This window comes from Talpa europaea, assembly GCF_964194135.1.
Source record: "Talpa europaea genome assembly, chromosome: X".
Classification (NCBI taxonomy): domain Eukaryota; kingdom Metazoa; phylum Chordata; class Mammalia; order Eulipotyphla; family Talpidae; genus Talpa; species Talpa europaea.
Window position 1 is genome coordinate 44946948 of NC_140081.1, and position 72089 is coordinate 45019036.

Below are 72089 nucleotides of genomic sequence, written 5' to 3' on the forward strand. Positions count from 1 at the left end.
TCTTTTTCCTTTCTAATATATGCATTCAGCACAAATAGAGGTATGTATGTGTGTGTGTGTATATATATATATATATATATATATATATATTCTCCAATCACTGATTTTGCTGTATCTCACAAATGTTGATAACTTGCATTTTCATTGTCATTTAGTTCAATTTTTTTTAATTTCCCTTCAGACTTCTTTAATCCCATGTTATTTAGAAGTGTACTGTTTATTGTCCAAATATTTCAAGATTATTATCTATTGATTTTTAATCTTTATGTTTTATCTGTTTATAATATAAACAGACCAGGATCTTCTTTACAATATTGAAAATGAGTGGAGATGGTGGGCACCCTCATCTTATTCCTGACTTTAATAAATACAGCTTCTAATAATTAAGCACTTTTTAAAGATTTATTTATTTATGCATGTAAGAACTGGGGTATAGGCCAGAAGTGTGGGGTGTGAGAGGATTCACCAGAGACATAGTGGGGAACAGAACAGGCAGATTGACTGAAATATGCTGCTGAGGGGAGCAGCGGGCAAGCCAGGAGAGGTCTGCTGTGCATGTGGGCAGCTCCCTGGCTGGGGATCGAACTCGTGCTGCAGTGCTGCGGATAACTTCATAGGTTGCGTCTTAACCCCTTGCACCACCAGGGAGGCCGTAATTAAGCATTTTATGTGGTATTTGGTATAAGTGTCTGGTCTATTCCAGTTTCTAGGAGTTTTGTTTAATGAGAAATAGGTATTCAATTTTACAGTTTTTTTTTTAAAGCATGTATTAACATAATGGTATAATCATTATCCTTTAATATGACAATATAGTGAATTACCTGATAGGTTTTACTGATGTTGAATCAGCATAGTGAGGTGGGTTCAAATTTCAGGTCTTCCTCCACTACTAGCTGTAGATTTTATAGTTTTATCTTCCTTGGTTTTCTAAACAGTGAGAACTATTTCCATGAAGTTGTTGTGAAAGAATATATATATACATATATATATATATGCATATGACATATAAAGAGCCTAGCACAGATCCTTGTATATAGTAAGCACTAAAAACTTTTAAAAAGTATTGCTTTCTTGGGGGTAAACCCAACATAGTTATAATTCATTTAAGATGCTGTTTTATTTTGTTTGGTAAATGTTTATGGCTTTTTCATTTGTGTGTTTAGCTTGCAATATTCTTTATATATCTTGTTTTTGTCCACCTTTAGTTTCAGGGTTATGCTAATGATTTCTAGAGTGAGCTGGATAGCTGTCCCTCTTTCTCTATGCTCAAGAATGGTTTATATAATACAGAGATCATCTGGCCTGTTGCTTATGTTTATGTTAATTATATGTTGCTGTGTAACAAATTACTCCCAGAGCTTAGTGGCTTAAACAACAGACATTTATTTATTATCTCATAGTTTCTATACATCAAGAATTCAAATATGGCTTAGCTACATCTATATCCTTGCTCAGCATCCCTTACAACCTGCAGTCACTGAAAGTCTCGACTGGGGATGAATCCACTTCCTGGCTCATCCACGTGTCTGTTGGCAGCATTCATTACCTTGTGGGTTGTAGGATAAAGCACTTTAATTCCTTACTGGATATTCATTAGAGTACTCTCTCAGTTCCTTGCCCTGTGCACCTTTCTTCAGGGCAGCTCAGAACATAGCAACTTGTTTTATCAAGGTCAACAAGCAAGAACCAAAGAGTGCCAGCAAGTGAAATGTAACATAAGATTATTGTGAGCCATTATTATCTACCACAATTTTTACAAGTAAATCTTTATGGTCTTTCCAATCTTTTCTATGGCTATTGGTTTAATCACTTACACCAGTTCTTAGACAATAGGTTAATTTATGATTTCCTAACAAGTTATTTCATCTTAATTTTCAAATTTATTTGCAAAATAAAACAATCATCTCTGGAGTTGGAGTTGGAGTTCATTCTTCTTTTCTTTACCAGAAAGAACAATTGTTTATTTTACTGGCTGCTTCAAAATTATTTTTTGAATTTTCTTTAATTGATTGCTGCTTTTATTTTTATTGACCATTTCTTTTTACTTTCATTTAGCTTACTTTTATTTTTTTAAAGATTTATTGATTTATGCATACAAGAACTGGGGTAGAGGCCAGAGGTGCAGGGGGTGAGAGGATTCACCAGAGACAGAGTGGGGAAAAGAACAGGCAGGCTGACTGAAATACACTGCTGAGGGGAGTCACAAGCGAGGCAGAAGAGGTCTGCCGTGGGCATCAAACTTGTGCTACAGAGACTGCAGATAGCTTCATAGTGCTGTGCTTAACCCCCTGCACCACCAAGGAAGCCAGCTTACTTTTATTTTGTCCCTAGCTCTAGAAAGCTTAATTTATTTATTTTCAATACTTTTTGATAAATATACTTATGGTCATACATTTTTCTCTGAGTACTACTTGGCTATAATCTGTTAGTTTTTGTATAAAGAGATTTTACTGCTTTTCATTTTGCATTGGCTTGTAATTTCCATTCTGATGTTGTCTCTGAACAGATTAGAAGTACGTTTCCCCTCTTATTTCTAGGGGTGTAGACTTCAAACCATTTTGATGTTAAATTTTATTACCCCTGTGGTTAATATGTGACTGGATATGATTTCATTACTTAGAATTTGTTGAGATCTCCTTTGTGGCTTACTACATCATTCATTTTTTTATAAGTCTTTAATATGCATTTGAAAACTATGTGAATTTTTCTGTTAGTACAAACACATATCTATTCAAGTTTGCTAATTGTGTTATTTAAATCCTATATGTCCTAACTTAGTAGGTCATTTAGTTAGTTAGCACCTGATGTGTCAATTTCTATAGAAAGCACATTTTTTACACTACATTTATGGATTTGTTTATTTTTATTTTAGAACTATATTATAAGGGCCTCCCTGTTGGTGCAAGGGGTTAATCATAGACACTAAGAAGCAATCTGCACCTACTGCAGCATGAGTTCGATCCCCGGCCAGGGCCCAAGGAGGTGACCCACATGGCACAGCAGACCTCTCCTGTCTCGCCCACTGCTTCCCTTAGCAGTGTATTTCAGTCAGTCTGCCTGTTCTGCTCCCCACTCTGTCTCTGGTGAATCCTCTTACCCCCCGCACCTCTGGCCTATACCTCAGCTCTTGTATGAATAAATAAATAAATCTTTAAAAAACTGTATTATAAAGAGACATTATATTTTGTCTCTGTGCTGACCTGCACCTTTTATCCTTTTACATTTTTTTTTGTTTTGAATTCTGTTTTGCCCAACACTAGTGTTGCTACACCTGAATTCTTCATATTGTCACTTTAGTATATTTTTTCCATCCTTTTATTTTCCAACTCTGTGTTATTTTGTTTTACGTATGTATCTTGTAATAAAGACACTGCTCAGACCACCTTTAGTTAACAAATCAAGTGACTGTGTTTCACACATCAGGGTAAGGGTAGGGATTTCTTTTTCTATTTCATCTATATGGCTGGAGCCATGTGCTGGTTTAGGGACAGTTTTTAATCAGTCATTACTCTTTTTTCTTGTCTCTTTCTTTCATAAAAACAATAGAAGTGAGCTATGAGCTGAGATTCAGCTTTGGCTTTGCAATAGAAAAATATCTCTCAGAACCCTAGGTTACATAACATAAACCTGAGTGATATACAAGAGCTCACAGGATCGACACTCAGCTGAGAATAAAGGGTATCTTTTATTGTTCTTTGTCATTGTTCTTTTTTGATATAGCTCTCCTGAGAACCTTGTAGGGTAAGCTGGTTTTGGTCTAGGGCAATGATTTGGTATTGTGGGTCCCTTGGCCACAATAGCAAACTAATTGCACTATATTTCCAACAGAAACTTCATAGTAATATCATTTCTGCAGTTCCGCTTCTTCAGAGAGATGAAGAGCAAAACTGAATATGCCATCAGTAAAGAAGACACAGTGCCAATTTCAATGCACCATAGCTTTAGGGTTACCATGTAAGTTTATAGAGGTTATGAGCTATATATCACAGAATATTCCCCTGGAACTGTACACAAGAATCCTTTGAGATGTCTCTGTTTAGCCCTGCCCCAACTGCCTGTTAGGATGTTTGCCAGTCCCTATGCCCTTAGTAAATGGCCCTGGAAAAATCTGCCATCCTCACATTTCAAGTCATATCATGATGCCTTATCCTGTGCTCTTTGGATTAGATCTGTCAGTTCTTTGACACCTCTTGGTTAAATGTGAGGCCTAGACAAGGAACTTGGCCCAGATTATATAGATGGGAAATGAAAGAACCAGAACTATTGAGCTACAAAGTCTATGTTCTGTCTTCTTTAGGTAAGGGACAGAAGGCATGCAGTTGGCAAAAAGGTTGAGGTTTTATACCAACTCATGCAGGGCATGGTTATCCCAGATGCATTTACTCATTCAATACATTTTCCCGATGTCTCTATCAGGCAGTCACCTAAGGTGTCTTCCAATTCTCCATTTGCTATTATAAGCTATCTTCAATGTCTCTCACATTTGGAGACTTCTTTGGGTTCATGATGGCAGGAATTCAACTCAAAATGGTCTAAGCCAAAAGGGGATCTTTTTAGTTCATATAAATGAAAAGTACAAGAGTGTTCTGGTCAGGCAACAATAGATCCCAGGCTCAAGTGACGCCTACTCATCTCCTGGATGCCCATTTCCCTCAGTGGGCATCATTCTTGGGCACATTCTTCTCAAAAAGTTCTTGAAACTCTAGGGATATTGTCTTCTGGATGATCAATCCCTGATAGCTCTTATTTTATACGTTTATCAAAAGTTCCAGGATTTGTATTGACTCAGCCTGGGTCACATTGCCCTGAAGAAACCAGTCATGCTGTCCAGTGTGATGGGCTTCTCTGATTGGCCAGGGCAAGATCATCTGTCAACCTCTGAAGCTGACTCACATGAGTTCACCAAGGGGGAAGATTGGTTTCCTGAGAAAATTTGGGGTGGTAGAGAAAGAACAAATACTGAGAAGAGGAAAAGAATGATTTCCTGTATTTCTTGCATTGTAACAAGAAAACTGAAACCCAGAGAAGGGCAGAGACTAACCCATGATTAGATGGCCCTTGTACTCTTTGTATGAAGCAATAAGAAGCAGCTTTTTGCAGGGCAGGAGTTACAAAGAGCTGCTTGTTTCTTCTGACCCAGTATCAAAGATGCTAGGACATCTCTGGTGACAACTTTGAAGTTTTCAAGGTCAAGAGTTCTAGGTCTGACAGGGTTGCAAATGTATGCTATGAAAAGGTAATGTGGCATTGAGATCAATACACTTGGATCTCAGTCTTACCTCTGCCACTGACTTGCTGGATGAACTTGGCCAAGGCCATTTCTCACTCTAAGCCTCAGTTTCCCAATCTGTAACTTGAGAAGACTGGATTGAATGATCTGAAAAATATACTATAAATTGATGCTTTTGTTCCACTCTTGGGGAGGAAGGGAGGGGGAGAAGGCAGAGGCTGAGAGGCAGTCCCTCCTCTCCATCTGGAATCATGTGGAATTTCTGCAGTGGAGACATTTAACCTGACTTTAATTTGAGTTGAAACGTCTGATATTTCTGATAGTAATAACATGCCTCCTTGGATGGGGTAGCAAGGGGTAGCAAGGCCCCCTGAAAAGAACACAAAAAAGCTCTCTCTTTTCCACCTCTTGAAGCACAGCCACGGGCAGGGGGGCAGGTCCCAATACAGGGCCCAGGGAAGTGGATGTTCCTGAGAAGCTGGGGTCGAAGGAATCCATTCTGGGCTGGCAGGCAGCCGTGCTTGCTGCATGGCAGGCTTTCGGCACCTCCTTCCCCCTTCAGCCTGCCCTGTCCTGCCCTGTTAGGCCTGTTGGCTGCCTTCAGACTGGGCCAGGAGCAATGGAACGCCAGGGTGAGGGCCAGACAGTGGGTGGTGCAGGATGTGCCACCAGAGATGTCAGGCACGTGCCCTGGCAGAGCAGAAACGGGAAGCAACATGTGTGTTGGGACAAAGGGAGTGACGGTCTCTACTAGGTGTGCTGGCCTCACCTTAGGTTCTCATCTAGGGTCCTTCTTGCCACACAGAATCTGCTCCTCGATGGGAGGTCCCCTTGCTATCATCCCAACTTATCCTCCTGCCACACAGGTGTTTTGTCTTAACTCTCCCTCTGTCACCAGTAAGAGATGTGGGGAGTGGGATTGTTTATTCGTCAAGGGTCACAACTAAAATTTCTCAACCCTTTTCATTACTTGGCTAAATGCACTAAATGTTAAGCAATGCAAGTGGAAGTCCTGCCTTGTGTCTAATTTGGTCCCTTCTTATTATATATATTTTCCTCCGGAGATAGCAAACTCCTAGGCACTAGCTCTTGTATAAATAATGCTTCAGTCAGTGAAGAAGTGGAGCCCGGCACTCCCCCAGGTTTCCCATTACTCCCCCCCACCACACCTGTTTTCCTGCCTTAACATCCTGTGATGGGGTGATGAGTGGGCACGGAGAGCCCATGCTGACCAACTACCCAGAACCAGGGCCCTCCAATTACCCGGAGTGTTCAGGCAAGGGGCGGGCGGGGGTGGGGAGAAAGGGCTTCCCCCTCCCACATTTAACTATATATATTTAAGCAAGGAAACAGATTTCACTTTCAATCTTCTTTGCAAGAGATTTTTATAAACAAAAGCAGGTCTGGGGCAGGAGGAGGAGGGGGAGGAGAGGAAAATGATTTGGGAGATTAAGGAGGCGGCCACGACAGCGTCCCCTTTTAAACCTCAATAAGGTTGTTTTTCTTGGTAGTTTTTTCCTCCTTCCCTCTCCAGCCAGCATTACTTAAAAGGAACATTATGTTATCACAAATCAGATTTCCAAACATCATCTCCAGGTCACTGTGAACAGCTCAGCAATTTGGCTACAGATTCCTGGAGAAGGTGTCCCCTTTAACCTCCAACTCAGGAGGGAGCTGCCCCCATGGCAAACGCTGGGGAAGCCCTCCCTGCTGCAAGAGGAGAGGGGCGGGGTGGCAGCATGGCAGTAGGGGGGGGGTGGGGGTGGATGGGGAGGGGAGTGGGCTTCTGTGAGCCAGCAGGGAAGAGGGATGCCAGCCAAGGCCAGAAGCACACTCAGCACCGTGCAGCCCCACTTCCAGAGGCCTTGAGGGGACAGCTAGGGGGAGGGGCGTTGCCGCCCATTGGGGGCATCTTTGGCTATGCTGGATAGGGGCTGGACCCTGGTGGGGTAATGTAAATTTTGTATTTTTCCTCTGACATAAACTAGGAGCTTGTTAGTGCCACAGAACTGCCAGGGGAGATTCAAGTCAAGGCTAGAACCCTAGTTCCAATGCGTGGTGAGAGACCACAAGTAAGGCCAGGGGGAGATAAGGATGAGGCTGCAGATGTGGGACAGCTTGAAAGACTTCTAGAAGTAAGTGTGCTCCCATGGTCTGTTTCCTTTTTTCAGGTAAAAGGACACTGTTTCTCCTGAACTCTACTTTCCCCTCTGAGGGAAAGCCCTTATTATCCCTGTTGTCACTGCATAAACTTGGGGTCAAGCTTGGAGTCACAGCCCAGAGCTTTTCCATCCAGAACACTGTGGTTTCAGGCTTGGGGGCACACCTAGGGCAAAGACAGGAAAAGAAAGAGTGGGAGGGTCGAGGTGTCTGGACTGTGTAGCACTGAGTTGGAACTGCAGCAGGAAGGATTCAGGCTAGACAGAAAGGGTTTCCGAACAGCGAAGATTCAGAATCAGTGGAACATTTTTTTCTCACAAAGAACTGAGTCCAACAAGTAATTTGTAAAGAGTTGGAGATCTTAACCTCTAACACAAATTGATAGCCTCCTTAGCGTGTTGGGCAGCATAGTGGATGCAAATCTCTAAATGACAATACTTGCAATTGGGGTCCCTGCACAGAACTCTGCGTAGATTTAAGTCAAGTGCAAAAGATTATCTTCCAGGTCCTTGAGCCAAAACATTCTTTCAAGAATCCTGTGTCCATTCACATTTGTGCATTTCCCCATAGCCCAGGGGTGTAAAAATTGGGACCCCCATGTTGTAGGTAAAAACACAGCAGTTCAAAGAGGAAGTGGCTCATGAAGATCACACAAGGAGTGAGTTGAAGAGTAGGAACTAGATTTGAGGTATGCTGCCCTCACCCCCCAGAATCTTTCTTTTGGTCTTTGCCATTATGGGTGGATCTTCATAGGTCAACCTTTGCTCCAGTGTTTTCATAAATGAAGCAGGGGACAAAGGCGGCCTATGAGTAGGCTCCCAACTTGGCATAGGGTAGAGGAAGTGAGGTAGTTAGTTCAAAAGGCAAAGATGGCCCTGACAAGATGGAAAGAATACCACAGGCAAGGCCAAGGCACAATCAGAGAGCTGGTAGAGGGGGTTTCCCAAGACCACAGAAAGGGCAATGAACAAGCCTGGGATGCCACCAAGTCACTGGATAGGTTGGGACAGTTCAGAGGCTGGGGGTCTGCTCAGGGACAGCCTCCCACAGTGACACTCCTGTGTCTGGAGACAGAAAGGTGAGGTCACCTGGCCCAGATGGCATGGTCCTCAGTACCCCCATTGTTACTGTATAACCTTGGGGTGAGGGAAGCTAAGGGGACTCCTGGGAGTCAAGCTTGGAGTCACAGTCCAGAGCTTTTCTGTCTAGAACACTGTGGTTTCAGGCCCCACATGGCAGCCAGGGGGCATACCCAGAGCAAAGACAGGAAAGGCTGCCCACCGCTACCTGCCCCCTGCACATCATTACCCCATTGACTGCTGCCAATTGCCTCGCTCCTGTGACGTAGAGATTTTGCTCTCCATTTTGTGTTGGAAAAGTAAGACTTCAAGAAAGAAGGGACTAGCCCAGGACTCATCAATAACATGGCGGGAAGGTTGAATTTGAACTCCATTCTGTCTCACTCAAGGTCTGTGTGCCTTTTTCTGTGTACTTTAAGGGTTCTGTCTGAGACTCTTCATGGGGTCAGGGTGGAAGGTTTCCAGGAGAACCCCCAGGGAGCCCTTGGCTTTAGAAGTTCTATCACTTTCATCCTCCAGAATGCCCCACCAGCATTCTGAGGACCCTTAGACTCTCTGACCACAGGAAATAGACCAGGGGCCCCAAGCAAGCCAGAGACCAGCAGCCTGGGTGGCAGGGGGAGAGGGGTTAGGGGTCTAGTCAGGGACAGCCTCCTACACTCCCTCACCTCTCCTGTCTCCTCCTTCCTCCTAGGTTCCCCAGCTCTCTCTGCAGATCTGTCAGACTCGGCACCCAAGAAAACTCAGTCACGGGGAGGGGACACCGAGGGGGCATTCTACTTCGTGCCTCCTGTGTCTGACTTGTGGGCACCTGGCCCAGGCATCCCTTCTGCCACGTCCCTTTGGGAGGAGGGCTCCAAGGCAGCCTTGGATGGGCTGACACTCCACCAACAATCCCCATAGCCGAGCTGCTCAGTCATCAACACTGAGCATGCAGAGGCCTCTCCCTTGCTTGCTTTATTTATCTTGGCCCAAGGACAACGAAGCCCTGATCTGAGGGGAGGATGGAGAGGCCATTTCCAATATTTCCTCCCGTCCTCTCCATGCCCCTGAGATGCCCCTTAGTACCCGGAAGGAGGGGGCAGAGGTCAACGGTTTGAAAACAATGGCTTTAAGCAGGGGGTGGGACAAGGGAAGGAGCGGGGGCCCAGAGCCCACAAGCCCTGTGGTGCATGGGCTGGCAGGGAATGCACACCATTCCCAGAGTGGGGCCTTGTGAACCATCAAGAGTGCCAAGGACTTGGACCTCAGACCCTTGGTGGAACCCACCCCAGGTCCGGCCTCATACTAGCTATGGGTAGAGGAGGAGAGGGGTCAGTTGGGTTCCCCTCATTCCCAGGACCAGCTCTGCAGACTGCTAGCCCTGAACATTTGTGTGGAGGATCTGCCGGACTCAGCAGATCTAGGCCAGTGAGAGGACCAGGGCTAGCAGGCCACCTGGGGCTCCAGGAAGCTACAGGCTTGCCTTGCAAAAGCTCATGTGTCTCTGCATAGCTCCCACCATGGAGCGCCAGCCAGCCCCCCTCTCCAGCTTGTTTGCACTGCTGGAATCCCTGTCTCCAGTTATCATGTCCCCCACCACACCCAGCGCTGTCCTTCAGCCAAGCCACACACATGGAACTGCTTTCATCTCCTCTTCAGCTGGGCCTGCCCTTTCCCAAGGGCTCAGGGACTTCGCTCAGCTGAATTCCCTCCAATTTGTCTCCATCGGCCCCATGCTCAGGGATGCTCAGGCACGTTCAGCTGCACCGAGGCCTCAGAGGAGAGGCGGAGGACTTCGGGTTTGGAGGTTTGGGGGCTGGCCTGCACCCTGGGCCCCACCAGCAGCAAGGACAGGAGCACTTTCCCCCCATCTGTTGGCCTCCCTCTTTCCTTCTGGGCTCTGCCAGAGCCTGAGGTGGCAGGGTGGGTGTCATCCCTTGTTTCGGTCTGCACATATCTCTGAGCAGCCCCAGTATGGGCGACAAAAGGGGTCTGACTTGGTTCCTGCCCACGGGGGTCTGGCAGACCCTGAAACGAGGCCCTATGGCTAATAATAGCAATAAAAATGCCGTGACAGCACTTATGTTACAGTCGGCACCTTCAAAAGCACTGCATGCTGATTGTTTCCTCCTCACCAGAGCCCCATCAGGCAGTAACTCTATTTCCATTTTACAGGTGGAGAAACTGAGGCTGGAAGAGCTTCTATCAATTGCCCTAGGAAGGAGAGAATGTCGGAGCTGGGGTTCTGTGCTCAGGGAGGCTGGCTCCAAGGTCTGTGCTCTTAACTACTACACTAAACCTGGCAGGAGAGTTCAGTCAGGTTTACAGGACAGATGGGTATTTCCAACAGGGAGCTTGGGGATGATAAGGGAAGGCTTCCTGGGGGAGGTAGTATTTGCATAGAGCTTTGCAGAGAATTTGAACTGGCAGACAGCAGGGGCAACATTCCAGGTGAAGGCAATAAGAGGAGCAAAGACTTGGAATAAGACCTTGTAAGTGGGGGGCTGGGAGAAGGCAAGGAGCTCAAGGAGACAAGGACTATGGCCCTGGGAGGTCAGGCTGGGAAGGGAAGGCATCCTCTCAGAGGTCAGTCTCAAGAGGGGGCACACTCAGATCAGAGCTTGGTTTGACATCTTAACAAGGCTGTAGGGAGAGGGTGCTGCATGTCAGGCAGGAAGGACCCTGCTGTGTTCTGCAGTGGTGACAGTTGGGACAGAATGGGGGTGTCAGGGGGCAGAGATAGTGTGTTGATAGGACTTGGTCCCCAAAGAGATGCCAGGTGTGAGGGAGAATGGGGAGTCCCCTGAGGGGGCAAGATGCTGTGGGGAGAGCGCACTGCACTGGGGGATGGAGTGTCTGGTTTGGGACATAGTCTGAGGTGCCTGCGGGGCAAAGGTCCTTATTTTGGAGACAAGGGCACCCTGTATGACTCAAATATGAGGTTCAAGACTTCAAAGGGTAGGTGATGGTGCTGGGAAAGAAGCTGGAGTCTTGACTAGCAAGTTAGCTAGTTGGAACTTGACTGTAGGCAAGGGAGTCCTCAAAGGGTTCTGGAGCAGGCAAGTGATATAATCAGATTTATATTAGGGGGAAGGTCAGTTAACATGGAGAGCAGGTAGGGAGGGGAGATGGGTAGGCCTGGGAAAGAGGGAATGGATGTAAGAGACTTTTGAAGGGGAGCAAGGTAGAAAAGGTGAACACCACAGTCGCCAGGGGAGAAGCAATGGAGAAACCAGAGGGAGTGTGGCACCAGCACGAGGTGGGGCTGGCAGGGAGGGAAGGGTGAGAGGTGAGAGCAGGCCCTGTTGCTTCCTCTGCACTTATTTGCTCCTCTGGGGGCCTGGCTACAGGCCTTTGTTTGAGGAGAGAAGAAAGACTTCCAAAGGCACAGCCTCCCTCCTGCCACAGGTTATAAATCTCTGGGGCCAGTCACCAACACACACACCTGCCACAGGCCTAGGCTTGGCAGCTGGGCCGCTGGGGTAGGGGCCAGTGCTTCCCAAAGACAGGAGCATTTCCAGGCTCTGTTTCCAAAGGAATTCCCTGCTGGTGAAACACCAGAAGGGAGGGGGAGAAGGAGCCCTGCATCCCTGAACAGGGCCCAGCATTTCAAGAGGAGGAGGTGGTGGAATGAGGGGCCAGGGAAGGGAGATGGGGCCAGATGGAAGGAGGGGTTGACAAAAAGGAGTGAGGTCTGGCTGGGGAGAAACACAAACAAGGGGTGCACAGGAGGGTGGGGCCAGGAATATGGAACTGAAGAGGCTTCTAGGCAGCAGCTGGCAGGGTGGGAGCTGCCTCCTTTGGACCTGTGGCCTCTGATGTGCAATGGCCTTACCAAAGGGTCAGACATCACAGCATGGTCCCAGTGTCAGTGACAGTCAGTGTGACATCACTTCAGTGGCCCGCACATCCCATCCTCTGTGAATAGGCTGAGACTAGCTTGGAGCTGGAAGGACTGTGTCAAATGCTTGACTCCCATCCCAGCACGTGTCAGCTGTGGAAGCAGGGAACTCAGAGAAGGAGCATGACTACCTAACACTACCCAATGAGGCAGGGGCAGAGCTGAGACTGTAAGTCAGACTTGGTTGGGCCGGGGTCAGTGCTTTCTGGCACAAAGTCCTGCCTCTTAAAGGAAGGAGACGCCAATACAGATGAAGATGTCTTGGGGTGCCTCCGTCACCACCTCAAGAGAAATAGTTTCCTCTCTGATTTGCTGGAGATGGAGAGAACAAAGAATTAAGTAGAGCAGCATCCATAATTGCTACAGCAAGTAGACTTTAGTGATCTGTGGAAAAATTGAACATGGGAAACTTGGGGCAAACGTGGACAGAAAGTAGAGGTAATTCCGGGGAGTTAGAGAGAAAATGGAGGACCCACTGAGGGAAACTTGGGCACCATACTGGAAGTTGGCAGGATGTTTGACTTTAGGAAGAGTGGCTGTTGGGGCTGCCTATCAGCTGGAGGAGAAGAGAGGAGAGATGCGGCAGGGTGGGAGGGTAGGGAGCAGGGGGTATTGAGAACAAGAGGACTAGGCCCTTGGGAAGAGTGACACCAGTTTCAGGTGTCGCTATAAAGGGTAGCTATAAAGGGATGACAAGAGGCTGGATCTCTAGCAAGCTGTCTGCTGAACTACGGAACACTGCCCTGAGGGCCAGGCAGAAAGACTGGCTCCCTTGGAGGCAGATGAATCGGGAGAGGGATACTAGGCAGAAACACTCTGGGGACTGATTTTATTTTTATTTTTTTAAAGATTTATTTATTTATACAAGCACTGGCTACAGTCAGAAGCGCGGGAGGGTGAAAGAATTCAGCAGAGCCAGAGTGGGGGACAGAACAGGCAGACTGGCGCAGCAGGAAAGGTCTGCGCACCATGTGGGACCCTCACTGGTGGCCTGGGATCGAACTGGCACTGCAGAAGCTGCAGGAAGCTTCGCAGCCCAGCGCTCAACCACTATGCCATCAGGGGAGGCCCTGGGGACTGATTTTAGAGCAGACTTCAGAGATGAAGTTTGGAATTGGGCTGGACAGGCAGGTGGTGGGAGCTCTCCATTTTCCTCATCCCTGACAGACTGGTGGCTGAAGGTAAGGGTGATTGCCCGAGGTCCCTTGAACAGGTGGACAGGAATTGGGTATGCCCACTGCACACACAGGCCCTTGCTGGCATGTGCCTGAAGGAGGAACTGCATGCTGCCTGGGGCAGAATGCTGCAATGCTGCATGCTGCCTGCATCGATGCTGCAATGCTTCCAGGGCACCCTTAGGCCAGAGCCTGGGGGCCTGGCCTGGGCCACACTCCACAGGCCCCTCACTGACCAAAATTCCTGAACCCCACATCTGCCATTCAGGCCCACTGGGAGGATTTCCTACCTACCTCAACAACTCCCCTGCAGTCTCCCCTGCTCCCACCACCCCCCAGCAGCTGTCCTTGCCCCAGGGACATTCTGGCCATTTTTTGGCTCCTGGAGCAAGCCCTGTGTATAGCTCATGACCAGTCTGCCGTGGCCACCCAGCCCCTCATGTGGACTTTGTTCTTTGCCCTGGGTTTGGCTCCAGGCCTCCTGCAGTAAGCCCACTGCCCCGACCCTTTCTCTGCCTTGAAAGGTTTCCTAAAGGAGCTCCCATTCGTAAGCATTTTCTGCCCTCTATCCTACAGTCCCCCTCTGGATGACCTAATGCATAGGATAGGCACTGGATGCAGACTTGTGGGTGGTGTGACAGAGACAGAAATGATAATGACTGAGTATCTTCTGATCTGCAATCCTTGAATGTGGGCAGCTGAAAGTTTTCTAAGGTGCCAAGAGCTGGCCGGAGCTCTTGGCCTTGGCACAGATGCCATCCCTGAGGGTGGTAGTGGTTAGGCCTAATCTGGATGATGATGGCATGAGGCAGATGGGGGGAGGGCAAGGGGAGGGCAAGCCACCCAACAACTGGTGACCTGTGAGCAAAGACAGAGCTTCCTCAACTTCACTGCTTTGCTTGTAGGCTGCCAAGCCAAGTTTAGATTCCTCTTCAGTGGTGACCGCAGACCAGCCAATCGTCCTGTTTGAAGAAGTACTGACAGAGTTCTAGAAGAGATAACAATATGTCCTTTGTCTTTCTCCTCCTTCTCCCCTTCTTTGGTTCTCACTTTCCCTCTCTTCCAGTCCTTTATGTGGCAATTTTCTGGTCCTCCTCCAAAAAAAGATAAAAGGCCACCAGGCAAGGCCAAAGAGGTCAATTGGGACAGACCTGTCCCTCTTGTGCACTGAGGCCAGATTGAGGCAGAGGCAGTGGGCTGGGGTTCCCTCTATCTCCCCGGAGGACAGGTTTACCAAGCTGGCCCCATCTGGTCGTGGAAATGACTACCTGGATCTGGAGGAGGCCCCAAGGGTCGATGAGGACCATGCTGGTTTATGCAAGTCCAGCAGCAGAGGGGTGCAGTCAGCATCACCCAGGTCACCTGTCAGTGTCAGCTTCAATAACTGGGGCACATCCTCTCGACCCTGAGCTAGGGAAAGTTCTACAGAAAGAGCACTATCTCATTCTCTCCCCATCTTGACAGTGGGAGAACACCTTCTTTCAGCCAAATATTTTTGTACTGGCAAAGTCCTCCAAAGGCCACCATACCCATCCCCCAGTCTCCAGACTGCAAACCTTTTCTCCCAACCAGGTTACCAACTCCCTCCTGCAGTGCTCGTACATTCTGGTCTCAAGAAAGTCACGGAGAGTCCCCGTGCTCCAGAGGCATTGGTCTTGGGCTAATGCCTCCGCCATTTTTTCAGAAGGCTTGGGAGCCTCACATGCTGCCTGCAAACAGGTCTGGGGCCCCTGCAGGGATGGTGTGTAAGGAGCCACATGGTATAGTCAGCGGGGCATCTGGGGATCCAAGGCCCCTCTTTGGCTGATGATTACCTCAGAGTAGGGCCTTTCAGGCTCCTGGGAACTGCCCCTGCCTTTCTGGCAGCCTGCCTGCATCTCAATTTCTAAGCAGACCCTGAGGCCTGGCCTCAGGAGCAACCAGAGTTCCAGCCCAAGGCCTTCTGAGAGGCGCAGAGTGGAGCAGCCCCAATCAGCCTTTGGCTGCCTTGCTTCCTACAGGTGGAAAAATCATCCTATTTATCCCCAAATGGATTTGCCTTCTCAAACAACAAACAGGCCCAGAAACACACATGGAGTCACAGACACATGTACAAAAGACAGAGCCATAAACACATAGAGTCAGTCTCTCTTTCTCTCTCTCTCTATCTCTGTTTCTGTCTCTCACCCTGTCTCTGTGGTTCTCTCTCCCTCTCTCCTTCTTTTCTCTTTCTCTCACTCTCCAACTTTCCCAAAGCCCCCTCCTGCCTGCACTACAGCATTTATCAAAGTGGCCTGACCTCATGTTGTAAAAATATACAGCATGGAACAAAATCCACCTTAAACTCTCCTCTAAATATATTAAAATAATAGGAATTCTCATCTGCCTGATTGAATTTGCTGCTTGATATTAGAAGCATGCCAGGCCCTTCTGGGCCTATTCTGGGGCAAGGAGGGGCCAGGATTCCCTGCCTGACTCCTCTCTCCTGGCCAACAGCTCAGGCCTCTTGGGTGGGTGAGGCCAAGTGGAGGGAGTGGGGGTAGGTAGGCGGGAGTGTTCTGACCAAGAGGCCCTGGACAGCCACCTCTGCCAACAGCCAGCACAGTCCACTGAGCAAATGTAGATAAAACATGGCTCCCTGGCTGCACAGCGCCTCATCTGGCTAGGAAGCGTGAGTTTTGCCTCCATTCCAGTTGGCACCAGAGCTCATAAGACATCTGGTGGTTATCCCAGCTTCTCTAAAATACCCACATCCATGACCCCCCAGGAACAGAAGCTCCTTGAAGCCAGAGACCATATCTTATTTTTCTTTGTATCACTGGGATCCAAACTGAACTGGTATAGACTAGAAGGTTAGGGAGGCTTTTGTTGAATGACCAAACTTGTTCATTCATCCATCCATTCAGTCATTCAACTTATATTGATTGAACTCCCAGTAATGCCCAGAACTGATCTCAACACTGGGAACACGGAAGAAAAGCAAACAAACATCAACTCCTTATCCTTGAACAACTTTTTTTTTTTAAACTCTTTTCTTTTTTATTTATTTATTTTTTTAAGATTTATTTATTTATACAAGCACTGGGTACAGTCAGAAGCGTGGGAGGGTGAGAGAATTCACCAGAGTCAGAGCAGGGAACAGAACAGGCAGACTGATGGAGAAATACACTGCTGAGGGGAGCAGCGGGTGCAGGAGAGGTCTGTGCGCCATGTGGGACCCTCGCCGGCGGTTCGCAACCCAGCGCTCAACCGCTGCGCCACCAGGGAGGCCTCCTTGCACAACTTTTATTCTAAGAAGACGTGAATGGCTTTCCCTGAAGCCTCCTACTCCCTAGCACAGCAGACAGTAGGACTTGGACATGAGGCTGCTGACTCCATGCAGAAGCACTGTGCAGGCAGAGAAAGGGAAGGGTCAGGGGCTCGGTGTAAGATGCCCATACTCTTTCATGATGGAGGCTGTGATTAGGCCTGCCTGGCAGTGAGGAGAGCAAAGTGGGCAACATTTGGTGTCAAAGGAAAGAACTCCATCAATAGCAGCCCCTGAGGTTCCAGGAAGAGATAGCCCTGGATGTTACCAAAATGGGAGAGTTACTACAAGGAGCAGGCTATGGGTGGACGTAGGATCTGTGAGAAGAATGAGCAATTGTCATTTCAGGAGGGGTTCCAGGGAGCAATGCAGAGGAATAAATGAGGACAGGCTGGTGAATGTTTGACAAATGGCTCACTGGGAGGGAAAACATCCTGATTTGTAGTTTGCCAGTTATCTTGGTGTAAATACTCCCTCAGTGGCTGAATTCCAGCTATCAACGTGATATCACTGAATTACAGATTTTGGGAGAGATACATACCAGCAGTTTTCCTGAGCCAATGCAAGCCTTCCCCTGGTTTGGGGGTTGGAATTAGGAGTTTAGTTTTTGGATGGGTTGTGGCCATAGAGCAAACAAAGTGAAAGAGCAGGGCTGGGAACCGAGGGAATAGGGTGGGAGAAATTGGGATGCTACGAGCAACCTGGGAGTCTCATCAGTGGACAACGCCTGGAAGAGAAGAAAGCTGAATGTTAGAGATGGAGGATGAGTGGTTACTGAGGCTGCTTGAGTCATATGACCTCTGTCAGGACTTGGAGGCCAAGTCTTGGAATTGGTGTCCTATTGGCTGATTTGATGTTTGCAAAGCCAGGAAAAATGAATGGGTTATGTGTAGGGCAGAGAGTGGGGAGGAGAGTCGTGGAGTGATGCTATGTCTGATTTTTAAAATAATAACACATCTTGGGCCTCCCCTGGTGGCGGAGCAGTTGAGCACTGGGCTGCAAAACTGCCCAAAGCCTCTGCAGCACTGGTTTGATCCCTGGCTGCCGGCGAGGGTCCCACGTGGTGCGTAGACATCTCCTGCCTCACCCGCTGTTCCCCACAGCAGTGTATTTCGTCAGTCTGCCTGTTCTGTTCCCCACTCTGGCTCTAGTGAATTCTCTCATCCTCCCACGCTTCTGACTGTCCCCAGTACTTGTATAAATAAGTAAATAATTTTAAAAAAAGAAAAAAAATAATAACACATCTTTATGTAGTGCTTCTTCTGTGTCAGGCACAGCACGAGCATTTTACATGTATCAATTCGCTTGATCCTCAAAACCACCCTATTATCCCAAGTCACAGATGAGTCACAGATAAAGTAACTTTCCCATGTCACATGGCAGTTGGGCTCCAGTCTGCTTTTAAACATGATGCTGTACTATTTCTAGCTGTACTTTCCTAATGGAGTCTCCTGGAAGTAGAACATTTGCCTTGGCCTATCATTCTCAACAGGGCTCTCTGGACCAGCCTACTGCTCCTAAAATGCCATTTATTTCCCTTCAACTCACCTGCCAAACAAGGCAGCCACTCTCTCCAATGTTCACTCACTCCACAGCAGGCTCAGCCATATTCCCTGTGGCAGTGGGACCTGAGCTGATGACAAGGGCCTGCTGGGGTGAGGGGTGGCCTTTGGAAGAGGAGAGCACCTCTCTCTGGGAGGAGGAAAAGGATGAGGAGAGGCTGGAAAGCAGACAAAAGGGAGAGAGAAATTGGGGCTGGAGGGTGGCACCACCAGGCTTAGACTTGGCAGAAGATGTTCCCTGAGCATCGCTGTGATCCCTGCTCACCCTCAGAGCAGTGTGTGGGGTGACTCACTAAAGTGTAAACAGGAAGAGAGGATACAGGCATGGGGGGGCTTGTGGAGTCACTTGGTCACATAGTATGTGTGTATGTGTGTGTACACGGTCCAGCTCAAACACTCGTATTCACAAGAAAGACTAGCTGAGTGCAATCAACTTGGCACATTTGTAGGGTACTGTGACAGTATGTGAAAAACATTGACATCCTTGACTCCTGGTATTTCCCTGAATCTCTGGAAAACACCCATCAGATAGGCTTGGCAAAGGCTCCAGGGAAGCTCCGAGAAGGTACCAAGGGGACCAGACAGGCAGGAGGGGCTTTCTTCTGGACTGAGGTCACTGGCTCTATTTCAGCTTCTGACTAGATACAAATCCTCTGCCTCCTGCAAATGCTTGGGGCGTGGGGAGGCATTTCCTCTGAGCCTTGCTCTATCAAGGGAAAAGCCAGATGACTCATGAAAGGCTGTTGAGGAAGCACCTGTGGTGGGCACCTGGCTGGGCTTGGCCTGCCTTTGGCTGTGAATATTGTCTCTTCAGGAGCATTCCCAGCATCCCATCTCTCCCCCGTGTGTGTAGATGGCAAGTCCTTGCATTGGGTCCTTGGGCAAGTTCCCTCATACCTCTGAGCCTCAGTCTCCTCATGCATAGACAGGATATAATCTACAAGGGCAAGTCACACATGTGAACACATCTCCCACAAATCTTGTCATGGTTATTCCCTTTTTCCCTCTTCCCCAGTTTCTGCATTCAGACACTGAGATAATCGCCTCTCGAGCTAGGAATCTAGGGATCCAGAAACTAACTCTCCCTCTCTCTCTCTCCTCCTCCTCCTCCTCCTCCTCCTCCTCCTCCTCCTCCTCCGCCTCCTCCTCCTCCGCCTCCTCCTCCTCCTCTCAAAGAGGATTAAGAAGAGCCTTCTATCCCTACTTGAGCCATACCTCAATGTGCATTGATTTACCTATCAGCAGATGAATGAGAGACCCTAAACATGATGGCTGAGCAGTTCCCTCCTCATTCACACCTGCTGGCTCCAGCTAACCCAATATATCTTATCCACAAGCCTGGAAAGCTCTCTACAGGCACAGAAAACCCCTCTCCCAACATTTAGGCAATACAGGGATTTTAAGATATACCCAGCGTTCATGCCACAGAAAACTTAGGACAGTTCATCCTGCAAGTCTAGATTCTATCTGCATTGGAGCAGGAAACCATAGAAAAGGCAGATTTGGGTACACAGGTGCTCTCCTAGTGCCCACTCTTCCCCAAGCCCACTGGCCCTGGGGACATTTTGTCCTGTAGCTTACATTGAATTGGATTTTTTTAAAAAAATCAAGCTATGGGTGGGTCCAGTGGCTTGTTATACATCTGGGGGGGGGAGGGGTTCTACATTGACTGAAGTGGTCAGTTCAAGCATGAGAATGGGGAGAATAAGGGCAAAGCCAGAAAGTACTGGGCATCTCAGTGAGTCCCAGTGAGTCCCACACCTAGCATTCTTTCTCTGCAACTCATCACCTGTGTGACCATCAATGAGTCATTTCATCTCTTAGGGTCTCAGTTTCCTTCCCTGAAATAGGAGGGCCTGGGCTGTTGTGGGTATCCAATGAACAGAGTGGATGCATGGGAAGGGTTTTGCAGACTGTGGTCACTGTGCATGAACCTGAACTCTCACAAACCTGGAAAGTAGCTCTGCTGAGGCCCTGCTATGGGCCACCTTTGGGTTGAGCACAGAGCTACACCTGTGAGCCCCCTCACTGAATTAAGGGCTCCAAGAGTACCAGGGTATAGAGTAAAATTTTCAGTTCATCTTTGAGCTCCCCAGTTGCCTAGCAGTGGGGACAGCAGAGCACAGGTGCTCTAACTGGGTTTAGTGACCAAATGCACTGCCTCATAGGCACCCTCACAACAACCCAGTGGAGTAGTTATTATTATCATCTCCATTTCACAGAATCCTGAATTGACACCCGGGAAAGTGTGTGCATTTGCTCAAAGTCACACAAGCAGTAGTTGCCAAGAAGGGGTGCAGTTTCTGAGACATTAGTCCATTCCTACCCCATTGCATCTGAGCTTTTCTTTCTGATGCTTCCCAGGCTGCTTGGGAAGGCCATTGGCTCGAATGGAGAGGCTAGTGGGCAGGAAGTGGAAAGAGGCATGAGTGACAAAAAATCAGGCCATTTTTGATTCAAGCTGATGCCTCCCATGGCTTAAGTTGTATCCCATCTGTTCTGTAGCCTGCTTGGTCACTTGCTAGTGTGAACCTGCTAGTGTGAGCAGGACTAACTCCAGAGGTCATGCATCCTGGGGTTGATGAGATGTGTATCTAAAGGTTCTTACTCAGAAGAAGTTCTTCTCAATATGTATCCTAAGGTTTTGCTGATATCTAAGCCCATTCTTTCGACTTTTCTTGTCTCATAGTCCTCTAGCTAACATCCTTTCAGGAGTCTTAGGCAGCAATGTTCTATACTCAAGACAAGAATGAGGAGACCTTACCACCAACTCCGTCCTAGGACATCAACAAGAGGCCTAGGCCTGACTCATTGCCTGAAGGGGCCTGAGTACAAAGATCCTGGACTCTGCTCTGGCCCTGCCAGCTCCTGTCTATATAATTTTGCACATATTACTTACCCATTCAGTGCCCATTTTCCCATGTACAGGAAGTGCTCTTGACCCTCCCCTTGATGCCTGAGCAAGAGTTAGTGCTCCATAAACAGAACTGGATTCTCGTGATAATATTAATATGCATCTTGATGACACTGTGTTTACCAGTTCACACCACCCCCAGGCCAGCTCCTTTGCCTTTGGGTTGTCAGGCTAGGATTTTGTACCTTCAGTCCAGCCCTGAGCTCCAGGTCCCAACTCATGCTTGTACTACCCGCGAGGAGAATTGCCCTAGCTGGGGAATTGGCCACACAACCTTCCCCAGCTTGCCCAGCTGCCATTGGAGCTCTGTGGTGCCCCATCCTCTGTTTCTTTGAAAGCTTCTGTGATTCCTTTTCAGCCAGTCTTACCCTCATCATCAGAGTCCTCGTGTTGCCCGGAATGTTCAGAAGCCATGTCAGTCCACTGGGCACTGTGTTGGTATTTGCATTGCCAAAGCCCAAATATCATTAAGATTATTCTTGTCTAGCCAGACAGGGGACTCCACAGAAATTTGGGGGAGGATTTTGGCCAACTCAAGGAGTAGCATTCACTTCTCCTTGGTCCTTGTTCCCCTAATACTAGGAATTTTTTTTTTGAGTTTCTTAGAGTGGCCACATGCACCCACATTTTCTTCTTATTCTTGCCCCTTCTCCAGGCAGGCAGCATATCTGGGCCTGGGCATGACCTCTCTTCTTTGGCCATTTTCACTAAGCTCTCCAAACAACATGGCCCACTCCACTTAATAGCCCTTCCCCTGCTACTCCATTCTGTCAAGTCTGCTACTCTGCCTGATTTAAGTCAAAAGGAATATGAAGGGTGTGATTTTTGTCCATCAATTCAGAAAAATAAAAAAAAAAATGGTCAAGCCAGTCAGTTTGCAGTGAGATAGGTAATCTCACAGTGCTGATGGCAGTGGCCATTGGTATAGCCGTCGGTGGACAAACTGGAAATATCAAGACTCATAAAAGCAGGTCTACTTTGAACCAGTAATTACCTTTCCAGAAATCCATGCTTATGAAATATTTGCAAATTCGGATTAAAATGTATTTTAAAGTTAATTGTAAAAAGCTATAATAAGCTAAATGCTCAACATTAGTAAAAGGGACAAAAGAATAATACAAAGCTCGCAAGGATGTTTTGAAGGATGTATAATGATGCAGAAAATGCTCATACTGTAATGCTAAGGTAAATATGCAAAATACCAATTCACATATACAATAGCCCTGATTTCCTTTTTTTTTTATAAACCATAAATATTGAAACAATATGACTGGAAGAAAATCAACCAATTGTTAAGAGCCCCTGAGTCCAGGTAGTGAGATTAGAGTGGATCATAATAATGAAAGCTAATGCTTGTATACCACCTCCTGGGCAGTACACTTTTCTCAGCACTTTACATGCGGTTACATGGATTTAGTACTTTTAAGTACCCTGCAAGAGAAGGTCGGTATCACCCTTTTGTTAACAGACTGAGACACAGAGATTTTAAATGACTTGCCCAAGGTCACACAGTGATTTTTTTTTTCTTTGTACTTGTCATTATTTTCCAGATCCTTCATTATGAGTATTTTGGATTTTATAATCAGAACAAAAATACACAGGGATTTTAAGAAAAAATCAAAGTGCACAAAGGACTCCTCAGCTCAGCAGTAGACTGATTTATTCCATGGAATGTTCTGATGTTGCAACTCCAGGTCTTGGGGACAGGCTCTGGTCTTCTCTTGGCTGTATCAGATGGATGTCAGTCCAGCCTGTCTGGCTGTATCTCCCCACTTGGAGCCTGCACTTCCCCTGTCTCTTGTTCATTTGTCTCTGGCTGATGGCCTACCTTCTGCCACCCCACCTGCCCCAGGCTTTTCCCCTTGCATGGAAGGCGCACATTGCTGGCTCCTCGCTGAACTCAAACCTCCACTGTCATTTCCTGGAATGGAAGAGGCTGATGGTGATCTGGCTTCACCTGTCAGCCCCACCTCATGGAAAGAGCACAGGGGTCAGGGGCAAACAAGGACTTTTCCTCCTCAGGCATCTGTCTCTGGCGGGTTCCACAAAGATGCCAGCCATTTTCCATTCTAACAAAGAGGTGGCAGGGAAAGAGTTCAGAACGGCTTCCATTGGGCCTGGGTGTGCTTTACTCTGGAGAGGCCAGTGCCCTATCTTTTCCTGGCCTAAATCAGCCTCCTGATCCTTGACTGCTGACCCAATTCACTGGGACTTCTGTGTAGGTCTGGGTGTCAGACACTCAGTTTCCCTTGTGTCACATGTAGCTGTGAACAGGGTCCAGGTGGAAATGGAAGTCCTCTGGAGGGGAAGAGTGGCTGCCACTGCATTTCTACCAATGCCCTCTCCAAGCCCTGGTCACCATCCCTAACAGGGTTCTGGGGCATGGGGGGAGGAAGCTGGCTCCCAGAATATGGAGAGTAGGAAGAGGACATGGAGATGCCATAGGATTTCCTGGTCAGAGCCTGGCCCCAAAAGATTGCAATTTAGGCACCTCTGTCTGTCAACCCTCCAGAAGTCATGGACAAAATGGAGTTGTTTGGGACAAACAATAGGAGACCTGGGATTTAGTCCCTGCTTCTCCTCTGACTGACGGTGTGACCAAAGTAAGGTCCTTCTGCCCTCAGGGCCTCAGAACTACAGAGCCAGTAGTTCTCTTCTCTGGAGAATGGCAACAACAGTACTCCCTTCTCGGGCCATCCTGAGAATCCAGAGCTGCCTGGATTCTGATTAGACCACGGTCTGTGTCCTGGAACAGTGTGGGGGTTGCCCCTCTCTGAGGCCCCACTTTCTCACATGTGCAGCCTTTACTGTGCATGTCTTCGCCCATTTCCCCTCAAAGTGCACCAGCACACAGAATGTTTCACGTGATCTCAGGAAGCCCTTTAACCTCGGGGGTCCCTGTAGCGGGTCACCTCTGCTCTAAGAAACCCCAATTGCCTCTACTCGCACACCCACAGTGACGGGTTACTTGCTCTCACTCCAAGCAACTGGTCCACCTTGGCAGAGCTCTGCCTTCACTTCAGCTTAGCTGAAATCTGCCTCCCTGGAGCATGGCCAGGAAGTTCCCTGCCCAAGGAACCTGGGAAATGCCAGGCCCAGGTGTGGCCTGGGTTATCTAGGCAGGAGGGATGGGCTTTTACTCCATGCTAAGCTAGGTCAGCTACTTTGCTGCTGCTACTCCCAGGGGTGGAAGCTGGATTTTCTACCTCATAAAGTTGTCCTCCAACTTACTCTGGAGCCAGTGTTGTGGCTGGGCCCTGGCAGCCAGCTGCTCTGCTCAGTGTCCCCAGAGGAAGGAGGCAGCTGGGGGAGCAGGATAAATCCCCCATCCCAGGCCTTAGCAGTCTCCAAAACCAGTGTTTAAAGTACTCTCTTCCCCGCCACCATCCCCACCCTGCCTCATCTCCAGGCCCCATGTGAGCTCAAGAGCCACAGAAAGTGCATTTCAAGTCAGGGATCCTGAGAGGAATGACCCCATAATGATTCAAGGAGTGGCAAATGCAGTCACAAGTGTAAAAAGCCTGGAATATAACAAATGGCAGTTCCCTCCTCCTCCTGCCCCTCATTTGAGGGGCTCTCCATTTCACTGCGGCAGATTTAATGGGAAGAAACTGGAATGGGCATTGATTGGGTATTTACTGTGGACTGTGTTCTGGGTGTGTTAGATCTTAACAAGCTCCTCGTGGGGTCCCAAGTTCAAATAACCAGCCCAGGGAAATGAGGAATCTGATCCCACGTGTGGCTTCCCCTCTTGCACACTTCCTTCCAGGCAGAGAGGATGATGCCGACTCCATAAAGCAGCCTCCCCCTTTGGGTTCTTCAGAGCTGCCATTCTGATTGTTTTGGGGAAAGAAGGAGCCAAGTGACCACTGGATTTCCTGAGCACCCAAGTCCTCCCAAAGCTGTGCTGGGAGCGACTACCCTCCCGTGGCCACCCAGCCTTGCCCAGCATGAAACTTTTGTTATGAACTGACTTCTGAACCTACCGGGAAATGACCAGATCCATGTGTTCAGAGCAAATAAGAGGCTTCTTTCTGGCATTGTCAAGAGGAACCAAATGATCTGAGCACTCAGGCAGTCATGAAACACCCGTGAAAAGAGAAGATTGTTCAGCTCACATCAAAAGAAAGTAACATGTTGGGTAGCCAGGTGAGGCCTTTGGGTGACCTCTGCTGAGGGTAGAAACGAGGCAGAGAACCAGAGAAGCCTGGGAAAGAAGGAGCCAGAGCTGGAGCTGGAGGATGACACTCTTGAAGCATGCAGACCCCTGGGTTGTGAGGGAGCTGGGATTCCTATGGGCCCGGCTCCCCTGTAAGGAATTTTCAACGAGCTGCAGCCTCCCTTGGTGGTGCCTGCTCAGAACCCAACTCAGCTGCAGGGGAGGCATTCTGGGCCTCAGATGGCAGCGCTGGCAGGCTGTTGCCATGGCAGCCAGGGGGCTGAGAAGAGGGGCAGGGGAAAAGTGGCCTGATGGTGGTCACCAAAGGAAGGCACTTCCTGGGTGCTTCTGTGCCAGACCAGAGAGGGAATCGCTGCCCAGGACTCCTCGTGGCTGCAACTGAGACTGAGGCCTGCCTCAGCCCACCCAGGTCCAATCTCCAATGCAAGCATGTGTGTATCCACTCCTCTGTGTACATGTGTGGGAACACAGAATCCCAGGGGACCATTTGTGTGTATGGATATGCACATATGTATACACTCATGTGGGTACACAAAGACCTGGAGGGGTGGGGGCCGCGTATGTGTGTGTCTTTGTATACGTTTCTTAAACAGTAAGGAGAGCAAGGAGAAAGACAAAAGCCCTAAATGACTCTAGCTTTTGCAGAAGCCAGCCTGGTGTGGTGTGTGTAGGGAGTGGAGTGGGCCGGCCGGGGGCCTGATTGGAACCAGACTTGGCAAGGAGGGGCTGTAAATGTTTTTTTGCTGCCTGTCCTGAGAAATTTATGTCACACCCACTCCATCATCCTGGCAGGGGCAGCCTCTTCCAGCTGCCTGTGGTTCTGGACCTTCCAGTGCAGCTAGCAACTGCTATGGGGGTTCCTCTGAGCCTCCTCCGGTCCCAGGCTTGAATGAACCCCATCTCATAATGGCTTGAGGCTGACAGAGATGAGCCATGGGGGGATGAGGAGAAAGAGGAGATAATTTGGTGTCCAAGTGGCCTTTCTTCTCACAGACCTTGTGTGGGGTGGTGGGGGTGAGGTGGGTGGAGGTCCAGGGAGGAAGCATGAGAGGAGGGAGGGAGGAGGAAAAGACAATGCAGGAGAGAAGCACTCTATTCAGAGTACATTTCTCGCCTTCTCCTGCTCCTAATGGGTAGTAGGGGTGAAGGGCAGACAGAAAAGGACATGATGACTCCTAAAACCGCATTCAGAGTTCATTTGGGGTAGAGAGTGAAAGTGAAGCCCAGGGAGGGGAAGGGACTTGCCTGAGGTCAATACGTGGAGGGTGCCCATGGCAATCTACCCACCCTGCTCTACGTGATCTTTCTCCTCACGTCCCAGCTGGAGACCCCTGCCAATCTAGAATTAGGCTGACTTTTTCTAATCATGTTACTTCAGCCTTAAACTCCTTCCCTGCTTTCCTTTTGTTCTTACAACAAAGGCAATACTCCTGGCCATGGATTATAGAGTCTGTCCTGGTATCACCCTTGCTTGCCTCTCCAACCACATCCTGTACCAAACTCCCTCCTGCCACGGGGCCTTTGCACATGTTGTGCCCTCCAACAGCGACAATTTCCTTTCCATTTTTCTGTGATTTGGCTCCTATGTCTACTTCAGCACACAGTTCAGCTGTCTTGTCCTCAGGAAAACGTCTCTGGGTCTACCTGGCTAGGACTGTTTCCAGTTGTCCACTCTCATGGAGCTATGGCACGCTGTGCACAGCACTTCTCATGACTGTGATTTTACTTTGGTTATACATTTTGTGATTAACAGCCCCCTCCCCTGCCATATTCTAAATTCCATGGGGACAAGGACCACAGCTGCTTTTACTCACTGATGCTGTCCTAGTGTTTAGGCAAATAATTAATATTGGCAAGTAACCAATAGTGATGACATAGGGAACTATTATTGGGGACTTACCATGTGCCAGGTATTCTTCCAACTACTTTACTTGGAAGAACATGCTTAATCATCACAAATTCTATGACAGAGTGACCACCATTACCCTGTTGCACAGATAAGGAAGCTGGAGAACAGAGAAGTAAAAGAACTAGACCAAGGTCACACAGTAGGTAGTGATACTAGGATATTAATCCAAGTATTCTGTGCTCTTAACCACTATCATTACTGTACTTTGCTACTAAATATTTGTTGACTACATCCTTTTGTCTGAAGCTTCTCACTCCAACCCTAAGGAGAGGCGCCAGCTCCTGAGTTCCTCCCTGCATCTTGGGGTGATATTTGCCTCAGAACTCCTGCTACTTGCCCATAGTCACCCCTACTCCAGGTCCCCTTTTCCACCCTCCCCTACATGCACTGCTGGCATGTGTCTGCTCCCTTGGATGATGTGAGAAAGTTCTAGAACTGGGCAGTGCCCCTGAGTTTGGAAAGTCACATGTCACCCTTGAACCCTGACTTTGGTCATTATGTCTACAGAGTCCACCAACCTCCTCCACAGACCCTGGCTCAATTGCTTCCCAGCTGTATGTCAAATGAATTCACTTCCTGAGCCTCAGTTTCTCATTCTGTAAAATTGAGTTAATTACAGTACTGTATGATAGGGTTATGGGGATTTAGTGAATTTCTCTGTGAATGTTTGGTAACTGCCAAGCTGAAGACTGATATTAGTTATCACTTTTATCATTAATAATAAGGTACAATGTAAGTGGAAACTCCCTCTTGGTGGCTCGTAGTTCCAGAGCCTGATGGAGATGGAAAGTAACACATGGTAGTAATGGTAGGTGTCAGATGTAGCCCCTTCCTGACCCTGGTCTGAAAGCCTGTTCATCCTGCCAGTCCCTCCACCCCCACTGCCTTCTCTCCTCTGCCATAGTGGCACAGCTTTGAGCTGGTTTCAGCCCCATCCAGCATGAGGGAGGTGACAGAGCTCTGTCCCCCACTGCTTCCCTTCCTATCAGACTCCCACCAGCCTTGCTGTATCTTTGCCAGACCAAGGGCAGGGAAAGCCCCCTAGGGCCCAGGAGTCCTGCCCCCTCACCACCATGGTGGGGGAGTGACTGTGGGGGGAGCACAAAAAGGAAGGTTACAAAAGCTGTGCCTTGCTTTCCCAGTGGCCTCCTGGGGGCCAGTGAATGCACAGAGCCACAGGATGGGGGGCAGCCAGTGTGTTTTCATTTGGCTCTGTTTATTTTCTGTTTAGATCAACTTCTCAGTTCTGGTTTGGGCCTCTGAGGGCTGATGGGGTTTGGCAGGTAAGGATTTCTGAGGCCACCCATCTCCGCCTTCTGCAGGGCTGCAGCTCAGCTCCTGAGGGGTTCACATGAACACAAAGTCCAGCCTGCACTGCTTGCCATCTGGCCCCTTTCTTTTTCTTCTCTACTTCTTGCTCTCTCTCTCTCTCTCTCTCTCTCTCTCTCTCTCTCCCTCTCTCCCCCCCCTCCCCTCTTCTCTTCGAGTTTGTCACTATTTCCCTTCTGCCTTCTGTGCCTTTTTTATTCAGCTGTTCCTCTGTCTTGACATCTTTCTCCTTTTCCTTTTTCTCCTTTTCCTGTTCCCGAAGGAAGAGAAAGAATTCAAGTCCTGGGTCATAAGGAAGCCTGAGTTCTGGCCCAGAATCTCCCATGAACTCTCTGTGAGTAACCTTCAACTAGTCTTTTGCTATCTGTGGGCTTTTGTTACTCCATATGCAAACTGACCTGTGAGATATGAGCTAGAAAATCTTATGAGAATTTACTCCTTGGCGGAGATAAGAGGGAGGACATGAATCAGATTCCCTCTTCAGGGAGTATAGGCCTGAAATACAGTCTGGACTGGAGGAGAGAGGGAGGCCTGGGGATCGCCTCCTTGAGAGTGAGGATTCATGGGAAAGGGCAGGGATGGAGGAGACCGTCCTCCTCAGAGAGCCCAAGGAACCGAGCTGGGACCTGGGGTCTAGGAAGGTAGAAACATTGGTTCAGCAAGGGAAGGCAACAGGACTACAGAACACAGTCTGGGCTGGTTCCTTGGCCTTCCATCTTCACTCTATATAGCACTGGATCAGGCCAGAAGGCAGTTGTCACGTATCTTCAAGTTCAACCCCCTCTCAGGTGATGCTTGTCCACTCCCCTCTAGTAAATTGAGGGTAAAGAGTCAGAGCCAGGGGTGTCACACAGCTCTACATTGCTTCCGCTTCTGCTCCCACAGATTTGTCAATGCTTGCACCTACCAAACCGGATTCAACCTCCATGCCCATCCCACACCTCCCGTAAGGTTTCTTTCCTCAGTGGATGGACAGCCATCCTCCCAGGACCTTTGGTCTGAAGGCCTTGGCCTGGACTCTTCCCTTTCAGCATGCAGCTACTGGCCATGTCCCAGGCACACAGCCTGTGTATTTGAGTGGTGCTCCTTCCCTCTCCACCGCCACTGTCTATGCTACTGCAGCTGCTGGTTCTAGCCTGGAGACTCTTACCACAGCCTTTCTCTCTGCTCTCTGGGCCTTTTGTCTCACTATCTCCAATTCAACCTCTACACAGCTGCCCAGGAGACCCCAATTTGGACCTTCAAGGTTAACTTCAAGGGTAACTTCAAGGTTTTGGCTATTACAAATGAAACTGTTACAGACATGTGTGTACGTGTCTTTTAGTAATGGAATTGCTGGGCTGTAGGGTAAGCCCATGATTGGCTTTGGCAGATACTGCCTCACAGTTTTCCAGAGTGGATGTGCCAATTTATCCTGCCATCAGCATTGCAAGAGGGTTTTGGCTGCTCCTCATCTACCCCAATACTGGTTATTTCCATTTCATTTTTGCCTATTCTGGGTGTGCGTATGGTAGCATCTCATTATGGTTTTAATCTGCAATTTCCTTTTGACTCCTTAAATTGAAATCTTTTCGTGTGTTCATTGGCCACCTTGATTTTTTTTTTTTTTTTTTTTTTTTTTGTGAAGAGGTCTGTCAGAGTCCTTTGCACATTTTTCTACTGGGTTTCCTAGTATGTTCTGGATTATGAGTCCTTTGTCAGATCTATCTATGGCAAACATGTTCTCCCATTCTGTGGGTTGTCCTTTTACTCTTTCAACAGTCTTTTGACAAATGGAAATCTCTTCTTTATAGTCCAAATTATCAAGCTTTTTCTTCATGGATAGCATTTTCCTATCTTGTTTAAGAAATCTTTGTCTACTACAAGGATACAAAGTTGTTCCCTTACATTTTCTTTTGAAAACGTTACTGTTTTGCATACATTTCCTTTTGCAACCCACCTGGAACTGACTTCTATGTGTGATGTGAGATAGGCATCAAGACAAATGATTTTCCCACATGGCTATTCGACTAACCCAGTGCCATTTTTTTTTTTTTAAGTTTCCGATAGACTTCAGTGTCTTTTTTGTTGTAATTAGGAACCTGCGTATGTGTGGGTCTCTTTTTGAATTTTCTATTCTTCTCATTTGCCAGCTGTGTATCCTTGTGCCAATATCACAATATCTTAATTACTGTATCTTTTTATATCTTGATGCTTATTAGTAAACGCTCTCCAGTTATGCTCTTTCCTTCGAGATCACCTGAGCTACTCTTCATCTTCTGTGCTCCTAACTGACTTTTAGGAATAATTTGACAATTTCCAGGACCCTATCCAAAAAAAAATCTTGCTGGGATTTTAAATGGCATCACATTGATCCTATAGGTTAACTTGGGAGAAATTGGCATCTTTATAATATTTCATTGTCTAATCCATGAATATGGTTTATACCCTACTTATTCATCTCCTTTAATTTCTGTACATAGTGTTCTCTAGTTTTCAGTGTAGATGTTTCCCACATCTATCATTAGATTTATTTCTAAGTATTTGCTGTTTTGTTTCTGCTATTACAAATGGTGGGGCATTTTAATCTTTATTTTTCTATTTTTGCAGTTATATAGAAATGTGATTGATTTTTGCATATCTGCCTCATATCCAATGATGTTTCTTTCATTTGCCAATTCTAACTGTTTGTCTATAGATTCTTCTGAGCTTCTTATGTACATAATCATGTCAAATGCAGATAATGACAATTTTACTTCTTTTTTAAAAAAGGTTTATTGACTTATGCATACAAGAACTTGGGTACAGGCTAGAGGTGCCAGGGGGTTGAGAGGATTCACCAAGACAGAGTAGGGAACAGAACAGGCAGATTGACTGAACTACACTGCTGAGGGGCGCAGCAGGCGATACAGGAGAGGTCTGCTGTGCCATGTGGGTTAGCACCCTGGCCAGGGATTGAACTCATGCTGCAGTGGCTGCGGATACCTTCACAGTGCTGCAACTTAACCTCTTGCACCACCAGGGAGGCCTGACAATTTTACTTCTTTCTTGCAAATCTTAGATTTCTTTTGCTTACCCTATTACATTGACTAGACTCTCCAATACAATGTTGAATAGAAATGATGAGAGTGGGCATCCTTGTCTCATACCCTGTCTCAATGTATGAAAACTTCCAAAATTTCACCATTAAGTTTGTTGCTTGTTGAGGAATTTTCATAGATACCCTTTATCATAATGGTAACTGAATTTTGTAAACTGTTTTTAATGTATCAATCATGACTTTTCTTTTTGTTGTTAGGTAAATTACAGTTTTGAGTTTTGATTGTTGAACCACCCTTGAATTCCCGGATTAAAACTCACTTGAGTTATTCTTTTAATATATTGCTGTATTCATTTGTTATTTTTTAAATTAAACTGTTTCATTCTATGATAACTGTAGATTCACATGAAGTTCTAAGAAATAATACAGAGAGATCTTGCAAATACTTCACCCAGTTTCCTCCCATCTTAAAAAATATAGTACCATTTCACAAGTAGGATATTGACATTGATGCAGTCAAGATGTGGAAGAGTTCCATTGTCACAAGGGTCCATCCTGTTGCCCTTTTATGGCCACAATCATATCCTACCTGCTCCCACCTCCACCTTAATCCCAGGCAACCACTAATCAGTTCTCCATTTCCATAATTTTGTCATTTCAAGAGCATTATATTAATGGAATCATGCAGTTTGTAGCCATGTGGGGTTGTTTTTTACTCAGCAAAATTCCCTGGAGATTCATTCATCTAAGCTGTTGCCCATACCAGTACTTTGTTCCTTTTTGTTGCCTAGTACTCCACAGCATGGATGTACTGTAGTTTGCTTAATCATTCACCTGTTGGAGGACAGGCTACTAAGCTATTCCCAGTTTGGGATTATTACAAAGAAAGCTGAGACAAAGAAACATGTACAAATTTTTATGTGAATATTAGTTTTAAATTTCTGGTATAATTGTCCGACATTGCAATTGCTGTGTCATATGCATGTTTAGTTTTATAAGAAACTACTAAACTGTTTTTCAAGAGTGGATATACCATTTTACACCTCCAACAGCAATGTATAAGTGATCCAATTTCTCTGTATCTTCACCAACATTTCATATTATCACATATTTTAAAGGTTTAGCCATTAGATAGCAATGTGATGATATTGCATCATGGTCTTAAATTGCATTAATGATATTGACTAACTTCATGTGCTTATTCACCATTCCTATATCCTCTTCGGTGAAATGTCTCTTCACGTCTTTTGCCTGCATTCTACTTGGACTGTTTGTTTTGTCTTGTCTTCCTTTGTTTTATCATTGAGTCTTTTTTTTTTAAAGATTTATTTATTTATACAAGCACTGGGGTACAGGACAGAAGTGCGGGAGGGTGAGAGTATTCACCAGAGACAGAACAGGGAGCAGAACAGGCAGAATGACTGAAATACACTGCTGAGGGGAGCAGCAGACGCGGCAGGAGAGGTCTGTGGCGCTATGTGGTACCCTCGCAGGAGGTCAGGGATTGAACCGGTGCTGCAGAGGCTGAGGGCGAGACAGAAGAGGTCTACAGCACCATGTGGGAATCTCCCTGGCTGGCGGGAAATCCAACCATGCTGCAAATGCTGCTGACAGCTTCACAGCGCTGCACTCAATTCGCTGCACCACTGGGGAGTCCCGTTTTATCATTGAGTCTTACAAGTTCTTATACACTCTAGATGAATCCTGTGTGAACTTCATGGTTTGCAAGTATTTTCTCTTTTCATCTGCTTTTATCAATGACCAAAAGTAATTTGATGAAGCCCAATTTACTTATTTTTTTCTTTTATAGATCATATTTTTAGTGCCATATCTAAGAATTCTTCACCACTTTTTGGGTCCTCTGTTTTCTTCTAAATGATCTATAGTTTTATGTTTTATAATTGAATCAATAATTCATTCTACATTAATTTTTGCATAAGGTGAATAGTTTACATCTCTTTGCCTATGAATATCTAATTGCTCCAGCATAATTTAAAAAAATACCTTTTCTCCATTGAATTGTTTTTGCATCTTTGTAAAAAAATCAGTTGGGTATATTTGGTGTGGATGTTTTTGGGTTCTCTATCCCATTCTTCTCGTCTTCTGCCAACACTACATAATCTTGATTATGGTAGGTACAGAATAAGTCTTAAAATCAGGTAGAGTGACTCCTTCCACAGTATTCTTCTTTTTCAAAATTCTTTTAGCCATTCTAGATCTTTTATCCTTCCATATAAGTTTTAAAATAATCTTGTCTGCATATCTATTAAAAAAAAAAAAAACCCTGCTGGGCTATGGTGACCTGTGAAGAAAAATCCTATACTGTCAAATATTAACACAATGCAAACGATGGTGAAATCCTGATGAGATATTCCCTAATGGGGAAAGGATGAAGTTCTAGTCAGTGCAATTAGGAAAGAAGAGAAAAGAGAGGAGGAACATGAAAAGAAAAGAAGGAAGAAAGGGGGAAAAAAGACAAGCTCAGCCTGCAAATAAGAAACATTTTATTGCTTCCACTGTGATCTTTTCTTTCCTAATTGCACTGGCTAGAACTTCCAGCACCATTCAGAAGAAGAGTTATGAGAATAGACATCTTGCATTGTTCCCAATCTAGGATGAAAATCATTCATCCTTTCCCCATTAGGTATTATGTCACCTGTAGGATTTTGTAAATGATCTTTATCAAGTTGATGAAATTCACTCTCTTCTTAATATACTGAATTTTGTGTGTGTGTGTGTGTGTTTAAGATTTATTTATTTATTTATTTATTTATACAAGCACTGGGTACAGTCAGAAGCGCGGGAGGGTGAGAGAATTCACCAGAGCCAGAGCAGGGAGCAGAGCAGGCAGAAGGATCGAAGTACACTGCTGAGGGGAGCAGCGGGCGGCAGGAGAGGTCTGTGCGCCATGTGGGACCCTCCTCTGGTGGCTGGGGAGCAGCCAGGGATCGAACTGGTGCTGCAGAGGCTGCAGGCAGCTTCGCAACCCAGCGTTCAACCGCTGCGCCACCAGGGAGGCCCTGAATGTTTTTATTATGAAAGTATGTTGGATTTTGTATAATGTTTTCCCTATATCAGTTGATAAGTTCATTGTTTTTTCTTTCTTAGTGTATTATTAGATGAATTACACTGACTGATACTGAACCACCCTTACATTCCTGTAATAAAACCCACTGGTTTGGTACAGAATTCTTTGTTATCTTACTGAATTCTATTTGCTGATGACTTGTTGAGAATATTTCTATTTCATGATATTGTTATATAAATTTCTCTTTCGTGTACTTTTTTGTTGTCAAGAGAGCACTGGCTACATAAAATGTGTTTAAAATCTCCCCTCCTTGTTTTTTTCTCAGGAAGATACTATAGAATTTGTGTTCATTATTCCAGTGGAATCATCGAGGTCTAGATATTTCTTTTGGGGAACATTTAAAATTACAAATTCAATTTCTTTGATGATTATGGGACTATCCAAAGTATCTGTTTCATATCAGATGAGTTGTTAGTTTATGCTTTTCAAAGAATTGATCTGCCACATCTAAATTGTCAATTTTTATGTGTAGAGAGTTGTTCCTAGTGTTCTCTTATTGTTCTATTGATGTCATCATGGTCTGTATTGATATTCTGTTTCATTCCTGATATTGTTAATGTGTATCTTCTCTTTGTGAGTCTTGCAAGAGATTTATCAATTTTATTGACCTTTTCAAAGAACTGGTTCTTTTATTTCATTGATTTTTCACCCTTGAATTCCTGGCATATACCTCACTTGGTCATGATGAATTATTCTTTTAATATATTTTCCTATTCCGTTTCGTAATGTTTTGTCTTTGCATTTTTCCTCTTTGTTTACAAGAGAGATTGATCTGAATTGTTTCTTTCATATCATGCCTTTAGCTAGTTTTAGCATCAAGATTTGTCTAGTTATTTGACTAGCCTCATAAAATGGTTTGAGAAGTGTTCCTTCTTTTTCTATTATCCAGAACGATTTGTTTAAAATTGATAGTTTTAGATACATAGAGTTTTGTGTACTAAAATATGTTCGAGGGCAAATACTTTCATCTCAGTGCTAGGTGGAGCTAGGTGGAGCAGGGTAACATATTTTTGATTCCCTACCTTCTGCCAGAAACCATGCTAGGAATTTTATATTCATTATCTCACTGTTTCCTTATAAACAGCTCATTGGACAACTATTTTACATTTGTCTCTGAGCTCAGAAAACTGAGTCATTGACATTCCCATGATCATATAAATGTGGGATTTAAAGCTAACTCATTATTGATCTCCTCTTACTATAGTCTGGACACTGTGCTCTGAGATGAGCTATAGTGCTGAATCCTTCCAGTTGCCCAGTGAGGTAGTAATCATGCTTTTCAATGTTGGTATGAGGTCTACGGCCATACCACCCTGAACGCGCCCGATCTCGTCAATGTTGATATGAGGAAGCAAGCTGAAGCTCAGAGAGGTTGAGGACTTGTTCAGAGCTAAATGTCTAGGATTGGCCAAGCTAGGCTCCATGCTGATATGGTGTTATTTTGCAATTCTTTGACCAGAGGGTGTATTCTGGTCCTCTCCTGGCAATGCATATATTCTTGTGTGTTTGTGACTGCTACAATTGTTATCAACTAAGAGGAACAGAAGAGTCATGACAATCAAGAGAGCAGCTGGTCCCAGGTTCCAAATATAACAACAAATCAAAGCTTGAAGACAACATAGAAAACCTGGCTTCTGGATAGCTGGAAGGAAAAAACTCAGGAAGCTGGCTCTTGAAGTTGAAGACTAAAAAGTGGGTTGGTAGATACACACAAAGACAGAAGATGGGACAAAGAAGCAGGTAAGTTTGTGTAGGGTAACTGGACTCTATAGGTCATAGTGCTACCCAATGATCATGTGGGAGAGATCTTGTGGGCTAGGCCTGACTGGTCTGAATTTTCTTTTGTTCTTGTAAAGCCTGGCCTGTGCCCGTAATAACTCCTAGGAAAGGAAAGGGGAAGAGAGCCACCTAGAGACATCAGGTCCCAGCCAGAGGTATATGGGTGGAGTATAGGCTTAATGCAATGACAGCAGAGAAGGTCCTAACAGTTCATCTGGTCCAATCACCCAACTGTCTAGAGGGCAAACTAAGATCCAGAAAAGTGAAAATGGAGTGATTTGTTTGTCCAAGGCCACATAATAATAAAAAGCCAGCCGGAGGAAAGCAAGGACCCAGACAGAGGTATGTGGAGTATAGGGTGAATAGGGTGTGTGGTGTGTGTGTGTGTGTGTGTGTGTGTAACTTCCTTCTATGTAGCACTGTACACTCTTTTGGAAATAGCAAGAACTATGAGGCCTAGCTCCTCCATGAACTAACTTGTGATCCTAAGAGCAGGTTTTTGAATGCTCGTTTTCCTGACAATGACTACCTCTTAGTGCTGATGTATAGATTAAAGAAGTTAATATATGTACAGAACACACAGAATGGTATCTAGAGTTTAGGAAGCACAACATCAGTGCTGTTATTATTAGAGGCCTCAGAATGGGGTGAAAAGAAAGGGGCTTAAGAGTCAGCCTGCTGGCCTTCCAATCTGGAGACTGCCACATTTACTATATAAGTTTCAGCAAGTCCCTTCCCTCTGCACTTCAGCAACCTCATCTGCAAAACATGTAACATGGGACTAATAGGAATCCCTTATACCAGAAGTGGTGAGGAAAATCAGTGTTAGCACATGGATGAACCACCTGGCTCATAGAAAGCCTTGGAGAAAAAGTGGCTGCTAGAGCTGCTGGTGAGACCCAGATCTACAGACAGAGAGTCATCCTCTGGGGTTTCTCCCCCAGGCCCCATTCCTCTGCATTCCTCAAACTGGTCCTCCTCCTACCTACCAGAGCCAGGGAGAAGCTCCAGCCTTTGTTTCAGGCCCTGCTCCTGTCCCCAGACTGGTTCCGTGACTTGACAATTTGCTTTCTCCTCATAGCCATGGGGGGCTCTTGGAGGAGAGTGATGATCATGCAAGCCAGAGACCCCACACCCCCACCGATGATACCCAGAAGTGAAAAGATAGGGCCTGGCTGTAGATCTTCCTCCACGTTGCTGGGGACCGCTTGGCCCAAAGATTCCCCCTCCACCTGACCCTGTTGTGGAGCAGCCAGTTACAGTGAGAATCAGAGACTCACAGACCTTCTGAGTAGAGACCTCTCCCTACACCGCCCCCCCCCCCACAATATAGTTTAGGGGAAGGGAAACATAGGCTTGGAAATAGCAAGGAATGTGGCTGAGGTGACAAAGCAATGATTCCCATTCTACAGAGTAGGGGTCTGTGGCTCAAATGTATCAGATACAGAGGATCACAATTCAGATGTCCCAAATGCTAATTTTTCTAACATCTGAGAAAGTCAGAACTAGAAAAAAATTTAGTTGAGGGGATATTTGCTCTAATCCCATTTCATAAATGAGTAATGCAAGCCCACAGAGAGAAAGAGGTTGCCCAAAGTCCAAAAGGACCCAAGTCCAGGGCTCCTGACCCCTACCAAGTTTTGCCATACCCCACAGCTACAGGAGCCATGGAGGTGGGCCCCAAAGGCTGCCAGGTGCAGAGGTAGGGAGGCACCCAGCACAGTCCTGGCATGCCTTTAGCTCCCACCCAAGCAGAGCTATTGTCTCCACACTTCCCTGGAGCTCTAACAATCCTCTCTTTCCTACCTTCTGGTATCCCAGAAAGGCATTCTCATATGATTGAGACCATCCCGGGCCTCTGCTTCTCCAACTCCAAAATGTTGTGTAAGGTTGTATACTGAGATGTGAAAACATAATGCTGCATAACTAAAACTTTATAATGTTATGAACTAATGTTATTTTAACAAAAGTTTTAAAATAAATAATAATTGTATATATGTAATGCAAATAAAATAAAAATACATGAATATAAAAAAATCATGTGTGTGGAGCATGAACATGGGAGGAGGAATTGAGTCCTCCCACCTGCCGCAGACCAATGAAATCAGGATCTCTGGGAGCAGAGGTGCAGGGCCCAGGCTTGGGTGGTTGATCTAATCCCCCAGAAGATTCAAATGAACAGTTGGGTTGAAGACATTTCCATGGCTCCTCTACCTAACTTTGGCTGAAAAGCTGTGGCCTGCATAAGGTGTCTGTGGATGGCGGGAAGGTAAGACCTCGACAGTTCCCCAACCACAGCCCCCACACAGAGCTTTCTAGTCCAAACTATAGGCCATTTTCCAAGGGTTAGGAGATTGCTTTGGGGTTTCTGGCAGAGTCTGCATTCCTCCCAGGAAGCTGTTCCTATAATAGGTGTCTGCCTATCCTTATCCCTCAGCCTCTTCTCCCCCGACGCACCTTACCTGCACCCATCGTTGGTCTGGCTGAGTCCAAGAGGCAGAGAAACAATCAGGCTCTGGAATCAGAAGAGGCTTAGAGTGAAGGTCCTGCTTCACCAGCAGTAGTTTTGCCACCTGGAGAATATCACTTAGCTCTCTAGGCCTCAGCGTGGTCATTTGTATAATGGGCATAGCAATAGCAGTTAGTTCACAGCACTGTTGTGCAGATTGGCTGAGTCCATAAATCTCATGTGTTCAGCAGACCATTAGGCAGTGAGAGGTGACTCCCCTCCCCTGATGACCCAAGGTCAGCCCACTCTGGCTCCCTCAAAGAAACCTGGGGCCAACTGCCTTGCTCTCATTTGAAAAACTCAGTATTCTCAAGCAGGCTTGGTTTCAGGACAGAGGAGTGAATAATCTGCTCTCTGCAATGGAACTTGCTAGTTCGTAAGGCACATCCACTTCTGCTTGCTTGTAACACTTTCCCAGTAAGCCCGCGAGAGAAGAATTATAATCCCCACTATAGATTTGATAGGGCTGGAGTTCAGACAGTCATTTGCCCAGTCACTCCTTTTGGAATTGGTGGTTCTGGGATTTGAACACAGAGCCATCCTGCTCCAGAGTCCAAGGTGCATCTACCTTATCTTCTCTCTCTTAATCTGGCAAGGTCTGGGACAGTACCACCCCATTGCGCATGGCCGGCACTAACATTGGGTCAACAACTCAGCATGGGTGCAGATGCCTATTTTTTTTTTTTAATAGAGGCATGCTTTATTTGTTTGCTGGTTTGTTTGTTTGTTTTGTTTATACATGCACTGGGTACAGTCAGAAGCGCGGGAGGGTGAGAGAATTCACCAGAGCCAGAGCAGGGAGCAGAGCAGGCAGAAGGACCGAAGTACACTGCTGAGGGGAGCAGCGGGCGGCAGAAGAGGTCTGCACGCCATGTGGGACCCTCCTCCGGTGGCCGGGAAGCAGCCGGGGATCGAACCGGCGCCGCAGAGGCCGCAGGCAGCTTCGCAACCCAGCGCTCAACCGCTGCGCCACCGGGGAGGCCCTGCAGATGCCTATTGAAGGTCCTTGTGGGAGGAAGGGTCAGACATGCATGGGCAGCCACACATACACATATGCTCACATGCACACACATGTACACTCCCTGATGAACGACCACAACAATTATCATTATAGAGATTGATTGGCTGGCAAGGTTAAAGCAGGCTCTCCACACTAAGAATCATGGAAGGAAGTTGACAAATTGATATTTGCTGAGAAAGATGCTAGTGGAAATGACAAATGAGCCTTTTGCACCCTACTAACACTGACAGTTTCTTGCGCACACACACAAGTACTTGATACTAAATCTAACAATAACCAGCCCTTCTTGTCTTTAGATTTAGAAAAAGAATTTTCTCCTATCATCTCATTTCCCCCAATAATGTATTCAACACATTAATTGAGAAACTATTATGTGCCAAGGCTTTAGATACGTATCAGTGAACAAATAAAGATCTTTTTTTTTTTTTATGGAGCCCATAATCTGATGAGAGGAGGCAAAAAGGAGACAAGATAAATAAAATATACATATGGTTGATAGTGATAAGTGTTATGGAGGAAGAAACAACAAAATAGGAAGAAAGAGGGTCAGGGTGTCTGAGGACCAGGTTGCAAATGTAGTTATCATGGCCAGGATGGTGATTGAGAAGGTAATATTTGAGAAAACTTCTCTGGAGGAGGTAAGAAAATAACCATGCAGACAACTGAGAGATCATTCTCGACAGAAAACAGTATTTGCAAAAAACCTGAGTTGGTTTTGTGTCAGAAAGGTTTGAGGAACTTACAGAGGCCAATGTGGATGGAGTTGAGTGATAGAAAGGAGAGGAGGCGGGTTTTAGGGCAGAGAGGTGATGAGGGAGCACATCTTGGAGCGCTTTGAGCCTCTTCATCTCTAGCGATATGACATATACAGAAAACTGTTTTTCCTGGCATCCAATGGGGTTAATAGGATCCCTGGGCCTGGACTCTATAGGTATGGGGCTGGGGCTGAAGGGTGGCCTGGAGGTGGAGAAAGTGGAAGTGTGAGAATTGGTTGGACTTTGGATGTATTCTGAAGAGAGAGATAAGAGGCTTTGCTGATATACAAGATGTGGGAGCTTGAAGAAAGGAAAGAGTCAAGGAATAGACCTCATTTGCTGTGAAGCACACCTGTCCCCAATGCTGCTGTCACCACTCCCGTGCAAGGCACCATCCCTTCTGGAACCTCAGCAATGCCTTCTTTACTGGGGCTCCTCACTCCCCTCCCCCCACCCTCTATAGTCTACTCTCCTTTCAGCAGCCAGAGGGCTCCTTTGAAAATGTGAATCAGGCCATGCCACTTTCCTGCTTAAAATCCTGCAGTGGATTCCCATGACAAGAAAAATGCCCAGAGCCCACATGAGCTGGTTCTGGTCTCTCCAAGGATCAGTGATCTTTCTTGCCTGGATCCCTACCCCTGTACCCTCTCAACCCCTACTCTGCTCCAGAGTGTTCCATTAACTCTTCTATTAACTCACCAAACTCAGTCCCATCTCAGGACCTTTACATTTGTTATTTTCACTGCCTGGGATGTTCTTTCTCTGCCCTCACAGTTGCTTTCTCATTCTTCAGACTGTAGCTGAAATAACACCTCCTCAGAAAGATCATGCCCTGCACCATCACCCTGTGTAATTTAGATTTGTGTTTTCTGGAGTTTCTTTCTCATCACTCCTTGCTTTTGTTCTTTTTTTTTTTTTTCCCTTCATAGAGTTACGTGGACTATATATTGATTTTCGTGACTTTTGCTTCCTTTGCTAGACTGTGTGCTCCCTGAGGACAAGAGCAGAACCACACAGGCCCACCCTGCAACTCAGCGCCTAGTTCCACTCTGTCCATGTGCGTACGTGTTTGTGGCAGAGCCCTCAATGATTTACAAGCATGTGCTCATTTAATACCTACAGCAAGTTCAGGGCCTCCCCTGGTGGCACAGCGGTTGAGCGCTGGGCTGCGAAGCTGCCCGCAGCCTCTGCAGTGCCGGTTCGATCCCTGGCTGCTCGACGGCCACTGGAGGAGGGTCCCACATAGCGCGCAGACCTCTCCTGCCGCCCGCTGCTCCCCTCAGCAGTGTACTTCAGTCCTTCTGCCTGCTCTGCTTCCCGCTCTGGCTCTGGTGAATTCTTTCACCCTCCCGCGCTTCTGACTGTACCCAGTGCTTGTATAAATAAATAAATTAATTAGATAAATCTTAAAAAGAAAAAAAAATGTGGCTTCAGACAGACTTCTAAAATTGTTTCTTCTTACTCTATTCTCTAATTTAATGACAGTCTATGGTTAATCTCAATCTATCCTATTGAAGCTTATTTCATCCACTCAACCTATTCCTCTAACTATTCATCCACCTGTCAGTCCATCCATTTATCCATCCATCCACCCATCCATCCGTCCGTTCACCCATCCACATGATCTTTGCACCAGGATTTCTGATAGACCATGAGCTTCAAAAGAGAGTAGGATACCAAAAAAGCTTACATCCTAAGGTTTAAATAGCAGGTTCCTATGGCACCATGGCAGGTGAAGGGTTAACATGTTGTATAAAGGCAAGCCATCTGACCAAGGACTGCAGTATGCATCCTTTGAGACCTGACATTGTGTTGGCTTGCCTCTGGATCCCAGTGTCTCACATGCAGAGACTTCTGAACTGTGAATGCTGCATGGTAAAGAACTTTAAATATAATTTGAAATTTACCCTGGAGGTCACCTACTTTCAAGTGGAGGTGGCACAGGGTCAGATTGTTTTATAGAATAACCATTCTGATCCCTGCTGTCTTCTGGGCTATAGCGCACAGAATTGGAAGGAGGGAGACCAGTGAGGAGGCTATTGCCCTCGCCATGAGGGATGATAGGCAACTGACCTTGGGTGGCAGCAGTGGGAGTAGAGACAAGTGTATGATTTGCCAGGTATTTAAGAGGTAGATTCATTATGCCATCATGATTAAATGAATGCAGGGGTGAGAAAGAGTGGTGTAAAAGAGGAATCCTAGGTTTCTGTTTGGACAAGTGGGGAGCTGGCCAGAGGACTCCAGAAGCCTCACCATAGAGTACTTAGATAGGGGAGTGAGAACCCAGTGTCCTCGACTTTCCCAGAACAGCATGCTTGGCATTTGCCTCTATAACCAACAAATCTTTTCCTTTCTTTTAGGCTGAAGTCCTTCAACTCTTTCCCGCTGAGCCACAGAGGTAATGTCATGCTGACGGGTGTTAGTTGCTAACACTTTGATTTCAGAGGGCTCATTAACTCCTTAGGAACCTGGGAAATTCTCACTCTGGACAACTCTTCTCTCCTCTTTTTCTCTTCCTATCTTTCCTTTATCTCTGTTCCTCTCTTTTCTTTCTTTTCTTCTACTTCTGTGTACACATAAACACCCTCATACCCACACACCCTACCCAGACTTGGGAGAACATCTAAGTGTGATGGATGTGTGTGCACAAGAAAGAGATATGGGAGGGAATAGGAACTTTAAGTGTACACTCTTAAAATATTTTGGTTTCAAACCATACCCTTAGTTAATGACCACAAAGGAAGCCCATGGAAAACAAGTTGCCTGGAGACAATGGAAAGCACAATCATTCACTCAGCAGACTTCCAGGATCCTCCCCTGTGCCTAGTCTGGGCTGGTCAATCTGTAAAGATCATAAAAGTTAGTGAAACAGACCACACCTCCCCAAGCTACCAGGATGTGATCAGAAAAGTGACTGTGGGAACATAGAGGGCGTCAACAATTGCTTGCCAGGATGGAAGGCTTGGAAAGACTTCACACAGGAGGTGACCTTTGAGATGGACTTTGAAGAGCAAATGTAAGTTCATTGTGCTGACAAGAGAGTAAGGACATCCCAGGTAGGAGAAATAGCACAGGGCAAGACCTGGAAGCATTAGAGAAAGTGGTAAGTAGTTCATGGAGACTAAGTGGTACACCAGAAGTGGCAGAGAATGGTGGGAGATGGAAACTGGGGGGACGTTGGGCCCTGAATGGCACATGAATAAATGAAGCTGAATAGTAGGTAGTTAGTTAGTGTAAACTACCTTGGGGTCGGAGGGCAATTTTATGTTGGCAATGTTCATCAGCATTTCAGATACCCAGATCTTTTGAAAAAAGTTTTGAAGTCTTTTTTTTTTTATTGAGATGTTATTGATATATACCTATTATTATGTTAGCTTCAGGTATACAACATAATGATGTTTGTATATATCGTGAAATGGTCACCACAATAAGTCTAGTTAACATCCATCAGCACACTTAATTACAAAATCTTTTTTCTTGTGATGAGAACTTGCAAGGTCTACTCTCTTAGCATCTTTAAACTACACAGCACTGTATTACTAACTACAGTTGCCATTCTGTACATTATATATTTTTAAATATTTATATTTAAAATATAGGAACTGGGGTACAGGCCAGAGGTGTGGGAGGTGAGAGGATTCATCAGAGACAGAGTGGGAAACAGAACAGGCAGATTGACCGAAACACACTGCTGTGTGAGGAGCAGCGGGCAAGTCAAGAGAGGTCCGCTGTGCCTTGTGGGTAGCTCCCTGGCCAGGGATCGAACATTAAATTCCTAGGACTTACTTATAACTGGAAATTTGTGCTTTTTGACCCCGTTGAGCTGTTTCACCTCCACTCCCCCATCTCCAGTTCCAGTAATCACCAATCTGTTCTCAGTAGCTAGCTATGTGCTTGACCTGTTTTTTGTTTGTGAATTTGTTGGTAAATTATCTCTACATATCAAATTTTCTTTATCTTTTCATCCAGTGGGGGACACTTATGTTGCACTCCCACCAACAGTGCAGGAGAGTTCCTTTTTCTCCACAACCTCGCCAACATTTGTTGTTGCTAGTTTTTTTAATATGTGCCATTCTCACTGGCTTAAGATAGTACCTCATGGTAGTTTTGATTTGCATTTTCCTGATTACAAGTGATGGTGAACATTTTTTCATATGCCTGTTGGCCATTTGCATTTCCTCTTCAGAGAAGTTTCTTTTTAGCTCTTCTGCCCATTTTTTTATAATAAATTTTATTTTTATATTCCTCATACAATTGAAAACCCCTTATTTTGACCCCAATCCCTCCCCTCGCGCTTCCTACCCCCCATAGAGTGTCCTGGTTCATAGTTTTTTGTTGATTTTGATTTTCACTTTCTTATAGTTATTCATTTTCCTGGTCCCTTATTTAAGTTTTCTAGATTCCTACTATGAGTGAGACCATCGGTATTTTTCTTTTTCTTTCTGGCTTATTTCGCTGACCATGATCCCTTCCAGCACCATCCATGTTGCTGCAAATTGCGTGTGTTTATATTTTTTGAATGCTGAGTAATATTCCATGGTGTATATGTACCACATCTTCTTGATCCAGTCATCTATTTTTCGGCATTTGCGTTGTTTCCTGAGCTTAGCTATTGTAAATAGTGCTGCTATAAACATAGGGGTGCAGGTGCTCTTTGGAATTGATGTTTCTGTGTCCTAGGCATGGAATTGCTGGATCATATGGAAGCTCTATGTTTAGTAGGTCTAGAAATCTCCACAGAGTTCTCCATAGTGGTTGGAACAGTTTGCACTCCTACCAACAATGCAGAAGAGTTCCTTTTTCTCCACACCCTCGCCAACATTTGTTGTTGCTAGGTTTTTAATATGTGCCATTCTCACTGGTGTAAGATGGTATCTCATGGTAGTTTTGATTTGCATTTCCCTGATTACAAGTGATGTTGAACATTTTTTCACATGCCTGTAGGCCGCTTGTATTTCCTCTTCAGAGAAGTTACGTTTTAGCTCTTCTGCCCATTTTTTGACTGGATTTTTTTCTTTGTTTGTGCTGAGTCTCATCAGCTCTTTGCAGACTTTTTGTCATCAGTCCTTTATCATTAGTGTTGTGTGCAAAAATGTTCTCCCAGTTGGTGGGGTTTCTCTTTGTTTTTGTTATTGTCTCTTTTGCTGTGCAGAAGCTCTTTAATTTGATGTAGTCCCAGCTGTTTATATTTGCCTTCACTATCACTGCTTTGGGTGATGTGTCTCTAAAGATGTCTTTGATGTGCATATCATGTAATGTTTCGCCTATGTTTCCTTCTATGTATTTTATGGTTTCAGGTCTTATGTCTAGTTCTTTAATCCATTTTGAGTTGATTTTTGTGTATGATGTGAGGTCGTGGTCAAGCTTCATTCCTTTGCATGTAGCAACCCAGTTTTCCCAGCACCATTTATTGAACAAACTTTCTTTGCTCCAATGCATATTCTTTGCTCCTTTGTCAAAGATTAGTTGCCCATAAATCTGTGGTTTTATTTCTGGATTTTCTATTCAGTTCCATTGGTCTGTGTGTCTGTTCTTGTTCCAGTACCATGCAGTTCTGATGATTATGGCTTTGTAGTATAGTTTGAAGTCTGGGGGTGTGATGCCTCCATTCCCTTCTTTTTATTTCAGAAGAGCTTTGGCTATTCGGGGTTAAAAAATAAGTAAAGACACTAAAGCTCTAAATAAGGACCTAGAGCGCTTGGGCTTAACAGACATCATAGAACACTAAACCCCGCAAAAAACGGAGTACACATTTTTCTCAAGTGCACACAGATCATTTTCCAGGATCAATCACATACTGGGACACAAGACAAACATCAACAGATACACCAAGATTGAAATCATACCAACCATCATTTCTGACCATGAAGGCATCAAACTAGAAATAAACCATAAAAAGAAGGCAAGGAACTCTCCGACCTCTTGGAGATTGAAAACCACACTACTGGAAGACCACTGGACTAATGAGGAAATCAAAGAAGAAATTAAAAAATTCCTTGAATTGAATGACAATGAGGACACCAATTTCCTAAATGTATGGGATGCAGCAAAAGCAGTAATAAGAGGAAAATATATAGCAATAGAGGCTCACATCAAGAAACAAGAAAGAACTCAAAGAAACAACCTAATCTCGAAGCTCAAATATCTAGAAAAAGAACAACAACAAAAAAAAAACAAACCCAAAACCAGTAGAAGAAAAGAAATAATAAAAACCAAAGCAGAAATAAATGAAATCTAAACTAAAAAAACAATCCAAAAGATTAATGAAACCAAGACTGGTTCTTCGAAAAAAATCAATAAAATAGACAAACCCCTACCCAAGCTCACAAAGGAAAAAAGGGAGAAAGCACAAATAAACAGGATCATACATGAAAGAGGAGAAATCCCAACGGACACAGCAGAAATCAAAAGAATAATCAGTAACTACTATGAACAGTTATATGGAAACAAGTTCAACAATCTAGAGGAGATGGACAAATTCCTACAACTCTACAATCACCCAAAGCTAGATAAAGAAGAAATAGAACACCTAAACAGACCAATTACAAGCAGCGAAATTGAAATGGTAATCAAAAACCTCCCCAAAAACAAAAGGCCAGGACCTGATGGATTTACAAATGAATTCTACCAAACTTTCAGAGACGAATTAGTGCCTATCCTTCACAAACTCTTCCAAAAAATTGAGAAGGAAGGGACAATACCAAAAACGTTCTATGAAGCCAACATTACACTAATACCAAAACCGAACAAGGACAACACAAAAAAGGAAAACTACAGGCCAATCTCCCTAATGAACACTGATGCAAAATTCCTCAATAAAATTTTAGCTATCAGAATCCAACAATGTATCCATAAGATAATTCACCACGACCAAGTAGGATTCATGCCAGGGACACAAGGATGGTTCAACATCCGAAAATCAATCAACGTTATCCAACACATCAACAAAAAGAAATATAAAAACCGTATGATAATATCAATCGATACTGAGAAAGCTTTTGACAAAGTGCAACACCCATTCGTGATAAAAGACCTCTTGCCTTTTTGATAACAGCCATTCTCACAAGCATGAGGAGATATGTTGTGGTTTGGATTTGTATTTCCCTAAGGATTGGTGCTGTTGAGCATCTTTTCACATACCTATTGGCCATCTGTATGTCTTTTTTTGGAAAAAAAAATGTTTATGCATAACTTCTTCCCGTTTTTAAGCAAATTTTTGTGGTTTTGCTATTGAGTTATATGTGTTCTTTGTATATTTTGGATATTGGTGCATTATCAGATATATGATAGGCAAATACTTTCTCCTTTTCAATTGTCTGCCTATGTATTTTGTTGATGATTTTCTTTGCCGTGCAGAAGCATTTTAGTTTGATGTAGTCCCACTGTTTATTTTTGCTTTTATTGTCTTTGCTTTTGGTGTCAAATCCAAAAAGTCATTGCCAAGACCAATATCAAGGAACTGACTGCCCTTTATCATTAGTGTTGTGTTCAAAAATGTTCTCCCAGTCAGTGGGGTTTCTCTTTGTTTTTGTTATTGTCTCTTTTGCTGTGCAGAAGCTCTTTAATTTGATGTAGTCCCAGCTGTTTATCTTTGCCTTCATTATCACTGCTTTGGGTGATGTGTCTGTAAAGATGTCTTTGATGTACATATTACGTAGTGTTTCGCCTATATTTCCTTCTATGTATTTTATGGTTTCAGGTCTTATGTCTAGTTCTTTATTTTTTTTATAGAGCCATGTTTTATTTATTTATTTGTTTGTTTTGTTTTGTTTATACATGCACTGGGTACAGTCAGAGGCGTGGGAGGGTGAGAGAATTCACCAGAGCCAGAGCGGGGAGCAGAGCAGGCAGAAGGACCGAAGTACACTGCTGAGGGGAGCAGCAGGCGGCAGGAGAGGTCTGCGCGCCATGTGGGACCCTCCTTTGGTGGCCTGGGAGCAGCCGGGGATCGAACCCGCGCCGCAGAGGCCGTGGGCAGCTTTGCAACCCAGCGCTCAACAGCTGCGCCACAGGGGAGGCCCCCTTATGTCTAGTTCTTTAATCCATTTTGAGTTGATTTGATTATGAGATACCATCTTACACCAGTGAGAATGGCACATATTAAAAAAACTAGCAACAGCAAATGGTGGCGAGGATGTGGAGAAAAAGGAACTCTCCTGCACTGTTGGTGGGGGTGCAAACTGGTCCAACCACTATGGAGAGCTGTGTGGAGATTTCTGGACCTACTAAACATAGAGCTTCCATATGATCCAGCAATTCCACGCCTAGGTATTTACCCAAAGGACACAGAAACCTCAATTCCAAAGAGCACCTGCACCCCTATGTTTATAGCAGCACTGTTTACAATAGCTAAGCTTTGGAAACAACACAAATGCCCAAAAACAGATGACTGGATCAAGAAGATGTGGTACATATACACCATGGAATATTATTCAGCATTCCAAAAAGATAAACACATGCAATTTTCAGCAACATGGATGGCGCTGGAAGGGATCATGCTCAGCGAAATAAGCCAGAAAGAAAAAGAAAAATACCGGATGGTCTCACTCATAGTAGGAATCTAGAAAACTTAAATAAGGGACCAGGAAAATGAATAACTATAAGAAAGTGAAAATCAAAATCAACAAACAACTATGAACCAGAGACACTCTATGGGGGGTGAGGGGCGGGGAGGGGAGGGATTGGGGTCAAAATAAGGGTGTTGCAATTGTATGGGGGATACAAAAATAAAATTTATTTAAAAAAATAAAAAAAATAATATGAGAAAAAAAAAATTCCCACCTGAGTTAATTACTGCACTGTGAAACAATCTGCAGCCTCTGCAGCACATGTTCGATCCCTGGCCAGGGAGCTGCCCACATGGTGCAGCAGACCTCTCCTGTCTTGCCTGCTGCTCCCCTCAGCAGTGTATTTCAATCTGCCTGTTCTGTTCCCTACTCTGTCTCTGGTGAATCCTCTCACATATACCCCCACATCTCTGGCCTGTACTCCAGCTCCTGTATGCATAAATAAATAAATCTTTAAAAAAAAAAAAAAGGAACTGACTGACTGCCTATGTATTCTATGGTTTCATGTCTTACATTCAAGTCTTCAATCCATTTTGAGTTCATTTTTGTGTAGGGTGTAAGTTTCTTTCTTTTGCATGTGACTGCTCAGTTTCCCCAACATTATTTTTTGAGGAGACTATCATCTCCTCATTGTGCATCTTTGTTCCTTTGTCATAAATTAATTAACTATGTATGTAGACATATATGGGTTGATTTCTGGGCTGTCTATTATGTTCCATTGAGCTATATGTCTTTTTTATGCCAATACTACACTGTTTTTGTTACCAAAGCCTTATAATATAGCTTGAAATCAAGGGATGTGCTGCCTCTAATTGTGTTCTTCTTTCTCAAGTTTGCTTTGGGTATTTGGGATCTTTTATGGTTCCACACAAATGCTGGAGTTGTTTCTCCTATTTCTGTGAAAAATGTTGTTGGAATTTTGGTAGGGATTGCATTGAATCTGTGGATTGCTCTAGGCATTACAGGCATTTTAACAATGGTAATTCTTCCAGTCAGTGAGCTTGGGATATTTTTCCACATATTTTATATTCAATTTTTTTAACAATGTCTTTTATGCCCAGACCTTTTGACAATGATTTTATTTTATTTTTTTAATAAATTTTATTTTTATATTCCCCATACAATTGCAACCCCCTTATTTTGACCCCAATCCCTCCCCTCCCCACACCCCACCCCTCATAGAGTGTCTCTGGTTCATAGTTTTTTTGTTGATTTTGATTTTCACTTTCTTATAGCTATTCATTTTCCTGGTCCCTTATTTAAGTTTTCTAGATTCCTGCTATGAGTGAGACCATCCGGTATTTTTCTTTTTCTCTCTGGCTTATTTCGCTGAGCATGATCCCTTCCAGCGCCATCCATGTTGCTGCAAATTGCATGTGTTTATCTTTTTTGAATGCTGAGTAATATTCCATGGTATATATGTACCACATCTTCTTGATCCAGTCATCTGTTTTTGGGCATTTGTGTTGTTTCCAAAGCTTAGCTATTGTAAACAGTGCTGCTATAAACATAGGGGTGCAGGTGCTCTTTGGAATTGAGGTTTCTGTGTCCTTTGGGTAAATACCTAGGCGTGGAATTGCTGGATCATATGGAAGCTCAATGTTTAGTAGGTCCAGAAATCTCCACACAGCTCTCCATAGTGGTTGGACCAGTTTGCACTCCCACCAACAGTGGAGAGTTCCTTTTTCTCCACATCCTTGCCAACATTTGTTGTTGCTAGTTTTTTTTTTAATATGTGCCATTCTCACTGGTGTAAGATGGTATCTCATGGTGGTTTTGATTTGCATTTCCCTGATTACAAGTGATGTTGACCATTTTTTCATATGCCTTTTGGCCATTTGCATTTCCTCTCAGAGAAGTTTCTCTTTAGCTCTTCTACCCATTTTTGACAGGATTATTTTCTTTGTTGTTGTTGAGTCTCATCAGCTCTTTGCAGATTTTTGTTATCAGTCCTTTATCATTAGTGTTGTGTGCAAAAATGTTCTCCCAATCGGTGGGGTTTCTCTTTGTTTTTGTTAATTGACAACGATTTTACATCTCAGTATCTTCACTGAAGAAAGTTGGCACATAAGTTGGCACAGGGATTACAGTATTTTGATAATATAAATTAAAATATATGATGCTGTGAATTGCCATCATTAGGGAACTGATTAAATCAAATATTACTCCCTTCATTCTAAGGAATATGATGAGGCAGTTACAGTGAATGATATAAACCTATTGTGAACAGAACAAGAGTAAAAACGTTTTTAAATTGCAGCAAAGTGGGTTGCTGTACACGCACATATTGCCTAGCTCTATCAACTAAAATGGACTGGTAGCAATGCTGAGATCTCAGTTTCTAACAGCATTCTCCATGAAAAAGAAACCAGCACTCCACCGAGAAATATCTGGATCTGGCCTGGACCAGGGAAAGTTCAAGATGAACTGGGATCATCTTGTGGTGCCAGAAAACAAGGAAGTGTTCAGAAAAGAAGCCATAGGAGGGATAAAGAATGGGATCCTGCCAGAAGAATACAGGAGTCAAACTGAATAAGGTTCTGATAGCCAACATGGGAACAATATGAACAGAAAACAAAGAGAGAAGTGAACTTTTAATATTTAATTTAAAACAGTATTTTTTTCAAAATTACAGGAAAGATGCAAAAGTAGTCGGGAGAATTCCCTTATGCCAAAATCCAGTTTCCCTATTATTAATATCTATGTTAGGATAGTGCATTTGCTACTCTTAATGGGCCAATATTGGTATATGAATATCATCTTTCTTTATTCAGGATTCCTTTGTTTTTTACTTAATGACTTTCCCCTATTCCAGCATCCCCTCCAGTTTAGTACATCAGTTACACAGTTGTCGTGTCCACTTAAGTTTCTCTTGGCTGTGACAGTTTCCCAGACTTCCCTTGCTGGTGTTGACTTTGGCAGTTTTGAGGAATAGTGCCTCGGTATTTTGGGTTTCAAGAGCCATGATATATTTCTCATGGTTAACACATGGACAGTGGGTGAGGGGAGGAAGATCACAGAGACAAAATGCCCTTCTCAAAATTCATACTATTTATCACCTAAAGTACAACTGGGACTACCTGGCTGAGGTAGTGTTTTTCAGCTGTCTCTGTGTTACTTCTCTCCTTTTCCCATACTAGCCTCTTTGGAAGGAAGTTACTGTGTGTATCCCATAGTTAAGAAGTGGAGAGTTGTATACTCTACCCTCTTGAGGGAGGCAACAATAATAGATTTTATCCCATAGAAAAAAAATTATATCCATTGGTCCATACTTACACAAATAAATAAGTAAATAAATTCCAACTGATACATGCAGAAAGCAAGAGGGAAATAGAACGTAACTATTAGGAAGGTATCATGGCAATTCATGTTGATCCACCCGTGGATGCTATAATTAGTAAATGAACATGGACAGCTTCAGGAGAAACAGGACTTGCATATTCTCAAAGTATCTTCCCAAAATATTAACCAACTAAATATCAAAGGGAAATACAAAACCTTTATAATGGAGAGATGCTGCAGATACCAGCTTCACAGAGTGAGCAAGGTGAGCATCCTTAGCATGACAAAGCTCTCAGTGTGACACACTAAGCTGGACCCGGCATCATTTCTTTTTTTTTTTTTAATATTTATTTATTTTATTTATACAAGCACTGGGTACAGTCAGAAGTGCAGGAGGGTGAGAGAATTCACCAAGCAAGAGCGGGGAACAGAACAGGCAGATTGATGAAATACACTGCGGAGGGGAGCAGCGGGCATGGCAGGAGAGGTCTGCGTGCCATGTGGGACCCTCGCTGGCAGCCGGGGATCGAACTGGCGCTGCAGAGGCTGCGGTCACCTTCTCAGCCCAGTGTTCAACCACTGCACCACCAGGGGAGGCCCTCTTTTTTTTTTTAAAGATTTATTTATTTATGCATACAACAGCTGGGGCACAGGCCAGAGATACAGGGGTTAAGAGGGTTCACCAGAGACAGAGTTGGGAACAGAACAGACAGACTGACTGAACTACACTACTGAGGGGAGCAGAGGGCGAGGCAGGACAGGTCTGCTTCGCCATGTGGGTTTCTCCCTGGCTGGCCAGGGATTGAACTGGTGCTGCAGAGGCTGCGGATTGCCCCATAGTGCGGTGCTTAACCCCTTGCACCACCAGTGATGCCCCCAGCATCATTTCTGTGGTCTTCTTGCCGCCATGAGAAAACATCAGGCAATCTCAGATTGAAGGACAGTCTATAAAACACTTAACTAATAGATGATGAAAGATGAAGAAAGCCTGAGGAACTGTCACAGATTGGAGGAGACTAAGGAGAAACGTGGGATCCTGGGTAGGCGCCAGCAACTGGAAGAGGACGTTAGTTGTAAAACTGATGAAATTCCAATATGATCTGTAGGTTAGTTAATGGCATTATTGCAAGGTTAATTTCTTGGTTTTGATCATTGTACTAAAGTTATGTAAGATGTTAATATAAGGAGAAGCTAAGTGAGGGGTGTACGGGAGCTTTCTGTTCTATTTTTCGAGAATTTTCTGTAAGTCTAAAATTAGTTCAAAACAAAAGGTATGAAAATTTGAAGCATCAAATATTGAGGGCAGGTACCTAGAATGCCTCTGTGGCAGAAACATGAAATGTTTCAGTGGATTTTTGAAGGGCGCTTGTCTCAAGCAGTTAAGGAAAAGAGCCAGGAAGGAGACCTGGCAGTTGAGCCCGTGGGCACTCAGAGATCCTAAGAATGCTCTGGCCCTCTTTGGATCTGGCCACCTCTCCTCGGAGATGTTCCCCCAAAGATTTGTTCAACATGGAGGCCTAGGGTCAGTTAGACTGTGTCTCCAAAGTAAACTCTATGCCCTGTGTCAGTTTGGGACTGCAGAGCACCCCCTCCTCGCCGGTGCTCAGAGGGACAACCTCATCACGCCCCCTTCTCTGAGATCCCTACCCTGGAGAGTGGGGCGGAGTGCTGAGGTGAGGCTGACACAGTTGGGGGAAGGCTTGGTAGGCAGGCCAATGGTGCTTGGTGCTCCAGGGGGAGGGAGGCTCAGACAGTGGTTAGCTTTGGAGTGGGGCTTAGCAGAGAGAAGGGGGAAAGGGGGGGGCTCTCCTTCTCAAGGGGCCCTTTCATGTTGAAATCAGCCAGTGTGAATGCTGGCGGCCCAGAAGCCCAGCCAGGGGAAATGTGAGAGCCCCCTTATCTCCCCTCTTGTCACAGCGCTGTCTGCGGTTCCCAGCCGGCCAGCGAGGCTGCATTAGGAGAAGTGTCGGGTGTGCGTAGCGGGGGAGTGTTCCCATCAAGACCTTGGGCTGGGCCCACTTGGTGAAGGGGGGCAGGGGAAGCAGGTTCCAGACTCTCCTGATGCTAGAGATGGAGGTAAACTGGAGTGCCCTGCATCTCTGAGCAAAAAGCTGGAAACTTGGCTGGAATCAGAATGAAGGTCCCAGGTCCCACCTCTGTACAGTATCCCCTCCCTCAAACTAGGTGTTCAGACCCTTCTTACACACCTGCAGTAGCAAGGTGCTCACTCTCTCCAGGAAGAGCTCTGGAGTCCTCCTGCATAGTCCATCCTTGGATTCAGCTTGCCTTTCTGGGCAGGAAACTTGGAATATTTGACCAGTGAGGTGGTGGCCACACTTTCCCTGGGACACTCCCGGCCGAGGAGTGACTCCTGCTGTCTAGACAACCTTGGAGAGTGAGGAATGAGTCTGCCAGCTTCCTGTCATGTGCACTGGTGGCCCTTACAGTCTCTTCCAACCCTATGACCCCATGTTTCTCTTGAGCAGTGAGGTTCTCAGTCAATCCACTGCTATAGGAGAAGTGGGCTACTGGGCATTGTTCGCCCCCACCATTGGGGCTTTTGGCACCTGATATATTCATAGACACTATTTTCCCAGTGACTTCCTGGACCCCATGTTCCCACTGCTCAGGGCCCCATGCCTCCTCCCCACAGCTGCAAGGGGCCCAAGAGAAGCCTGTCTGGCTGAGCTTGGGTGGTCACAGCAGTCTCTGCTGCCCAAGAGAGAAGGGCTAAGACCTTGGGGGGCCCATGGAGGAGCAGGTGTGTGAAAAACAGGAGGAGGCAAATGATGGAGTATGGGGTGTCCTAAAGATAGCTTGGCACCGGAGCACATGGGGCCTCAGACCTCTGAGTTCTGTTACTCTGTCTTCCCAAGAGTCAAATGGGAAGCCTCCCTTAGACACCTGTTAGAAACAGCCTCCCCCATCCTATCATTCTCTTTCTTGTTTTTAGTTCCTTCACAGCACAAATCCTTTGCCATTTGAGATTCTCCAAACTCTCCCACCAGAACACCACTTCCAGGAGGGCAGGGCCTTGTTGCCATTGTCACAGGACAAAGCTGCAGCAGGGGCGCAGTGCTCTGTGGGGCCTGTTCAGCTCTAGGCACACTCATTCCATTTGTTCCAAGTGAGATTTTGGGTTGCAGCCAGGAAGGGAGGATCCAGGGTCTGGGGGTGTCCCATGTCTACTAAAGGAGAATTTTCAGTGGAAGCTAAGATCGGGATGGCCAAATGTGAGGGGGTTTCCAGGATAGAAAGGCTAGATCTGAGGCCTTGGGGAAGAGGGAACAAGCCTGAAATGGTTGCCAGGGTACAAAACCCCTTCAAGGCTAATTTAAACCAATCTGGACAGGTTAAAGAACCAGTTTTAATTCTTCCAGGTATCCTTAGCACCAAGCTTAGGACATAGCAGAGGAAAGGGACTCAGATGGTATTTGCGGCCTAGACACAGTTGCTCACCATTTTGCCCCTTCTTTGGTACTAGTCAGCTTTGCTTCTGGGTCATCCTCACAACTTCCTAAGCATGTCTGCCATCTTCCAAGGCTGGGTGTGCTTTAGGCATTACCCATTGCACCCTCATAACAGTGCAGTAGGTATTGCATCATTGTCTTCATTCTACAAATGAACAGAGATCAGAGAGGTTTAGTGACTTGCCCAAGGTCGCAGAGTCAGGAAATTACTGAGTCAGTGTTTTAAGCCAGGTCTGCACTCCCCTCTTTACATTGCTGCCTCTAAAATGTATTCAGGTTCCTATTTGAATTGTCTGAAACATGAGGGTCTCACCTTCCATCATTTCCACATATTTTTATTCTCATTGCATCCTTACCTCCAGACTGTGTGGTGAGCAAGGTGGGTTTTATAGCCCCATTTTCACAAGCAGGAGCTGGACCTGCAGTCACGCAGGCAGTAAAGGGCATCCCTATGTCCGGAGTCTAAGTTAGCTTCGAGAGACAACCTTACCCTTTGACCCCTTTGACAGTCTGGACCACAACCCACAGACCCCACAGCCCACAGAGCCCTGGGCCTCCCACCCTGCATTCAATATCACCAATGGCACAAGCATCACCCAAATCTAGCCTTGGGTAGCACCTGTGCATTGTACCCCATCAATAGGGTTTTTTTTGAAGGAGGTGAGTGTCAATGGGAGGGTGGAAATGCTGCCACAGGATGGGCAGAAATGGCAAAGTTTGGCTCCTTCCAGAGTATCTATAAAGTTCTCTTACCAAAGACTGTCTGGACACTTGCTCAGAATCAATTCAAATTCAAAGAATATTTACCATCTATCGCACATTCCAGAAAAAGCTTCTTTACTGAGACAATTGTCACCAGTCGGGCATTGATTTATGGCAAGAAATGACTGCATGATTGTTTGCATCTTCAGGGAGTCCTGCCAAAGGTACAATGAACATCACCTCCATTTGGTAGATGGGTAAAATGAGGGTTGGAGAAGCAGCAGGCTTGTGCTCAAGGTCTCCCTCGTAAGAAGTGACAGAGCAGGGAGCAGAACCCAGGCCTACCAGGCTGACAATTCTGTATTCTCAACCCCTGTGCTATCTCTCAGGGGAGCTTCCTGCTCAGAGAGTAGGAATGAGAAGCATTCCTGGGCCAGTGCCCAGCTCATTCTGTGGGAGCACAGGGGGAGACTGGTGGCTCCCTACAATACCCACTCCAGGTTCCTCAAGTCTGAGAAACTTGAGCTGGGCCTGGATGGGGTTTGATAGACAGAGTGACCTGTGCCTGAGTATATAAGAGGCCTCTGCTCATGTTCAGTCCATGGAGCGGTGGGCCCAGGCCTATGGATGATGGCACAAAGGCCTAGAGAGGGCACAAGGACAGGATTCAGGAGGATGGTCATTTAGAGAAATTCTGGATTTGGGGGGAACTTGCTAGAAAAACTTTAAAAGAAAAGGGTGAAGAATTTGGCTTTGTGAAATAGGAGGATGCAGTAGATTAGAGGTGTAAGAACCTAGCTCAGCAGAATATGGGTAGACATGATGTGCCAGGCCTCCACTTTTTTGTCAGGTTTTACAGATAGGTTCTCCCTGCCTCCTCACAATGGAAGAGATTGGATTTAGTAATCCCATTTTGTAGAAAATAAAAACAAGACTCTCAAATGGGATCTGAGAGATCCAAAATTGCTTAGTTAGGAAGCATACGGATATATAGTGTGAACACAGGTCAATCAGGTTTCAGAGCCCATGTTCTGGAACACCCCAAAGGACAAGCCCTGTGTGGTGGCAGCAGAAAGATCTGAGCCCACAGCTGTGCATCGAGGCCCTGAAATCCCTTGGACAGGAGTAATCCCTTCATAGAGACTCTGGGCTGGAACAGGGCTGGGGTCCTATAGTCTAAACTCCACCCCTTTTCTGCTTAGGTCTTCTCTGAAAATCCCATGATAAGCGGGACACCACCAGGCAGAGATGGGAGATGGCACCTCAGGCCATGTACACAACCCTAGCGATGACCTGGGACTGAGGAGGCCATGGCGCTTGCAGGGTAGGTGAGACTAGTTGACCAGAGCAAAACTACTGGGAGGGGTGGGAGATAGGTGGGGAGCTGGCTGTTTGTAGGGCTGTAAAGGACCTACAAGACTCAGAGCTCCTTGTGGTTTGACCCCCAGGCCAGGTACAGAGCCCCAGACCACATCTCCTTTCTCCCAGCAACTCTTCAGACTTCCTTCCAGCTCATGTAACCTGGTGCTTTCATTCGTAGATGAAGAAAGTGAGGCCCAGAGAGGGAAAGTGACTCATGAAAGGGCACAAAGTCAGTCAGTGGTAGCCCTGGGGCAGACTGTGGACACTCAGTAAATAACCAATGAATCTGAGCTTGGTTCTATGAAAGTCCAGACAGCCTTGGGTCAGAGAATTCTACAGACAAGCTGTAGCCCTTTCTTCTCCAGAGCAAGCATCTCTAGCTGCTGGGACCCTCCTCAATACTTAGAGCAGTGCCCACATAGGGCACGGAGTAAGAGCTTCAGAAGCAGACACTGAAGGACTGAAAGGTTAGGTTGGCAAATGGTAAGGACTCTCAGGGGGTCAGGGGGAAACCAGCCCAGGAGTTCCATGAGAGCTTAAATCCAGCCCAGACTGCACTCACCGAGCCGCATGGCGTGTTGCCATGGTGCAGGGTGCAGACACCCAAAGGAGGCAATTTTCTTTTTGCTAAGTTGCACTAGGACACCATCTGTGTTATAGCCTTGTGACAGTGTTGTGGACCTCAAAGGGTCAAAGAGTCATTTCCTCTGTAGCTCGCTCTTTCTCCTCCTAGTAGTTGTCCCTTTGGCCTTGGCCCTGGTCCATCCACACCACCTCCAGAGGGATGCCAGCGCAGGAGGGAGGCCTTTGCCCTCTGGGTCCTAACCCTCAGTTAATTCCGGGTCTCTTGAGCCAATGCATCCCACTGTGAACTCCCTGAATTTCTAGTCAGCTAACGCCAAATCTGCTGCTGTTCGCTCACTGGCTTGCTCACTCTCCATCTCATGGTGCACATGTTCCTTAGACGCTCCTTTCCCAGAACATCTTCTGACTGCATGTGCTTAGTAGGTGCTGTCCTCTGAAACCTTGAATAGCAAGAGGGTGAGCATGTTATAGATGGGGAAATCCAGGCTTAGAGAGGTTAAGGAACTTGGCTAAGGTCATCCAGCAAGGACATTTCAACCTGGATTTCAACTTCAAAGTTCATGCTTTGCTCCTTGCCCCCCTGCAGGGCTGTCTCTTTGGATGCGTGATGGCAGACCCTTTGCCCATCCTCTCTGATAAAAGGTGTCTGTGTCAAATTGACAGCAGAATGTCTGACCACGTGCTGAAGTTGCCACCTGTGTGACTCTAGGCAGGAGCTCCCACCTGGCTTCTTAGTAGGGGACAGATGGGCTTTTGTCCCATCCAGTGACCCTGCCACTTAGAGCAGCAATGGGACTTCTGAGAGTAGCTCCTCAGTCTGTCCACCTTGCAGCCTCCTCAGGTTGGGGCAAGCACTGGGAGTGCAAGCACTGGGAGTGTGTGCAGGAGCCAGGGCCTGATTGAGTGGATTACTGCTTCTGACATAGGAGGGCTTTCTGTGGGCAGGGGCATCTACAAAGCCCAGACCTTCCAGAGGGAGTAGCATCTCTAGAGCTGCCCAAAACGTGGCTGGCAGGATAGGTGGGCAGACGGGAAGAGGTCTGCCAATGCCATAGTTCAGGAAGACCCAGCATGGGCCTGGAGCTGCCTGTCTGGTGGCCTGATCTGTGATACACACCACCTGCTTGAGAGGGTGAGAAGGTGGCTACTCCACAGAAGCTCCAGCCAGCACACTAACCATCTTTGGCAGGGCGGGCCAGAGCCTGCAGAAAGGAGTTCCAACCTGTCAGGAGTCTTCACAGTTCACACTTTTATTGGGGAATGAAAATTCACTGCATAGCAAAGTATATAGAGAGAAAGACAGATGGTGACAGACAGACAGAGGGGGCGAGAGAGTGAAGAGAGTACAAGGCAGCAAAGGGCGCGAGACCTCCGGAGTCATGCCGGCTCTGTCACTGACCTGCGGCAGGTACTGGCCAGGCTCTTCCCCCCTTCAGACCTCTAACTTCATTTGTCAAGACTGTGGAGGGGGGATGGTGATAGGATAGGCCTTAGCACCTTCCTAGGGCACAGCAAATCCTCTCAAATTTTGTGAGAAATTGCTGAGTCTGGCTGAGGCTGAGTCTGGCAGTGAGTGTTTCTGGAACTCACAGTAATGAAAAATAGCACAAACCAAACTTTGGAAATTCCAAGTGTGTCTGTGGCTGAGGCATGAGGAAGGTAGAGCTACAGAACTGTTTTTCAATCACTTAAAGCCTCTTCAGGGAAAGAGAACACATTTGCAGACGAAGAACTGCCCCCCATTCACACCACCCCAGCTCCCCATCCAGCCCTTTCTCTGGGACCAACCCCTGAGCCTACTGCCACCACCATCGACCCTCTCTGGAAGAACTGAGATGAAACCAAGGCCCAGAGAGCCTTGATAACTTCTCTGAGGATACCCAGAAGTCTTCATGCGATTCCTAATGCCATCACCCCAAAAGGGCAAAGTAAATGAAGCAAGGGGTGGGAGGAGCCTCCCATTTTCCCAATCCCTGTGGTGACAGCACAGTGTTTCCCCCTTCCCCAATATCTTCCTCCTTCATTGTCAGAACCACCCTGTGGATTAGGCATTCCAAGTGCCTGAAGCCAGTGCATAGAGGGGTGCTTTTGCTAATTCAAGGTCACCTAGTCAGTAGGTGGCAGAGCGAAGACCTAGAATCCAGATTCTAGATTTGTGTCACTGTTTGGGGGTCCCATCATGTCTACAGCAGGGACCTTCCTGACAGGTGAGCTTTGTCATTCTGGCCAGCAGTCTGCTAGTTCCACACAGGACTGGCCATGAGGCAGGGGCTTGGGCTTCGACCTGAATAGCTTATGGGAATGAATGAGACTGACCGGGGTGGCCCACGGAAGCACTGGGGGAAATCATGCGGTGATCTGCCATCACCCCACAGAGGTTGTGCTTCTCTGGATCAGTGTTCCTCCCCTGCCCCTAATAGGGGTGGCTGGCACTGCCACTGGGGCGGGCCTGAGCAACCCTGCTGCGTTAAAGAGTCTTGCCATTCATACAATGAGTTGCAGGTAGAGAGGTTAGAAGAGGCAGGAAAACCCAGAGAGAAGACAGGAGGTAGAGAAAAGTAGAGACAGACCAGAGTCAGGGAGACAGTGAGAAGTACCAAGAGGGAGCCACAGAGACAGAAAGATAGAGAAAGAGACACAGGAAGAAAGACAGAGTCAGAGAGACAGTGAGAGATGGAGAGACAGGCCAGGAAAAGGTTGAGACAGAGAGACAGAAAAACAGATGCGAGAACAATGCCAAGGAGCAAAGAAGACAAGGGACAGAGACACGGAGAAAAGCAACATAAAGCAGAGGTCCAGAAGGGCACAGAGAAGCAGTAGAAAGAGGTGAGGAAGGCTTGCTGGAGCTAGGGGCAGGCTGGGCCTGAACTTTCTCACATGGATCCAGGCTCACCTCCCAGGCCCCTACTCCCTCCTTCCTTCCTTCTTTCCTTTCTTCCCTCCCTAGCATTTTCATTCCAGGCACATGGAGAGAAAAATAACTTTTTGTATGGCAAACTTGGGTAATGGGGGTTTGGGCCTCCCTGAGGACTGAGAGGGTGAATATCTCATGAGACCTATAACCCATTTGGCACAGAGTTTAGAAGATTTGTTCCCAAATTCTGCTGGGACCCCAGCATGAATGCCAAAGCAGTCCACAGCTAGGAGGAGGGACCAGGCCCCTGCTTTGGCCCTTCCCTTTTCTCCTGGGGCTCTCAGTTTCTCTAGTGTTGTGCTGACCCAGCATGCCTGGTCAATGAGTTATGCTGAAAAGTCATAGAGAACAGGGTCCAGAGCCATTGTGTGCACACCAGGAACTCAGTCTGTTCCAGGCATGGTTGGCCACCCTTCCTCTCTCTCTCCCTGGACTTGTTTATACACCCACCTCTCTCACCCTCTGCTCTGTCCTCACTCTCTGCTGAGGCTGACCATGCTACCTCCTTCCAGCTACCACCTGTCCAATGGCCCCAAGTTCCCCATTTCAACCAGGCAGGCTTCAGGAAGCCAGGCTGCTGGCCAAGATTTCAAAACCTCCATGTCTGTGGCCTGCCTAAGTCCAGGGCTGCAAGGAAAACCTTCTGACCATCTAAGCCCTACCTGATAGGCCAGTTTTGGGGAAAGGTAGTACTCCTTTGCTGCCTGGATCAGGCAATGGCCAGAGCAAGGGTGCCTGCTCCCAACCAGCCACCTCTCACATTTCGAGCAGCAACCTTGGAGCACTGAGGGTCTGCATCTCCTCCTGTGGGCAGTGCCCGCTCAGCCACCAGCCAGCAGCCTGGCCCTATGTCAGCTGTCTAAGATGATGATAACTCAAAACTCTATGGGGTTTAGGGGAATGAGCTTTCAGGCTCCAGGCTAAGGGAGTGTGTGTGTGTGTGTGTGTGTGTGTGTGTGTGTGTTCCCTCATTCCCATCAAAGAGAAAGTTCTAGTATTCCCCTGGCCTTACTGCACTTTACAGTAGTACATTCCTAAAAAACCATGGGCTTTCCGCTGGAGCAGGGCATAGGCAGCAGACTCTGCTCTCAGGGGGCCTGAGAACAACAGTTGACCTGGTGAGGTGAAATAGCTGCTTCAGACCAAGATGAAAGAGTTCTCCACCTCAGTGGAAATGACTGTGCTGAGGTTGTGAGATGAGAATAGGGGTCTGAAACCCACCACTCACTGCTGAGAGGACAGACCAGGACACTCCATGTGTGGGAAGAGGCAGGCATCTCTCCTCCCTCAGTCCCAGCCATCTGGCCTGCAGAGGCTGGCGTGGTGTCCTGCCAAGAGAGTTAGGTTGCTCAGGAGTGGTATGGAAGGGACACAGGTCCCAATGGATGCATTGGGACCTGGCAGTGATCTGTGCCAGTCTCTCAATGATTTTTGACCTCAGGAAGGCCCTTGACTGGCATCCTTCCTTCAATCTGAGTGGTAGCCCAGGCACGAAAGGAGGCCCCATGCAGTCTAAGGAGGAACTCTATTTCCATGTTCTCCACCCATTTCACACCTTGGTACACTGAGGCCTGGTCTGTGGGGAGAACTGCATCAGATCTTCCTCAGCACAGCCCACATCCCCAGAGGCTCCAAGTGACCAAAGCCTCCAGTGTGTTCCTAAAAAAACATTACCATCAGCACTTACGACACTCCCCCACCACAGCCACACTCCAGAGCTCACGTGGCGTGCCTCTCTCAATAGCTACCCTTTGTCTTTGTAGTTGGTGTGCCCACAGTAATGCCTGGATATCACCTGCCAGACAGTGAACCCACCTTATTTCTTTCAAAGAGGCAAGATGATATTGATGAAAGAAGGTTCCAGTTTGTCACTCCTGGGTTTAAATCTCACATCTGCCATCTCCCAGCTGTGTGACGTTAAGCAAGTACTTGAACTCTGAGCATCCACTTTCTCATTGACTGAAATGAGGATGCCTGCCAGCGCTACTGACTCCAAAGCCCCATGTTGGATGTGGTGGTTGTGGGGGGGGGGGGGTTTCATTTGCTTCTCTATTCACAAAAGATTTATCAACAGCTACCATGTGCCAGACTCTATCTGGGGCCTTGGGGTGCCACTCTGAATGGAAGAGACAAAGCCCCTGCTTTTGACGAGCCTTACTTCCAGAAGACAGTCAGTAGACAATAAATTGCTCACAGAGCATCAAGTAGTGAGGCCACTTATAACAATAAAGCCAAGTGAGGGGCAGAAAATGAAACAGAGGGGCCTGTCTCTGTCTGCCCCATTTTCCCCCTCTTCCCCCAGATTCCATGTGACTCCTTGCATGTGAGTGGCCCTGCCAGGCAGGCAGAGAGAGATGCTGATCTGGAAACCCAGTGACCTGGCCTATTTCTGTCCTGGAGCCCTGACCCTGCTCCAACCCAGGTCCTGACCTCCCTTGCTTCCCCAGCGCCAATGCACAGACTGAGAAGAGAGCACTTTCTGTTTTTCCCTCCTACCCAGTCTGTCAGCTTGGGTACCACCTCATGTCCGGTCCCCATATATGTTCCCTGCCCCACCGCTCTGGGTAAACCTGGGACTGCTGCTGTCCTCCACAGTGTAAAAGACTCAGAAGCAGTTCAGGCTTCACTGAACTGGTACTAATGCCATCTTCTAAGATCTGACAGAGGAGCAGGGAGGAATGGAACTGGCTCGTCTACCCAGAGTGCCTGCCTCCAGAGCTTTGCCCCACCCTGCCAACCTCCTTGCCAGGGCACCGAGGATACTGTGGCATGGAAGGGTGCAGAGAACCCTAAGGGAGCAGAGACATGGTGGGTGTCCTCAGACTAGAGGTAGACCTAGGGTCTTCTCTATGAGACCCACTTGGGGCCTGGCTTCCCCTTCTAAATGTTCACATTTGTTTTTATATTTTGATGATTTCATGTAGACGGGGCTACTATATGCATTTTCAAAAGTTAAGCAAGCTCTCCATTAAAAATGTGGGAGAGGGCCTCCCCGGTGGCGCAGCGGTTGAGCGCTGGGTTGCAAAGTTGCCCGCAGCCTCTGCAGCGCCGGTTCAATCCCCGGCTGCTCCCCGACCACCGGAGGAGGGTCCCACATGGCGCGCAGACCTCTCCTGCCGCCCGCTGCTCCCCTCAGCAGTGTACTTCGGTCCTTCTGCCTGCTCTGCTCCCCGCTCTGGCTCTGGTGAATTCTCTCACCCTCCCGCGCTTCTGACTGTACCCAGTGCTTGTATAAATAAATAAAGTAAATAAATAAATCTTTAAAAAAAATGTGGGAGAAACAGAAAAGGTTCAGGAAGACAAAAACCCATTTCCCACCACCTACTACCCAGATATAACTAACCCCTGTTCACATTTTGGTTTATTCTGAGCTGTCATTTTTCTGTGCCTCACCCTAGTGCCCTGTGTCATTATACCAATTCACACATGCACACACACACTTTAATATACTTGAGAATATGGATAAAAACAATAGCTAACATTTATGGTGTGCCTACTCTATGCCAGCCTCATTCTCTGCATTTCACAGCCATTAACAGAATTATTCCTCCCAACCCACCTCAGAGATAGGTGCTATTATTAACCCCATTTTCCTTCTGAGAAAACCCAGCCCAAGGTCACACATTTAGTAAGTGACTGAGCTGGAAGATGAACCCAGACAGTACATTAATTTTGGAAATCTATGTATTTCATAACAATACTAGACTGTTTTGACATTCTTAAATGTCCCAAAGAGTGTATGTAATGTTCATGCTCAGCTTAAGGGATTGTAATAAAATAAGTATTTGTGATATCATTAAACAGCTTGTGAAATTGAGTGTCATTTTGTATTTCTTCCTTTCTGTTTCACAAGCCATCAGGCCTGCACACCCCTCTTCAGTCCCAATCCATGGATAATATGACTCTTTAGATGCCAGTGAAGTTTCTTTCTCCTTGGCCTCCAAAATGCCCCTGAGAGCTTCGCCTGCCAAGGACTCATGGTAACACACAGGTGCCTCCTTCCCCGCCTGGCTGGGCAAACCCAGGACACAAAGTAGCTGCCCTTGCAGGTGCCTGCCCATGCTGGCATCAGGGGCCTTCTCAGCCAGGTAAACACACCTTTGCGCTTGCTGATGCCCATCAGCCTGTCCTCTGGCAGACAGGGGAGGGCAGGAAAAAATAAGAAGGGAGAGAGAGAAGGTCAGGAAAGGAGGGAGAGAGGAGCGAACTCACTGAATCCCTGAGGTGGGACTGGGGCACAGATCTGGTGCCTGAAAGATGCTGGGAGAGCATGGCAGGCAGCTCGGCTCCAGCTTGGCTATGAGGCCCCAGGTGGGGGCTGTCTCCTTCAAACCTGAGAGGCAGATATCAAGCACCCTCATCCCATTCATTCCTTCCTCAATGCAGTTTTTAAATACCTACCACATGTCAAATACAGACACCATGGCAAAGGAGATAGGTGCCATTCCTGTTCTCATGGAGGGTTTAATCTAGTGGGGAGGGCAGACATTCAATGACTAGCACCCAAATAATGATTTAAATATAGTTGTAATGAGTACTCTGAAGGAGGGCAGGTGTGGGTCACTAAGAGAATATATGACTAAGGTATGTGACCTAGATTGGGGGTCAGATCTAGGTTGATGGAGCCTTTAAGACCTTAGCCTTCCTTGTCTCCTGCAGGAAGTGGGGCATGTGGGTAGGAAAGGCAGGCAGACCTCCTATCACTTAAAGTCACTTTGAAGACACACAATCTGCTGACTGGTAGCCATTGACCCAAGTAGCTTTTCTCTCTTCTTCCTTCTCTGACATTTACTGTTCCTTTGTCAAGTCCAACACCACATGGCAGAGACTCTGGGTGGTGGCCAAGGACAATCTTCCCCAGGCAAGTGCAGTGTGTAGGACTTACTCACACTCAGGTTCTCCTGCTGATCCAACTTACATGGTCTTGAAGCTTACTGTCAACTTCTGCTCTGCCTACAGCCTCTTTTCTCTATACAGAACCCACGTAAGTTTCCAGGTCTGAGATGGAGACTGTTTTCCCACTTTTCCAGGAGACATTGGTAAAAGAAAGGCTGATAAGCCAAGTGTCCAGGGCCAGGCTCGACTCACCTTTGGAGCCCCGGGTGTCAGAATGAGGCCATTCCCTCCTCTTGTCCAACCATCCATCCTATTGCAGATGGAAGACGCCTCAGAGATCATCCCAGTCATCCATTCCCCCTAGCAATGGGTGGGAACTGATGTTCAGAACAGCCCCAAAGTTACACAAAAAGTGAGTGGCAGACAAAGGGCTATGACCTTGTTCTTCTTAGTTATGACTTGACTTTAACATGTTCACTAAGCCTGCAAGCTATGATTCAAATCTGGGCTTTGACACTTGATGCTGTGTGACCTCAAATAGAGGACTTAACTCATGGGATCCTCAGTTTCCTGATCTTTAAAGTAGGAATGCTAATATCTACCTCTTGGGTTGTGGAGACAAAGAACCAAAATCAAGCATGTACAGTGCTAACCATAGGACCTGGCACAGAGTAACACATGTTAGTTCTCATTCTCAAGTATAAGGTCTTTCACTGCACCAGGTGGCTGGTACTTGTGCCTAGTCATCACTCACTAAGTAAGCCAGGCCAGTCTCAGGGGTTCACCAACTGATACTGTAGATTTTTAGCTTGCCCATTAATACCCTCTAGTCTCAGGCCCTGTGTGCTTGCTATGAAGATATCCTAACCAGCTTAAAGTGGACATGACTTGTCAGGGGCCTGGTGGCACTAGACTCACTTGGGCCTAAGGGTAAAGGAGATGACAGGTGGCAATGTGTTATCACCCATTCACCCTGCCCTAGGGGGAGAACATGACTTTCTTTAGGTTCTCCCTTAGGCTGAGCTAGGCTAGAGACTCAACTTTCTTGGTGTCATTTCTGGGGTCCCTTCTAGCCATCCTTGTTCCCCTCCAAGGGCAATTCATTGGCCAGGTGGATTTGGAGGTGGAGAGACCATCACAGCATGCCTACTCAGCAGTTCTCTGGCCTGGCTGCATGTTATTGATAGAATCCTTAAGTGGATTGTGTGTAGAATGTTCATCCCTGGGCTCCAGCTCCCCCTGCTTTATTGGTCTGGGCAGGCTCTGGACATGGTATTGGAATCTATTGGTCTATACAGAGCCTGGACTTGGTATCAAAGCTCCTCATTTGGTTCCAATGTATAACACCTACACCAGACCCAGGGTAAGATGCATCAGGTATTCTGAAATGCTGTGGCTGAGCTTCCTGTTCTCAAGACACACCCAGACTGACTGGTGGGGACATCAGACAGGTAAAGAAACAATGACAGGACAATGGGACGTGTGCTCTGTTGCGTTCACAGAGGAGGTAGTATTTGAGTTATTCTTGCAGTCAACATTCAGAGACGGTTCCAGGTGTTGGAGCTACAGAAGTGGACAAGGTGTAGATCATGTCCTCCCTCAGCTTCCAGTCTAGTAAGAAGGTCTTGTGAGTGCCAGTAGGAATTTGATAGTCAGGGAGCCAGGAGATAGGTATTCCAGGGAGATGGAACATCATGAGCAAATGGGAAAGGGGTGTATGGGTAGCAATGATATTCTAAGTGGCCACAACCTTGGCATCAAAAATAGGGGTGGGGGAAGTCCGTCAAGATGGCAGCAGCATGAAGATATGGGGCTCACCTCCAACTAGATTGCAACAGAACAAAGAGTTGGTATCCAGAGGGTACAGCGGTGCAGAGTGATGAGTACTGATTTGAGCCTACAGCTCACATTATATAGCAGCTGGAGCCTGAAACAGTGGGGAGAATGATATTGGATCACATGTGTTTCCTCATAGAAGTGATTTCCACTTGAAGCTCAAGGCTGGGATATTGAAAACACCAGCCACTGTCTCCCCCCACACCCCAAAACCACCCCTGCTAAAACCAAGATAACAAATTAACATGTTCATTAACCACATTTTAAGTACCTGTTAACAGAAGCAAACACCCCAGAATAAACTCTGTTTTGGAAAAGAGACCAACTCCTAGCTTGTGGCCCTACATGAACTGCAATCCCATGCAAACCAGAGCATCACTAGATGTGCCTGAACATAGCATAGAGATGGAAACTGACTTGAGGAAGACTGAGGAGCTGCGGTAGAGGACAGGATCACTGCGTGGTGGATCCCCACAACACAACTTCAGTACCTGCCACACAGTTGGAAGCTTGAACCTCTGTTCAAAGGATCACCAGAAGTGATCCTTTGGTGCCCTGCTGCCCCTGACCTTTTTACTTATCACCCTTACCTGTAACAATTCTCCAATCATTTGAACAGGTGCAAGGGCAGCAGCCTGAAAGTCCATCCCCACTAAAACTCATTAAAAAATAAATAAATAAAAATGAAGAGACAGAAGCACATACCACAAGTGCTGGAGAAAATATTCCTGAGAGGAGTCTCAATCCATCAGAACAGCAGAATGTACCTAAAAAGTTCGCAGTGACAGTAATGCCAAAAAAAAAAAAAAAAAAAAAAAGGATGATATAAAACAGAAACAGGATAAAGACTGAGAAAATATGAGTTACAATTAGAAAGCATCTAAAAAATATTATGACCAAATTTTAAAAAATGCAATTGAAGGCCTCAACAGCTAACAATGGAGAGAATTTATAAGCTTGAAAGTGCATTGTCAAACAGCATACAAATAGAACAACATAGAGAAAAAAGAGTTCAAAAATGAAAATAGTATAAGATTCTTTTGAGATAATCCAAAGAGAATTAGCATCTGTATCATCTGGTTCCCAGAAGAAGAGAGAAATAAAAACATAGAAAAATTATTTAAAGAAAGAACAGCTCAGAACCATCTTAATCAGGGAAATGAAACAGAAGTCCTGATCCTAGAGGCCCAAGGAGTTCCAAACAGAATACCAGACTAACACAGTTGAAGAACTATTATAATTGAATTATTGAAAGCCAATGACAAGGACTGGATATTATAAGCATTGATTTAAAAAAAAAAAAAAGAGTAACCTTTAAGGGAATACCAATAGACTGTTACAGACTTTTCAGTGGAAATCTTACAGGCAAGAAGGGAATAGCAAGGGACATTGAAAGTACTCAATGAAAAAGATTTCCAGCCTAAAATACTTTATCCTGCAAGACAGAAGGAAAGGTGAGGAGTTTCACTGAAAAACAGAAATTAGAAAATACATCGATATAAAAGAAGTACAAAATGGGCTAGTAAGAAATGAGAGCAACAAATACAGAAGTAGCAGTTACGTAAATTATACAGCATGGGAGGGGAGGAGAGTAACAATATGGTCTACCAGAGTGAGTTTGATACCAGACCAAACAACAGGTCACACAAATAGTCCATCATATAATAACCTCAGCAGATCCTTCAAACAAAAAATCAGTAAAAGTAATACATAAGACAATAGAAACAGAACATAAACAAAACATAAAAGGAAGACATCAAAAAATGAAAAGACAAAACAAATCAAAAAACAAAACCAAAATTAACAACTAAATTAAGGTGCCAAAAGGTGTAGAGTGGCTGAAAGGATTGCAAGACAAAGCCCAACCTTCTGCTGTTTACCAAAAAAAAAACCTCTCTTACTAGCAGACAAGCACATTCTTAAAGTTAAAAGCTGGAAGACAATCCACCAAGCAACTGGTAATCAAAAAAGTCAGAAACAGCTATACTTATATCAGACTTTCAATTTTTAAAAGGTAATGGAGAGAGACAGACTCTATGTTATGATTAAGGTCCTAATACAACAAGAAGAAATAACACTTACAACTATGTATGCACTACATAATGGAGCATCAATACATAAGACAATAACAGAACGAATGAGAGTTATTGACAACAACACAATAATATGAGGGGATTTTAAATCCCAATTACAACTATGGACAGATCAAAAAGACAGAGAATAAATAAGTAAACAATAGTCTTAAATGAGGAGTTAGACCTAATAGATTTTACAGATATCTACAGAACACTACCCCCAAACTGCTGTATACACATTTTTCTTCATGGACCATTTTCAAAAATAGACCATCTGGTGAGACACAAGTCAATTGTCAATATAACTACAAAGACTGAGATTATACCAGGCGCTCCCTCTGATCATAACATCATAAAGCCAAAAATCAACTATGAAAAAAAAAAAGCAGGAAAAAATGGCCCTCCCTGGTGGTGCAGGGGTTAAAGTCAGCACTGTCAAGCTGTCAACAGCCACTGCGACATGGTTTGGACCCCCAGCCAGGGAGCTAATACACATGGCACAGCAGACCTCTCCTGTCTCTCCCACTGCTCCCTTCAGCAGGATATCTCAGTAGATCTTCTTGTTCTGCTCCCCACTCTGTCCCTGGTGAATTGTCTCACCCCCTGTAACGCTGGCCTATACCCCAGTTCTTGTGTGCATAAGTTAAAAATAAATAAAGTAAAAAAAAAAACAGGAAAAACTATTAATACATGGAAGGTAAACAGTATGTTATTAAATAGCTATTGGATAAAAGAGGAAATTAAAATGGAAGTCAAAAATGACCTTGAGAATAATTTAATAAGGACACAATCTATGAGAATATATGGGATGCAGCAAAAGTGGTCTTAATAGTGAACATAACTGCAATATAAGTCTGCATTAAGAAGAAAGAAAAATCCAAAATAAACAACTTAAAGCAACTTGAGAAAGAGGGACAAACAAGACCCAAAGTTAATAGAAGTAAGGCAGTAATACAAACTTAGAGTGGAAATAATAGAAATAGAGATCAAAAGACTATGCAAAGACCTTTGAAACTAAGAGTTGTTTCATTAATCAGATAAACAAAATAGAGAAACCTCTAGCCAGGTTAACAAAGAAGAGAGAGAGGGGCCTCCTTAGTGGCCTCGGGGTTAACTGTCAGCACTATTACCACTAAGGCCTGAGTTCAATCCCTGGCCAGGAAGCTGACCCACATATGGCAGAGCAGACCTCTCCTGTCTCGCCCGCTGTTCCCCTTAGCAGTATATTCAATAAATCTGCCTGTTCTGCTCCCTACTCTATCTCTAGTGAATTCTCTCACCCCCATACCTCTGGCCTACATCCCAGTTCTTCTATGCAAAAATAAATATTTTGTTTTTTTAAAAGAAGAGAGAAAACATTAATAAATAGAATCAGAAAAGAGAGAGAAGACATTATAAATAGCACAGGAATACAAATGAATATGAGATTACTTTGAATAACTATATACCAATAAATTTAATAACTTTGAAGCAATTGACACATTTCTAGATCAATATAGTTTACCAAGACTAACCCAAGAAGAAACAGAAGTATTGAACAAGCCTATCACAAGCATTGAAATTGAAATAGCAATAAAATATC